Genomic DNA, 72,089 nt, shown 5'->3' on the forward strand with positions numbered 1-72,089 from the left:
TTATCAATATAACTCGGTGGATTAACGCTTTAATCGATTCTACTTTTAGAACTCTTGGTCGATAAAATTACATTAACATTTATCTTTAGCCCGGAACACATGCGACTATGGTCACGAATACTTCCGTTGAGCTCAATCCAAATTTTGAATAAATGTGTCCATGATCCAAATCCACATCAACTTGGGCACGGTAGGGCCGATTCATCCCTTATCAACTTGAATTCAGTAGATAGACATTTATCACCCACTTCCCCTACGTAACAAGATTTGTACCCCGGTAGGGCCGAGTGCACTCCCTCGCGAAATAGGTTTTCATGGTTTCTACTTTTTGGTAAGGCTAAGTCTCAATTGTTTATTTTTAGCAAGAGGTCATGTCAATTTATTATCTATCACGTTTTAAGTGAACTAAAGCGGTGAACTACGATAATTATAATTGACACGGTCGATAAACTCGATTAAAATGACAATGCATGTTTTAGTTATGGCGATTTAGCGATGCATGCAACATATAAATAAAATGCAAAACATAAATAAAATCCTAGTATGACCTTCCTAAAAAAGAAAATCTAATTAACTATTACATATTCGGAAACCAACTCCATTGGTCCCTTGAACTTCGGTTTTTGGCACGCATTTCGAGGCAACACCGTCTTTAATTGATCGCCTTCTCGAGTGACATCGTCTCCAAGGATCTCCGGAATAAATAAATTACATAACAAATTACATAATTTCCTATTATACATTTGTAATTAAAATAAAAATAAATCTATTAAATTACAAAACGGTGATACGAGATCACAATAAATTACAACCGAATCGATATTCCCATACATTTCGGGTAATACCAATTAAAAACTAAGGCCATACTAAGTAAAATTACATAATTCAAAAATTACATAAAATAAAATTATGACAATCATAAATAAAATTCAGCATTATAATATGTATTAAAATGCCCAATTTTATGCTAAATCGCCTTTAAGGAGCCAATATCGTATATTAAACGGTTTTTACGGATTTGCGTGATTCAACCTTTTAAAATCACAATAAATTACATAAAATCATATTTATGCACAAGTTAATTACCCTAACCATCTTAGGACTCAAAATTAGTCTCCACTAACATATTTACTATAATTAACTTATATTTCTTAAAATTGTTCATTAATGGACTCAAAATTACAATAAAATGCCATAAACTCCAAATAAATCACAAAAATTTCAAATAAATTTGAAATTTGAAATTTTAAACTCATGAACATTCTGGAAAAATACCATGACACTCATAATGTTCAAAAACTTAGGTTAAAAATTTCGAAAATTATCAAGGAAAAACTATGTTGCGATTTACCGGATTTATCAAATATTATCATAAAAATATGAGAAAAATTATATTTATCAACTTTTCAATTTTAGATCTGAAATAGGTAATAAAATGCAACATGTGACTTTTTTCCTTAGTCATGAAGTATGTTTTAGCAATTATTCACTAATTAAAGTCACTATTTATGCTATTTTTCATCAAAAATTCATAAATCATGCATAAAGACTTCATTATAGCCTATTATTTTACACACATCTTGTAAAATTTCATGTGACAACATACTAAATTTATATGACCAGATTCAAAATTTATCTCATATTAACCTATTTTTCATTTAAATTCGATTTTTATCATGAAAAATCCATATTTCGAGCATAAGAACTCATAAAATTATGAAAATTTACAGGTCATCTAAAAATAATATATGTGAAAACATATCCAAAAACCACTGGAAAAATCGAAGTTTAGCTAATTTTAGTTCGAAAATGACATTTTATCATTAAAATCACATTTTTAATGCCATTATTATATAAAATGAACAATAAAAATCCATAAATTAACCAAAATATCCTAAATACATTTTAGGATCAAAAACTTTAACATGCATAATGGATTTCGTGATATATCATAATAAGCACAAATTTATAAGTTTTATATGTTAATCGTATAACTCGGAAAAACTATAACCGATTTGCATGCAAACAACCTTTGGCTCTGATACCACTTGTTGGAAATATATATCTCATTATACTCAACATATTCTTATATGTTCCATTTAATTTAGTCATAAAATTAATTAGATCTTATGCATGCAAACATAAGTAAATATTAAGGAAAAATCATCATTCTTACATTGATATTTCGGATCAAAGGGCACAAGTAAGATCTCCTTCTTACTTGTTCTTGAGCACTCCTAAAATGGAAGAACAAAGGATTCAAGTATAGAATCCCTCCCAAGGAATAATACCCATGGTAACCTCTTAATAAAATTAATATTATTGATACTATAACAATATTAATTTGAATAAATTTGACCCAAAATATTGTTTTGGTCTCTTAATTTTCGGTTAAGAGCAAGGAATAAGGAGGAAGAATTTTTATCTCTCTAAAACTCTATTTTTAGATGGTAGAATGAATGAATATTACACTAACTATTGAAGTAGTGTATTAGGTACATTATAGAGAAAAACCCATGGTTTTCTCTATGACAAAACCGGGTAGGGGGAGGGATGGTGATGGCCAATGCATGGGCAAGGTGTTCTTCACAAGAGGCACTAGGTTTGCATGGCTAGGTTTAGGAAAAATGATTATGTTTTCCACTTAATTAATCAACATAATATTTTTCCTAATACTCCCACTAATTCGGTCCATTTAAGATAAAATGGATTCCATTTTATCTTTGTCAATTTGTCACATGTCACAAGTCATGTAAAATTGTTATGCATTTTTAACATATTAAAAATCAACGCATTAATAAAAATACGTCATATACAAAATCGACTTAGTAATTCATAATTACTTGTACCAAAATAATTTACCAATTATAAATCACAACATCTTGTATTTATAATAAATTATTCATTCAGTTCAATTGCTTCCGTAAACAATAATTTCATCTAAGCAATAAAACAATTCGATTACTTAGACCGCATCTCATTTAATCAAATTACAATGAGACGCGTAAATATTACTTCCAAAATCGTCCATCAATTTCAAGTAATTTAATTAACCCGTATCGTCATACGATCAATTAAATAATCAATTAAGAGTGTTACCCTTTAGGTATGACCTAAGGGGATCAACTGATCACCACCTGCCGCACGACGATAATGTCAAACTCTAGTCAGCCAATCATTACCGATATGTGTGGACCAGTTGACAGTAAAATATTACTTCCAAATTGTATTCTTAAAATGAGACTTAAACATGTAATCATCATGATCGACAGTTGTGATCGCATTATTGTCAGAGGACACATATTCCAACAGATGGAACATCAAGACAAGCTTCTCGGGTCCAAGGATGGATTCCAAAGTTGTATTTATGTTCATTTTGATAGGATAGGCCACACTAGGACTTTATTTTGTTTTACGTTTTACCGTTCTTATTGCTTTTCATTCACATGCTAGTTAGTGCATCATTTTTCCGCCTAAAACCAAACCACCTACTAAAATGCATGAAAATTGACTCATATAGATTATATGTTAGTTTTCATAGATATACAGATGTCACTCAGTCTAAGCCATCACCTTAGTTTATTCATTCACGCGTGCTAGATATTAGTTCACTTAAAATGAATTAAAATAAAGTTGATGGGATCTTCCTCTAAAACGGAAATTGAGACTAGTCTTTATAAGGGCAAACAACTATGAATCCCTTCTTCGTCAGTAGGCATAATATGACCTCTTCTACGTTGGGTAAGTAGTTTGTGTTGACTTAGTTTATCTCAACATTATAGTCCGAAGAGTTACTCGTGATTATGATGGACTAAAGATAGAATTTACAGAAATTTATCGACCAAGAATTCTAACAGTAGAATTAGCCAAAAGGTTGGCTTATCATATTGCAGATAATTGAGTCTTGGGATCATTTATATAATTCTTGAGGGAGGTCAATTGTATAAATGCATGAGTCTTCGCTTATAACAGTTTTGCATTAAGACTTAAAATCATAACGATGCATATGCTTATTATTTTTATTCTTCTTTTCGCAGTGTAGAATTCATTTATATTGATAATACTGTTACAACAAATGGCTGGAAATAACGAAATCCCAATGCCGAGTGCCACACTTGGACGCGAGTTCTGGCTTAATGTTTTTATGGACAACATGAATCAGTTCACACGACTGAAGAATGATGGGTCCAACTTTGCGGGCTGGGAGGCGACACTACGGAATCTTTGCCATTCGACGGTAAGCTCAAGTACTTAACTGAGCCAATACCGGTAAACCCAGGCCCCAATGCGGGAGTTAACGAGTCACTTGCTTATAGTGATTTCGTCATGGAAGCGGGTGCGATAAAGAACGTACTCATCTTTGCAATGAAAACCAATTTGCAGAGACGCTTCATTGCCCAAGGTGCAAACAAGATTTTCACCACGCTCACTAACGAGTTCTCAAAAGCACCGAGAATCGTTACTTATGAGCATACCTGTCGCTTCTTTGATGCGAAACTCCAAAAGGGTCAACCGGTTAGCCCACACATTCTTAACATGATTGAGAATGTCGAGAAATTGGAGACACTTGATTGCAAAATCAGTGAGAGCATTGTCATTGACCGAATGCTTCATTCTCTTCATGATGGTTTTGCCCTTTTCAGGGCGAACTACTACATGAATGACTTAAAGAAAAGTCCTCATGAGGTACACTCACTTCTCGTACAGACCGAGAAGGATATGAAATTGAGTGGGAGCATGAAGCATGATGGTCTCACGATTTCCAACAAGAATAAAGGTAAGGGCAAAGCTCCAGGCGACCTAACTGTAGGTAAGCCAAAGTTTAAAAAGCCAGGAAACGGTAAGAGTGGGCCTGGTGAGACTAGTGGCTCACAGGGCAAGGCAAAGAGCAAGGGCGGTGACATTGAGTGCCACCATTGTCACAAGACTGGACATTGGAGGAGGAACTGTCCCGTGTACCGTGAGGACATAAAAGCAGGCCGCGTCGTTCCTGTTGGTATGTCATCTTATATTGATATGATTGAGATTAACCATGCAAGTTTCGGAACTTGGGTACTTGATACTGGTTGTGGTTCTCATCTGTGTAATCATTTGCAGGGCCTAAGAAACATCACACCTCTCGGAAAGGGTGATGTGGACCTGCGAGTCGGGAATGGAGCTAGAGTTGATGCTGTCTCGAAGGGAACATATGTAATCCAACTCCCTAGTGGTTTTGAGTTATTTTTAAATAATTGTTACTATGTACCCAGTTTGTCTAAGAACATTATTTCATTTCACTTGATAAGGACGGTTTTCATTTTTAATAAAGGATAATAGCTGTATTTTCTCTTTCAATGAAATGATTTATGGCAAAGCAGTTTCCATGAATGGAATTTACATCTTAGATCAAACCACGGAAATATTACACGTGAATAATAAGAAATTAAAGGTTGGTGACAAAGATCAAACCTATCTATGGCATTGCCGAATGGGACACATAAATGAGAAACATGTAAAGAAACTCGTCGATAATGGGACCATTCCCGCATTCGATTTTTCTACATATGGCACGTGTGAATCATGTCTCATTGGCAAAATGAATCGAATTTCATTCAAATATGTTGGAATGCGCGCTAGTGACCTATTAGGACTCATACATACTGATGTTTGTGGACCTATGTCAATTACCGCTAGAGATGGCTATAGATATTTGTAGATACCCGTATCCGTTGATATTGGAATTTATAGAGAACCCGACAAACACCCGATGATGATAGGACACATGTATTCTTTAGTTGTCATTGTCATTATTTGGGCTCGTTTTACGATGTAGAATGAGCGTTGTCGACGAAGTATTTTATTAATTTAAATGATATTTAAATTAAATGTTTTTTTAAAGTGAATTCATTTTATTGTTTTAATTTGAATTTATTTTCTTAAATTTATTTTATTGAAAATAAAATATATTTTTGATTTGAAAAATTATTCTTTAGTTATTTGATTTGAAAAATCAATTTATATCGTTTATAAACCGTATTTGAAGAACTCGATTTTTACGATGGTTTTATACGCGATTTTTGAGCTCGTTTTCTACTTGATTTGGGCTTGATTTTCGACGCACTTTCGGCCCAATCCCCTCTCCTCCAACCCGTATTCAAATCCCAGCCAAAACCCACCATAAAACCCTGGCTTAGCCCTCACAAATCACGTCCCAAACAGCCCAACACCACCTTCGCTGCTCTGTTTTGCAGCCCCAAACCCGACACTAAAACTGCCCCGTATTCGACTCCAATGCGACCCATATCTCACCTCACACCTAGCCCACATATCAAGCTATAATTCCAAGCCATTTCCCATGCAACCCACATCCAAACTCCTTCACAAACCTCACACAACAAGCAGCCCCCCTGTTTTCGTTCTCCAAACCCGAGCCCAATCAAACACTTCCAAACCCACTCCAAACGGCTACCAAACCCGTGCCCATGACCACCCATCCACACCTAAATATTCTAACCATATTACCATGCCTTGCCCACCAAGAAAACACACCCTAAACCCTCAAAATAGCTGCTGGACAGCAGCTATGCGAAACAGCCACAAGCTGTTGTTCACCCTTCGAAACCCTACTTTAACTCCCTATAAATACCTCCCCTCTGCCATACATTCAATCCTCTAAGTTCTCCCCACATCATACTGCAAATAACAACCATCAATCATCCAAAAAACCCTAAACTAAAGCCGTGACAGCCGCTTGAAAACAGGGACACAAATCTTGTTTTTGAGTTTCTGTCGTGGTCTTTGGCCTTGATTCTCGTGCACAAATCCTATTAAAACTTCTGGTTTATTTCCATATTCTCAAAATTCAGTCTTTCTAGTTTCCAAAACATCTTTCAGATTGAAAAATCGTTGAGAAACGAAGTCGTGGTGAGTGATTGAAAATCGCTGCTCAAGTCTGGCTTTTGAACGTGTTTGTTTCGTGATTTCAAAATTCAATTTCAATTGTCTTCGTCGACGACGGCCCCTCGAGATAAAATCTACGATCGATTACGACCCAAGACGGTGTCAACGATACATGTAGGTTGAGGGTGCATCAAATCCTCCTTCTTTCCCTTTTTATTTCGTTATTTTTATTTGTTTTTCTATCGCTTATTTTATATATTATACATCGTCTAACATCGTTAACTATGAAACATTAGTATAGTATGAGTATGAGTTAAAGTGCCATTCCGAATACCAGCGTTGACTTGAGTTGGGAAAGAAATCCGCCAGATTGGTCGGTCGTATCCCCTTCTCATTTACATATCCTCGTATTTGGAATCGGACAGAATTAAATCAATCTAATTGACGTAGTATGTTATTTGTACCTTTGTTTTAACTTTGATCTTTTCATTCATCGTAATAGTAGGCCACCTTTACACAATTCTTTCAACTAATTTAACGCCTCAATTTAGTTCGTTAATTCATTAGGCATCTTAGGAGTAAAATAACATTATTGTAAATGAAATTTGCAATCTTCTAATTTTTAATTGAATTCATCTTCCCATTCACTAATTTTCTCGCTAGCATGGAAGTGCGTGCTTAACACCTTTCCATTTGCACTCGTTGACAAATTAGAATTGTTTTTAACCTGTAATTATTTAATTTAATTTATAATTAATTAACCTTTAATTTGTTTTACTTGTTTCTAATATTGTAAATTTTGTTTTTATTATTTTTTAGGGTTCAAAATATGTAAATTTAATTTAGTGAATTTTTCCGTAATTTGTTTTGCTGATTTCGAAATTGATACGCTATTAACTTTGTTTTCTACAAAAACCGTGCACTGCACGGGTCTGTTCTGACTTCTGATCCGTGGACTGCACGGGTCTGTTCTGACTTCTGATCCGTGCACTGCACGGGTCTGCTAGTTTTGATTTCTTTTCTTCTTTTGTTTCTTTAATTGTTTACTAATCCTATTTTAATAAATATGGATTGGTGAATAATTTTAATGAGTTGGGTTCAATTTAATCAATAAGTTGTACCTAATTTATTTCAAACCTTTGTATTTGTTTAATTTAATTTAATTAGTTTAATTCTAGTCTAATTTGTTTACTAATTAATAAATCGGCTAACATCATTAATCAATCTAACTTAGTTTTAGCCTTTTTGTTTACATTTATTTTATTTGTTAAGTCATAATAGTTTAAGTTGTTTTTTGTTAGTTTGTATTGTAATTTTGTATCATGTATATAGGTTTTATTTTAATTGAGTCAAAATAATTTCGATAGTTGTTGTAATTAGATCGAGTTGTAATTTATTTCTCGTTGTGTCGGCATGAAATGCCTGGGTTGTAATAGGATAGATCCCAACGGCTCCCCCATTCCTCTTAAGCCTTGTTTGTCTTGTTTTGTATGTTGTTAGATCAATCAACCCACATGCTAAATTACAACTTTGACAAAGTTAGTTTAGTTGCATCTAAATCGACACAGAAACCTCACATGCTAGGGTTTTAAAACGATGCTTGCATATCATATATCGCAGTAGCTACGACCTTGTTTGAAATCCGATACTTGACTTAGTAGAGGCCGTTATCGACGGGCGGGGTTAGGTGTCCTTATAGGCTTCCTAACACGTACCCTCACCCCTTACTCAAGATCTATGGTTTGTGGATCCGTCTAAATACCATTGGATTACGAGAGTCATTCAAATCGAGTGATATAGGGTACAAGTCTTTATCTTTAATCACTCGTAGTCGATTGGCTTTATGCTTTTCGACGAAAGGTGTAAAGTTGACTTGAACGGTTCCAAGTTCCCAAAAAACTTGGTGGCGACTCTAATTTGTCTTAATTCGATTCGAAGGAACCTCGAGTCGATAATGCCTAGTGTGGATCCCGCGGACGCAGTTCCCGCGGGCGTTGTCCACAATATTTTATCACTTTCACGGACGATTTGAGTAGATACGGATATGTCTACTTAATGAAGCATAAAAGTGAGTCCTTTGAGAAATTCAAGGAATAACAGAACAGGGTTGAGAACCAACTGGGTAGAAAGGTTAAAGCACTCCGTTCAGATCGGGGTGGCGAATATCTTTCAAATGAGTTTGATCAACACCTTAAAGATGTGGGAATCGTTTTGCGATTAACTCCACCTGGAACACCTCAATTAAATGGTGTGTCCGAACGGAGAAATCGAACCTTACTTGATATGGTTCGATCCATGATGAGTCACACGATAGTGCCTGATTCATTATGGGCCTTTGCTCTTTTGTCAGCTGCTCTTATACTTAACCAAAGTCCGACTAAAGCTGTCGACAAGACTCCATATGAAATGTGGAAGGGAACGGTCCCTAACTTGTCCTTTATTCGGGTTTGGGGCTGCGAGGCTTATGTCAAGTGGAGACACGAGGATAAGCTCGGCCCACGATCGGTCAAGACATACTTTATTGGTTATCCAAAAGGAACGTTTGGTCATTACTTCTATTCGCCTACCGAACATCGAGACAAGACAAGTAATAGAACCTTCGAGCTGTCGGAGATTCCAGAACCAACAACCGAGGAACAGATGGAGGAAGTTGTTCCTCCAACTGATGATACGGTTAATATTCCTGAGGAACCTAGGAGGTCGGGTAGAGTATCTAATCCTCCGGACAGATACATTGGTATGGTCGAGGAAAATGACGTTTTACTCCTAGAGAGTAATGAACTCGCTACTTATAAAGGTGTTATGGCTTGTTCCGACTCAAAGCTATGGCTCGAAGCCATGCAATCCGAGATGGACTCCATGTATGAGAATGACGTATGGGATCCTGTTGATTTACCTAATAAGGTAAAACCTCTACAGTGTAAATGGCTTTACAAAATAAAGCGTTATGTAGACGCGCAACCAGATACCTATAAGGCACGACTAGTGGCAAAAGGTTTCACTCAAGTGCACGGATTGCATTATGATGAAATTTTTGCACCTGTAGTCATGCTACGTTCCATTCGGATAATCTTAGCGATTACCGCATTTCATGACTATGAAATTTGGCAAATGGATGTGAAAACCGCCTCCTTAAACGGTTATTTGGAGGAAGAGTTGTACATGGTGCAACTCGAAGGTTTCATAGATCCTGAACATCATAAGAAAGTATGCAAGCTTAAGCGTTCTATTTATGGACTTAAGCAAGCTTCTCGGAGTTGGAATCATCGTTTCGACCAGGTGATAAAAAAGTATGGTTTCACTCGATCGGTCGAGGAACCATGCTTATATATCAAGTCGAGTGGGAGAAAGATTGTATTCTTGATATTGTATGTCGATGACATACTCTTGATTGGGAATGACATTCCTCTCCTATCTTATGTTAAAGAATGGTTGAAGAACCATTTCCAGATGAAAGATCTGGGTGAGGCACAACGCATATTGGGAATCCGTATCTACCGAGATAGATCACGACGGATGTTATCACTTAGTCAGGAGTCTTATTTGGATAAGATTCTTGAAAGGTTCAGCATGACCAACTCCAAGAAGGGAAACCTTCCAATGACGTCTGGGATGCAGTTGAGCAAGTCTCGGTCACCCACGACGCCTGAAGGGATTGAGCGCATGAGTCGTGTTCCTTATGCATCTGCAATAGGATCAATCATGTATTCCATGATATGCACACGTCCAGACGTGGCATATGCATTGAGTATGACGAGTCGGTACCAAAAGAATCCAGGTGAAACACACTGGATAGCTGTTAAAATCATCCTCAAGTACCTACGGAGAACTAAGGATAGGGTATTGACTTATGGAGGCGATACTAAGCTATGAGCAATCGGTTACGCAGATGCTAGCTTCCAAACGGATCGAGATGATTCAAAATCTCAGTCCGGGTTCGTCTTCACTCTTAATGGTGCTGCGGTCAGCTGGAAGAGTTCCAAACAGAGTGTTGTAGCATATTATACCACTGAATCCGAGTACTATGCCTCTTCGGAAGCAGCTAAGGAAGCTATATGGATGCGTCAATTCTTACAAGGACTTACAATAGTTCCTAGTTCGAATGACCCGATCACCATCTATTGTGACAATAGAGGTGCCATCTTCCAGGCTAAGGAGCCTAAGTCTAGCAACAAATCTAGACATGTACATCGGAAAGCTCACCTGATCCGTGATTGCGTGGAGCAAGAAGAGATAGTGATTGACAAGATAGCTTCGGATGATAACATCGCGGACCCTCTCACTAAACCGTTGAATTATGATAAGCATAAAGGGCATGTTATTTCCATGGGAATTAAACGTGTTACTGAGTTGTAGTAGTTGATTATGGATTTGATACATTATCTTTTTCATATACTATTTATAACTTCATCGTTTTAATACAATATTTTATTTTTCATGTGGATTGTACTGACAACATTGAACGCCACAAAGTGAACTGAATTACATTATAGTTTGTTTTGGTCCGTAATCGCCCATATGAGCTGATAACTCTGGCTATTATATTGTGCAGTCGATTGATGGTGGGTTCAATGAGCCATAAGTCAAACGGTTGACTGATCGATCACAGATGCGAGCTTATAACGATACCTCGTAGGACAAATTTTTTGTGACAACATAATGGAGTCCTAAATGTTTAAAACATTCGGTGCCAGGTCGTGGATAGGACATCCATTGTGTTCCTAGAGTCGATTCTTTTGACTATCGACTGTCTCTTGAGATTAAGGCGGTTTTTGGGTGACTTTGGTTTCTTTCTCACGGTCTGCCGTAACTGGAGGCTATGTAGATTTTTTCTGGGTAATTTCATACTGTGCTTACATCTGCAGGATTCGAGTTGAGGAAAATATCCAACCTTTATCAGGTATAGTTATTTCTCAAGGCTACTCGAGGAGTTGTAACTGAATTGCTTGGCCATGCTCGAATGATGATTCGTTTATCTGTTAAGTTACTCTCTAGTCGGGGAAACCACTCTTGATATTGATCACTTGTAAAATACGACCTTTGTGAATACGGATTTTGCAAATTGTTTTACATTGAGTGGGAGAAATTTTAGGATATGAGAATCGGTTATCGCACATACACTTGTGAGGACAAGTGTGAGTTTGTTGGAGCTTGTGTCCTCCACAAATTAGTGTGATAACATTTATAAATCTCTTATAGGTTCACAAGGGTATACTTCGTATTTTATCAGTTGATTAACGATTACCTAATAACGGTTGGCCTGCTAGAAAGTTTGACGTTATTATCATACAGATGGCGGTGATCAACTGGTCCCTAAAAGTCACACCTAAAGGATGTGTTTGAGAGATGTGGTTATGGAAATGTAATCACATTGATGCTTTATATGACTAAACAGTTAGTCAATGTGTTGATGAAACGATTATTTAATGCCGATTAAATAATATTAGCTGAGACGAATTAACTGTCAATTCGTAATTAAATGTAATCGGTTATATTTAATTAGCTAATTATAAATATGCGATATTTATAATTAAAGTATATATTATACGATATTGTCATAATAAACTATTACGGACCGACATTAATAAGTTGACTGCAAGCTGTTGTGTGTGGACTGATTAATACGGAATAAATAAATGACAATATAATTATACACTTTATATACATATTGTATACTACCAAAATAAGAAGATTTAATCTCCTTATTTTGGGTAGGTGGGTAAACCGAAAAGAGTAAAAAGAGGAAGAAAAAATCTTCCCCTAATTACTCCTTTACACGGTTACAAGAGGAGAATAAGGGGGTTTTATTTTTCTCTCTTATTCATTCTTTTACCTAATTCTCTTTTGACCTAGCCTCCTCTCATCAAAGAAAAACACAAAAAAAACCCTAAAATTAATCAGTTAATTAGGGATCGATTCTAGAAAGAAGCAAAGGGCATATCTCATATATCATCTTGGGTGCAACTGATAGGTGAATATCATTGCGATATTGTTCTTAGGCCGATTTTGCTAGGACCGAAGGTTGATTTCATATTCTCTCTTTTTGTTTATGTAATTAATTTTATGACTAGTTATCATCACAATAAATTCGTTATAATCCTTAATAATAAGGGAAGTATACAGATTATTTCCCACATATATAAGAACCAATAGCCCCCAAATCACGTTTGACCGGGAACAATAGGTAGAAAATGAGGCTAGTTTAGTCAGGTATATATGAGGGGGTTAAAGTTGGGTTTATTGTGGATTTTTTTAAAGTATGAATTAATGTAAGAATATCAGTTATGGGATGGATTATTCCTATTAAATTTTCCAATTTAAAAAACCATTGCTTCAAACCACTAGCTGAACGATTAATGATTAAATTTCATCACCGTACTTACAAAATAAACATCATGTCAAAGTTTTTCTTTTACTAATACATTGATAGGGTTTTAATTTCCTTGGAAGTGAATAAGTTTGGTTGCACTAGATGAGGGTTGACCCGCAAGGAATAAGTTGACTACCAATCCTTTTAGTTCCAATTGTTTAGCTAAGTCGATGATAATTGGATGGTTGATTATCTAATTAAACTAGACTAGTTGACAAGTAAATAGAATTAATTAATGCAAATGCTAAAAAACAATAACAAGCTAGATAGATTACTACGGTTTTACTCAATACGTTAGAAGCCTAGAGCACAACTCAACCACTAGCATTTGTAGTTATCATTTTAATTCGGTCAACTAGTTGTCAAGGGGTAAGTTTGTTAGGAGGAAACGCCTCTAAGTTGCCTAATACTTCCCTCCTGGCCCCTGGGTTCGTATTAGGACGGTAGTAACACCGCCTCTAAGTTGCCTAAATATTTTGCAAAAGATACTTTGATAATAAGCGTAAAAAAATTATTTTTATAAAGTTAAGTTTTTTTTATTATTCAACATATTTACGGTCAAAGCTCGAAAACTTTGACATTCAAAAAATAAAGGATTAATTGATAGGAATACTCTAAAATATCGTTGTACCGCTCAGAATACTCTGACCTATGTTTTAACTACCAATAAACCAAACAAGTATACCTATTCGTTTATATTATAACAAGCTGACTGGTGACCTAACAAGCAGGTCACCTTCCCTTTTAAACCTCCTTTAACCTGTTCTCTTCTTTTTTTCTCCTGTAAATTACCTTTCTCCCCTAATCTCCACATCAACCACTCCAAGACGCCATTGATAGATCTTACCATTATTCCTCATTTTTCACTTCTTTTTTTTTTTGGTACATCTCATTGCTCACTTCCTAAATTCATCTTCTATTCTTTTAGTATGTCTAATTAATTGATTGGTTCTCTTGTTTCTTTTTTTTTTCCTGATAAAAAATTGGGGCTTTTATTGTTTTTGCTTGAATGGAAGGTTCATCACCATCTTTGATCCAAGTAAGATATGATTAAACGGGTAGGAAAAATTACAAGTTTGTGCGTTATACATCTTAGAAAAATCAGTGGTTAGCTGTTTGCTCAATTTTTAATCAAATTTCAGTGCGTTCTTCGTTCTAGCCATTGTTAATTGGGTAAATTTGCTCAATTTTTAATCAAATTTCAGTGGTTAGTTTGCTCAATTTTTAATCAAATTTCAATTGAATTCACATTTGATAACATGTAGGTCTGAATTTAGCGCAAATTTTCTGGGTTAATATGGTTTTCACATGAATGAAATTTATTAAGATATGGGTTCAGATATGGGTTCTGGTAGTTTGTAGATTATGGTAGATTATAGGCTCTGGTACTGTGAAATCTTGGCAAAAGTGATGTATGCAACAAAATTCTGTAAATTGACTGGCTAGGAGTGTAGATGATCATTGGCATTCCTAATTTTGGTCTTCGTTTTCAATTCAGATGACTTGATTCTTCCTTTGGATATCCTCCATGTGTGTATTCTAGGTTTGTTGGAAGAAGATGAAGTATGTTAGGGATAAGAGTGGTCCCAAACTAAAATAACCTGCTACAACAGGTTCGAGAGACGTCAATTTTATTCAAAGCGAATGAGTATAATTGTTGGTTTTATTGGTAGTTAAAACATAGTTTAGAGTATTTTGAGCAACACACTCATAGTTCAGAGTATTCCTATCAATTAATCAAAAAATAAATGAAAAGATAATTTAAAAATAAAAGATGTACTCCCTCCATTCAACTCCACAAGGCTCTTTTCTTTTATCACGTTTGACAACGCGTGTTTTACGCGGTAAATATCGTTAGCTACGTATTTGCAAAAATTATAAAAGTTAGATATTTTTAATGTACTCGTAAAGATGAATCAAACAAGATCTTACACGAATATATTTTCACTTACGTATTGAGAGAAAATTGATAGTGAACGCTCACTTGTGAATAGTGCGTAAAATAGAAAAGGGCCATGTGGAGTTGAATGGAGCGAGTATAAATTAAGACGGTTATAAATTATGCAACAATTATTAAAGAGGTTTTAGTCTAATGGTTAAGACAGAGAAATTGTGGATCGCTCTCAAGTTTGAATCCTCCGTCCTTTCTATTGTAATATGACTAAGTTCGCTTCGTTAGAAAAAAAAATTAAAAAAATATTTACCCGTATGCGGTCGTTACTCATAAAATTCTTTCACTATGTAGGGGTACAACTCATCTCAGGATTGGTCGCCAAATACCGAGTAATTATCCACATTATCATGCGGACATTGGACATAGGATAGTAAAAATCAATATGAATAACATTTGTAAGTTTACAAATTCTCATTGAAGATGGTCACTATCCGTCACAAGCTGAAGACGAATAGTTAAAAACTGAAGACGGATAGTTACAAGCTGTTGTAAGTTTTGTAAATGAAGTACCAAGCAATATTGAATAATTTAAAACATGAAAATTTCTTTATAATTCATAGTCATGGACTCATGGTGGCGAAAATACCTTAAAAACAGATTCAGTATGTAATCTAGCTCCTTGGGGTTTGAACTCGATTAACCCTTAACTAGTTGAGTAGTTGAGATTTTGTTTGGTTGGGTACGACGACCTCTACCCTCATCAATAGAAAAACCCAATATAACAATTGTAACTTAACTTTTGTAAATGAAGTACCAAATAATATTCAATAAATTGAAACATGAAGTTTCATTACTCCCTCTGTCCCGGTCATTTGTTGTCCTTTTTCATTTTTGGGTGTCTCGGTCATTTGTTGTCCTTTCTATTTTAAGAATGAACTTGATGAGTAATTTGATCATTCTCATTCAATTTGTCCACTTGTCATTTAGTTATTGGTCATCTACTATTTCCTTGGTCTTTGTGGCAAAACAAAGGACAACAATTGACTGGGACGGAGGGAGTATAATTCATAGTCATGGTGGCGAAAATACCATAAAAAACGATCCAGTTTGAAGGCTAAAGAAATTTGAAACGAAATGATTCTGTACAAGTTTGCTTTATTTAATATAACTCGTAACCATCACTTGAAATCTGAATCAACTTGACTTAACAACCACCTGCACAAAGTGTTCCAAGACGATAATATAACTAGACTTCTTCCCAATCAGTTTATATTACGAATGATGTAATCGTACGTAAAACGGAAAATTAAGAGATTTAGGGTGTGTTTGGATAGGGAAAGGGAGGGAAAGGGAGGAGAGGAGGATGGAGGGAAGGGAAAGGGAAGGAAAGGAAAGGGAGGGGAAATGAAGGGGAGTTGTTTAAATAGCAAAAATAAAGTAGAGGAAAAAGGAGGAAGAAGGTGATTTCAGTGCATTGGAGGATGGAGAGAGTGAAACCATATTGCAGGAGTATTTGGCCATATCATTCTTAAAGTAAGAGTCAAGAGAGAGTTTTCCTTCCAAATCTTGCCAATGATGGAAAGATTCTAGTTTGGTCTAAAGGAGGGAAATTGAATCCTCCCATTTCCCTCCACTCCCATTTCCCTCCTTCCATATATTGTAACCAAACAATGGAAACTGAACCCCTCCCTTTCCCTCCCCTTCCCTTCCCTTCAATTCTCTCAATCCAAACACACCCTTAGTGTTTACTAGTAAATTCTACTTATCATCAATATAAAATAAGATCGATGAAACGTAAAACTTGAAAAAGATGGTTACCTATCATCAGTTTATACTCCTTGATTTTCTTCTCATCATCTTTCAGGGTGTGTTTGGATAGCAAAAGTGGAGAGAAAGTGAGGGGAGGGGAAAGGAGGGAAGGGAGAGGGAGGTAAGGGAAGGGGAGGGCAAATGGGGTGTGGGTGTTTGGATACAATTCCTTTCAAATCTTGCCTATTGTGGATAGATTTTGATTTGGCTTTGAGGAGGGAAAATGGATCCCTCCAAATCTCTCCCCCTCCATTTCTCTCCTCCTTTATTTGCTATCCAAACAAGAGATTTAAAAACCCCTACTCTCCTTCCCTTTCTTTTCCCTCTAAATTCTTCAATCCAAACACACCCTCAATTGTTATCTCCAGCAGTTCCTTCAAATGGAAAAAAAATATCATCTCCACTGACTTTCAGAAAAATATATATTTAACTAACTATTTAAGAGAGTAATTCTTGCGTTTGTCTGTTTGTAAAATGGAAAAATAACAAGCCATAAGGTAATTTAAACGATTCTTGTTAGATATACTTACCTCTTCGAGCATCTGCGTTTGATGTTGCTTTTCTCTGTCCGCTGCAGGAACTAACATGGAAATCACCTTATGCAAAATGGTCCGATTTGCCGAGATTCCAATGATCGAACACATGACCAAAATAAGTATGGCCGACCATAAGGAACTGTGCTCTATTACAGTGTAGATACCAGCTATAAAAGACAATAAGGTGCCATATAAGGACTGCATTAGTAAGAACACACTTCTATCGACCAATAACCGAGCCATGTCAGTTTCTGAAACCATAGACCAAATCAAGGAGAAAAGGACAAAAATGGAAGTACACATTGCATATACATCCGCCAATAAAAATATTAAGAAACTTGCTTTTGTTGCAAGAAGGGCTTCCCCCGTGTCACTGTTAAGGCCACCGGGAAGAGTGAATCCTGCCGCGAATGTAATGGTTTCTAAAAGCGCAGCAACAATAGAGAGGGTATTTCTTATTTGATCTAAATTTGTCCCTAGCTGGATATATGATGTTTTCAAGTCTGGGTTCAATTTGATTTGCTTGCACATTTTATCCTACAAGTTGTTTCAAACATTGTCATTTTATTACAAAGCTTTGTGTGTAATCATTGAAACTGCATTGTTCAAACATACCCATTCGTCATTTTCTTTACAAAGCTCGCCCAGTAAGTCCATCGGAGTTCTACCATGATAGTCTTCAATGGTCTTCTGTGTTGGTAAAATTTGCATAGGGTAACAGTGATAATGATCGTAAACTTGGATATCAACCGAATCACGAAGAGCACGCTTTCCTTAAGAGTATTTCGACCCTATTTCATGCCTTGGGTTACACGAAATCCCTTGTAGGATAAGACGGTTGAGGCCCTCTTCATCTAGGCAAAGATAAAGAGATTACTTAATGAAGTTTTATCAATCTTGCTTTGTCTTTCAAAAATCTGAAATTTTAATTTGTTAGTATGAATTATTCTAACTCTTCCCTTATATATACATAGAATGTATGTAACACAAGATTGTTAATAGGATAAGCATGTTGGTTTTCATACCAAATCCAACCATATAACCGCCTATCAAGATAAATATCATTTATCATAATTATATCCATTTAACCATGAACTCGATAATTTCGATTATATGAGTGTGCACTCCGCACCCCCTAACTCACATTATATCAATCACAAGCTCATACCGATTTCGGTCTGAAAACCCGAATACACTTAAATGACTAGTGATTAAAATCACCAACATTCCTCCCCCATTTAAGTGTATCCCTTGTTTCCAATAAAACAACAAAGCAAACAAATCTATGCATAAATGAAAGTGTCCCAAGGATTGAACTTCCACATTAGTACATTACACATTCCAAATATTCGAGAATCAGGGTGTCCCACGGATTGAACCCTTCAACCCATTTTGAATACATGAAGATAACATACACATAAATTCAAATAACTCCAAAAAGTGTATTCTTGATACTTTTAACAGCCATGTGTCCATATCCATTCATGAGCGCATACAAAGCCAAGCCCGAGCTTTAAGAAGCGGCTACACTTCACACTCACATAGGTGGATTCTTTTAATCATGCCCTGCAATAGCATTTTTTCAAAGATCCTACCATTCCCGCTGGTTCAAGCACATCCTTTCGGGACATTATAAATTATGTGCTTCAATCTTTCATAATAGGCTTTCCACATTAAATAATTCAAAAATATTTAATAAATTCAAGCGGAAATTAGGAAATTTTTGAAATTTTTAAAATTTAAAGCGCGGGTTCATTAAAATCTAAAACACAAATAAAGAATGCGGAAATAAAGATTAAGTTATACAAACATGATAGTCAAGGTGAGGGAAATTATGTCCCTCGAATGACAAATGAAAAAGATAGTTAAGTCTAAGCAATCCTACTAAACCGACTACTAGTCCAAGGTGCTCGCTAGCTCACACGTCTAAACCCCACAAATGCATCTTCACAAACCTGTCATTCATGAAACATGAACGCCACAGTCAGTGGGGAGTAACTCAAGGTTCTCCCAGCCACATTATGTTAAAATAAACGTAACAAAGAACTCAATTAAGCAAGGCATAGAAAATGATTGTAAGCAATGTAAATAAATAAATGCCATGGAATAAAACTTGCCAATTGAATAAAAATAATTAAAGTGACTAATATTGGCATAACATAAATTCATCCAATTATGTGAGACATTTGAATAAAGGAAGACGAGTGACCGTTAAATAAACCTGGACACGCATTCCAAGTAAAAATGACATATGCAACCATCCATAATGCAAGACATTTACTACTCTTAGACTATAATTTCCCCGGGTAGGACTACGATAATAATACGGTCCTAGTCTAAATCTGCAGATTCTCGGGTGTACATCCCGATTCGACGTGCGCCAGCACATCACGCACCCAAGACTCGACTACTAATGGAGACCGAGTACCCCAATCGCGTAAAAGACACGAAAGTGGCGGAATGACTAAGATAAGACTCACTTGCGAACAAAGACAAGTGGCCAAAAACCATACTTGCGAACAAAGACAAGTAGGCCAAATCCGTACTTGCCAGAACAGACAAGTAGGGCGTAAATGCAAGTCAAGCAAAATGTATAGCAAAATGACAAATTTACATGGACACGACCCAATTTAATTAAATCAGTAGAACAAATAACTCGTATTTGAAATACGATAAATAAATGCGAATGAATGAATTAAAATGCATATTAATTAATAAAATATAAAATTTCCACAAATTATATCGGCCATACCTCTTGATAGCCATACAGTACTTACTATTCCATTGTATAGGTTGTGCACGTCATATATAGCCAACCAACCCCTTGACAATTTCCAAGTTGATTTATAAAAAAGGAAAACATGAATTCACAAAGTAAAATGATAGTACTACGTAGAACATTCCCCTGCACATACGTGGGAAAGTTGGGCAAAAAAAAGAGCATAAGAACGCAAAGATATCAAACTATGTGAGACCGTCTTAGACAATTTTTAAGCATGAAAAAGATGTAAATTCGATATACAACCAACCAGTTCAAACATGTATATACACATGAGACGGAGGCCAACAATTTGGTCCAATTCAACAAGAAAAGACGACTCAAAACAGCACCTAAACATGACTCAAACACACGGTTTCAAGCTATTGTGAAGCCGTTTTAAGACGAATTTTTAAGCATGAAAAAGATGTAAATTCTGACATACAACCAACCCAATTCAAACATGTATATACACTTGAGGCGGAAGGAAGAAAACTGGCTCAAATAAACAACAACAAGACGACTAAAACAGCCCATAAACACTATTTGAATCATTATAATAATTCAATTGTCCCAATTTCTTTAATACGAAAACACTTCGGAAAATTGATTGAGTCAATTTCCACAGTAACGAAAGATGGAACAAGGACACTTGATTTGGTCCATTTTCAAAATTTTCAATGACTTTAATACGGAAGTGCTTTTCGTATTTGGCAAATTCTTTACGGTCTAAAGGCTATTATGAAACCATCTTAAGACGAAATTTTAAGCATGAAACATGTAATATCCATCCAAATAAATTACCCAATTCATTTATCCATTCCACCATTAATCCAAAGGTACCAACTTTTCTCAAAATAGATAAGTAAAACTCGTATAAAACCGTCTCAAACAAACACCACATAAACTCAGCAAGAAGGAAACTTGTATCATAAAAGAGTAACACCACACATAAACACATATAAATTTCAACATAATGTCGAGTAATCCCATCACCGTTACCTTGAATGCTCTTCAAATCTCCGAGAAAAACGGCTAAAAAGTACGAGCTTTCCTCCGGGTCTTCAGTTTTTTCAACTAGGAGCAAGAAAACGAAATAAAGAAGCTGAAAATCGGGATTTTCATGAGGCGGGTCAAATCTGAAATCACAACAAAAACGAGATTTGCTTACCTTGAAAGAAGGAGGAAGGAATGAGAAAGAGAATGGTACTAAAACTAGATAAAACGGTGGAGGAATGGAGTCCAAATCTGGGTTTTTAAGATCGAAAAATGGTGTTTGCAGTTGGTGGTGTTGTTTACTGGTGACTGCTGCTGTTATTCGAAAAAAAATGAAGAAGGAGGGAGGAGTATATGGGTTATGAAGGGACACGGCCCACTAAAAACAACAATACAATAATAATAATAATAATAATAATAATAATAATAATAATAATAATAATAATAATAATAATAATAATAATAATAATAATATATAAAAAGAGATATTTAAAGATAGGGGTAAGAGGGTAGGTGAGGATGTTGTCAATTTCTGGTTGGTTCGGATTAAAGCTGGTACAAAGTGAAATGTGACGGTCTATAACTAGACGGAATTTAAGACGGGCATTATTACTATTGATGTCACTATTATTATCTGACCAAAAATAGGTATACATTTATTCTTATATAAATTATGTCTTAAAAATATAATTTAATAATAATACGTATTTTTATAAAAATGTGCTTTTATATAATACGTTCATAAAAATCGTGTTTGACATAGAATCAATTCAATTGAATAATTCAAAAATATTTAATAAAGTAATTCAAACGGTTTAATAACTTTTAAATGTCAAAATGGGAAATTCGCGGGTGTTACAATCACCTCATCTTTTAAAAAGTTTCGTCCTCGAAACTTGAAAGTAGAAATGAAAGGTTAAAAAAAATAAAACTGGAATTTTGGAATCGGTAACCAAAACATTTAAAAAGTTACTTATCGTAAGAATTAAAATTCTTTCAAAAGTTTCAAATAAAATTTTCCGACAGAACTCGATCGAAAGGTAATTCATTTGTGTAACTCAAAATCAAACACTTTCAAAAACATTAACAGAGAGTTTTCAAAAGTGTAAGTCTCATTCATGGAACGAAATTTTTGTCGTGCACACAAGAACGCTAACTTTCCAAGTCAAAGACAAATTTAAAACAAAAATCAGTCGCCGACAAGCGTAGAACAAGTTATCAAACGTCTCCAATAACGAGTTCTAACATCCGGTCAACGTTAAAAATTAAAAGAAAAGATAATCTACTCAAATTTTCTTTTGCAAAAGCCAAAATAAAAATGAAGGTTCCACTTTTAGACTCAAAAGGGAGTCAAATTTCCGAAAATGTAATATCGAACTTTGACAAAGAAATCATAAATAGATTAAAGTTAACAGAAATTGGTTAAAATTTAAAGAAATATCAGGTTTAGCAATTAAAATCATGATAGAGAAGTCTATACATAAGGAACAAATATGGGATTAAATCAAATTTTCATTTTCAAACCTTTAAAATAGGTAAGGTTTTGTAAAAGTAACATAAATTTTTAACAACGAAACAAAATTGGTAGCTTGAAATATTTAGAAATTGTGCAAAAGAAAAGTAACTTAGATATCATAGATACAAGCATACTAAGAGGATTCAAACTTAACTAATCAAAAAGAGCTATGATGAATTTCATAGGGCAAGAATTGAAGTCAAATCAATAAGAATGTTAAAGATAGAGCTTTATGGGTTACCAGCATCAAACTTAAAGGAGGAGCACGATGAAGCGAGAAAGAGAGGTATGAACGGTAACGCTTATGATCAAGGAGAAGGGGAAATTAGGCAACAAGGAAACGCTAGATACTCAAACCTCAAATAACAACACCATCCTAAGCGGTTCCGAAAGCTTCCTAGAACCAAAACTCATAACCACATCACTCCCAAGGATTTCCTCAAATCACTTACGTTACTTCATCTTAAGCTAATCCCTGAAACAAGGTACTCCACTACATGTAACACCCCGTATTTTATTAAGTTGGATAAAATTCTTTTAATTGCTATTTTGAATTTAATTACATCATTTAACGATTTATATATATATGCTTAGCTTATTAATTAATTTCATCATAATTCGATACGTTAATTTTAATAATCATTAATAAGTTTATTTAAAGTTAGTTCGAGTTTATTGAAGTTAGTTCGAGTTTATTTATTTAATAATTTCCGTTTCTTTACGAGTCCTTATGAAAGTTGTTTTAAGTGAACCCGAGATGGATTTTGGGAACAAAACCGTCCAATTAGCTATTTTGAGCTTATTTCACTAAATTAGCAATTTTTATTAATATCCGTTAGTTTTGTAAAAATCGCTAATAATTCCGATTCAAGCTGATATTGTATTATTTACGTTAACTAGCTGAATTTATTTTATTTTCACTCATTAAATTTATTTATTATTGATTCCGTTTTATTACTGAAACTTTTACTAAAACCGATTTTATTAACTCGAAACGGTTTCAATAACTATCGAAGTTTCTTAACGACGAAGAAACGTACGCATAATAAATAGCAGGCTGGCAGGCTGCTGCCTCATTTTTTATTTCCCCCCCGTCTCTTTCTTCTTTTCCTCTTCTTCGCCCTTCTTTTTCCTTCTGTCTGTTACTTCTTCAATTTTTGTCTATAATCCGTCCTGGTGCTCCGTTTGTCATTCGTTTTCAACAGTTTTCATTCCACAGTGGTCCTCTCGTCGTTTCCGTCAATCCGTTGTAAGTAAAATTCATTTTCGTCATGTATTTTTACAAACCCAATTTATACTTTCAGCTTTATTTATTATAAGACGGTTGTAAGTGCTGAGATAGACGGGCTGGTAGAAGATTTGTTAGTCATAAATGATTAGTTCAATCGGAAAAAGGTAACAATGATAGGTTACTCAATATTACTTGTAAAATATGTTTATTTCGAATGCTGGTTAGTCTGTTTTATAATTTAGACGGTGTATAATTATATATAGGGATCCTTATGGATGTTAATTAGTCAGTTGTATAGTTGAGACGGTGTATACTGATATGTGAAGTTGATTGAGACGGTGTATACTGATCTCTAGGGATCATTTGGGATGCTAGCTAGTAAGTGGTATATTTAAGACGGTGTATGCTGACATGTATGGATTGTTTTGGGTGATAATTGGTGTGTTTTATAGTTGAGACGGTGTATACTGACATGTAGGGATTGTTTTGGACTGATTTGGACTATGTGTTGGGGCGATTTTTGTAGTCTTTAGGGACTATTTTTGAGTTGCTTTATACTTGTGGATTTCCGCTCTAAAACCGTTTTAAATGCTGACTTAGTTGGCTCAGCTAGGACTGTTTTTAGGCGCGAGAATGGAGTCTTAAGGGGACGATTGGTACTCTGTTTTGGGCAGGGACGAGAGCTGTCATCGTGGGTTTTCACTTTGCATTTGAGGACTGGAGTTGGGGTCGAACTTAGGCATCTTTTGGGTTCTGTTTTGGACTGATTTTTGGGTCAGGTTATGAAGTAGGGTGAAGGGTGGCTATGGGTAGTCGGGTGGTGGTCGTGTCGGACTCCTAGTGGCCTGGCTGTAGCTTAGCTATGGCCTGGCAGTGGCCTAGCTGTGGCCTGGCCGTGGCCTAGGCAGTGGCCTAGCTAAGTCGCGAGTTTGGGCCGTATCTATAAATTGTTTTGACGCTAGTTTGGTTTATTTAAAATATAATTAAATTAATTTCCGTCTCGTATTTTATATAACGATAATTCGTTAATATCGCCCTTTCACATAATTATTTTAGGTGACTCATATGTGGTTGAAGATGAAGAATAATTTTGGGTTTTAGAAGCTTTCTCAACTTATTACTTGTCTCTTTGCTAGCGTAAGGTAACTATTCCGTGTTACTCGACGAATTAATGTCACATTAGTAGTTGATGTTGTGTTTGTTGTTTGTTAAGTGTTTAGGTGATTGATAATGTTTTACTTTCGTTTTTCACATGATAGAAATTGGAAATAGCATGAGAATAATATTGCGATAAAATTTGTAATTTGGGCCAAAGTAGGCCAAGACTCGATTTGGGCAGATTGACCGAACGAGTTTGGTCAAACTAGGTTTAAACCAGTCAGCCTCGATTTGACCGATGACCCGTCGCGGGACTGGGGTCGAGGGTTTGTCTTTGAAGTGAGATTGGTTGTTATTGGAGGTTTTATGTTATGCCTTGATATTTGTAATTATCATTTCACATGTTGGTTGTTGGATGCTTTGGATGCCTTATGCTTGAGTCTTGTTGCCTCTTTGCCATTTTAGCTTATTCTCATGAATTATGAGATTAACGGTTAGCTGGAATTTGGATTATTATTGATATTGGAGATATTGTTGGATTGTCAGCTAAATATGCTCTTGCGTAATCTTTCATATGCTAGGGTGTGTATGATCATTTGAGTGTGCAAGTTTGGACTCTTTGCCTCTCTTATGGTTAATTGGGTGTCCTACTTGTCTTGTGTGGTGTGGGCTAAAGTATTCAAGCTGGGACTAGCTGGGACTAGGTCCTAGGTGAGTATTTCGGCCTTCATCATAGATAGGTCTTTATAGTCTTTGACGAGTGTATGTTTCTTCGCTCAATAGCCTTTGTGTTCCCGACTTGGTGGGTTTATATCCAAGTTGGGGCATGACCTCGTTACTTATTTTGAGAGTAAGTGGTCGGCTTAAGTACTAGCCAACCCTTTGGTGGACTCCTTAGGGTACTCACATGGTTTTATAAAATTGTGGGTCTTGGGTGCGGTGGTGTGTATCCGCATGTCTAGGTCTCTTGCAGATTTAGGACTAGGGTTGTGTTGTGTCTTGGCCATGTTTTTATAGAACCTCTGAGCCAGGATACCGGTTCGATTACCTTCCCTACCTCGTGGTATAGACTCGAGTTACAAAGTGACTATTGACCGTGCTAAGAACTTATGCCTGTCTTTGATATATTGTCCTTTCTTGTTTGATGATTCTATGAATCATAGAAGGTGAGATGCAAGCCGGCTATGGTTGATAGAGTTTGGATTCTGGATGTTATGTGATTCACATGATAGTGTAGTATGAGTCGGTCTAGTATTCGCATGCTAGGACTATGTGTTGTTATATTGTTGTTCACATGATAAGCACGATTGTCTAGCATCTATATGCTAAGGCTATGTGTGATTCGTATTCATATTCTTATGTTTACATGTTATATTAATTATGACATTTCGTGGCTGGGAGAACTCGGAGTTACTCCCCACTGACTGTGGCTTTCGTATTTGTATAAAATGCGAATGACAGGTAGGTGATGCATATATGGGGTACATGGACGAGCTAGCGAGCAAAGTAACCTTGGGACCTAGATTGGCTTTATTTTATTGTGACCCTTAAACACTTTTTATGTCACATACATTTTAGGGACATATGTCTCCCTCTTTACATTTGGTTGTATAATTTGCTATTCGCGACTTTAGCGATGGTTATGTTGTGAAACTTCTAGTTAGACCTTGTATGTTTGATACCTTCCAATTTGGATATCTTTATAACAGGTTCAGGTTTTAAAAATTACAGGTTTTTACCCAAATGAACCTATTACAAACATATCCATGCAGTTTTATTCTAGAATTACGTGTTTATTTTTCCGCAATAAATGAGGGTGTCACAGTTGGTATCAGAGCATATTTGCTCCCGACGTGACACGGCTATCGAAACCCTATCAAAGATAAAACCTAACGGTCTCAACTAAAATGTAGCAGAGGCAGTCGAGTATCGAATCCACAGGGAGGTAATGTAATTATAGCTGTCTATTCTAATCCTATGGTAACAATTGGGGGGTTTGATTAAATTTGATTCTAAACTAAGAGTAATAAAAGCAGTAAATTACGATTTAACTATCAAGAAGAGAGGGACATGTCGGGATTTCGGTTCACTACGGTAGTCCAACAACTCGGCAGTAAATGACTCAGACGAACTAATGTGAGACGGATGTTAGAAGGTCCTTTCGGTCCACTTCCTATCCTAAAATACCACTAACTTAACTTTCGTCCTCATTAGGGCAGTCTCATCGTTTATAGCAGGCCTATTTAGTCCAATCTTTCGATCCAGGATTAATTGTAGCCGGTTTAATGGGTGACATAGAAGCGTGCACTCAACTAGGTCGGGAATTACAGTTAAATTGCTATAGTGATGAGTCTCTTATCGTTCATCTAATTCATTCACTACATCGTCATTTTCCTACCGCAGATTCCCTAATCCCAACATGAAAGGGTTTAGTTACTCATGTTCGTAATTAATCTAACAGCAATTAGGTTCCCAGCAGAAGACATAATGAAATAACAATAAAATGCAATAAAGGAAATTAGGGCAAGGGAGAATGATAACATAAACAAGAAATTAAAGCAACAAGCGATTATTATTAATAAAGAGAAAGGAGGGATTACAATCTGAGCAAATCCGGCGTAAAGAACACTGAATCCGAGCGATAATAATCCGAAAATAAAAGTAGCAGTCGAAGAAAAAGCTACGTACTAAGGGTTATAGTAGAAGTTTGATAGTATGAAAAATAAGATCCTCTTAACCTAATTAACTTAGGTTTTAAATAGAAAAAGAACTAAGGTCTACGGAAATAAAACCTCACGGACTAATTAAAAGCCCATGCCCGTGAAAACCTCTCGATCGAGTGGATTAAACCACTCGATCGACCAACAGGTCAGCAGAAGTTCCTCGATCGACCAACAGGTCACTCGATCGAGGGCTTGGTCTTGTGCAGCTTACTCGATCGAGTAGGGGACAATTCGATCGAGCATCAGGGGGTATAGAAACCACTCGATCGATCAGAAAACAACTCGATCGACTGATTTCGTCTTCATTCCAGCTCACGTCTTCACCCATGTGTCTCGTAATGGGTGCCACGACGCTTCCAAGTGCAGTATCTTACTCTGGGACAATCCCGTCTCCTCTAAATGCATGCAAAAAGGACGAAAAGGAGTATGGTTCCACCACTTCCGCGATCATTCCTACAAAAAGGACAAAATACACCAAAGTAGCCAATTCGGGGCAAAATACTATAAAAATAGTATAGAAAACCATAGAAATACGTGCTGAAATAGGCTAAAAAGACTATACATTAGGCACGTATCAAATCTCCTCAAACCAAACCTTTACTCGCCCTCGAGTAAACTCAAAACTAAACTAATGGAACGGAAATGATAACTCAGAGCTAGCTTAACTTGTCTACTTGAACCAATTTAATGCAACGAAGATCAACAGTTAAAGCCAAGCAGTCAGTACGCAAACGAATTATGGGCTGTTTAGAAGTAAAGCTGACCTATCGACCTTGCAAAACCAACAAAACTGGACTCTCACGTGGTCACTCTTCTCTCATGAAGCAAAGGGCAAACGTAATATGTAAAAGAGAGAAGAAAAGATAGTCACTCACCTAACTGCGACCTACATAGCATGCATGCAACAAAAATGAAAGACAATTCAAGTACTAATGCACAAATTCCAACCAATAATGTCCGTCACAGCCGAGGGTTTGCAAATGATATGGGAATAGTGAGGTTCAGGTGAGAAAAGGCAAAACAAGTTATGGAAATGTGGAGGTAAAAGCGTCAAGCTAGTTCCTAACAGGACCATAATGAAACCATCCGGATCTCGACTGACTGAAAACTAAGTACAAGTGCCCTTCATTTGGCACAAAACTCACTAGACACAAAGCACAATCTCCTCAAAAAAATATGGGATAGAACGGAGGAGTCAGACGGTCACAAACTTCCCTTTTAAAGACACCGTCTGAAATAACTAACTGAACAACAACTCTTGTCGATTGTACATCTTCGAACACCTTCTCAACTCTGACAAGAGGGTACAACTATTTTCACAATTTTTCTTTCTTTCTTTTTCGTTTCAGCTCTCTTTTTTCTGTTTTTCATGTATACTTTTCCTTTTTTTTTTCTTTTCTTTCTTCTTTCACGTTTTCTTTCTTTTTTTTCAATACCTTTTTTTTTTTCTTCCTCCTTCCTTAATACAAACACCAACTCCAACAAGAATTACGGACCAAACTGCAATGGAAAACATACCACAAAAGAACATACTAACTAGTCTGACTAGGCAGGCTTAGTTTGGGATGTAGCTAATGGGTCAGAAAGGCAAGTTTTGGCTAAAGTGGAGCTAAATGGGTGAAAGATATAAAGAAAGGGAAATTTGCAAGACCCTCCCTGCATGTGACACCAACCACAAACCCGAATATGTGCATTTGACGAGAAATTGAATGTCATAAATGTGCAAATGAGACGAACATGCTATGCAAGGAGTACTACTCTCAAAATTCCTAATGAACTGGTCATGAATGTCACCAATTATGGCTCTAAAACTCAGAATTTTTAAGTAGTTTGCCAGTTTATCAGGTCAAGTCTAAACAGCCAGCTTATATTTGAACAGAAATTCGTAGATTATGCGTACGACAAGGCTAATAACTATCAATAAAAGTGAAAGGCTCAAGTAAAATGACAAGTTATAGTGCAATTTCATCACGGGAATCTACCGTTCCGACTCAACCTATATGCAAAAATAAACGTGAAATGTTTTTGAATTTTTGAAATTTTTCTAGTTTTTTGGTTTTTTTGAAAATAAACAACAATGCAAGCGGGAAATTAAACGTGAATGCAAAACAAATACAGATGCAGACTCAAAAGGATGCAATACCCTCCCCAAACCAAAACGGACAACGCCCTCGTTGTCCTCCAGCATACACCAGCAGAAAGTTGGGGGATGGGGGTATACAACCAGCAGAATAAAAATAAAGGAGACAAAATGAAAAGAGTAAGAAGTACATACAAAAGCGAACTTCCCCAAACCAGCCAGAAAACTGGGGAAGTGAGTAGGCCAGTAGCTACTCGTCGTCGGCACCGCCATCTCCCTAGTACTCCGACGCAGCAAAACGGTCTCCCCAAACCAGCAACAAACAAGGGGGACCTCTAATCGTCATCTCCAGGCCGATCCTCCGGACCGGGTGTGAACGGGGGATCGCTCGCCTCCTCTCTGCGCTGTGCCGCCTGCTCAGCCCGTAACCGCACCTCTCGTGCTACCGGTGTCTCCTCCGCCTCCTCCTCTGAGTCAGAAGGTAGTGGAGGGTACCCGTCCGCTGGGTATCGGTAGAAGGAGGGATGCGGCCACCCCTCTGGAATCGGTCGCCGGGCTCGGATATGGAACTCATAGAGCGGAAATACAGCCAAAGCCATATCCCGTCTCATCTCAGTAATGTACCTGCACATATCCAAAAGCAAGGCATCACGACGCCCTTGGTCCATGACCTCGGGCGCCCCTAAAACAGGAGGGCAAACAAAATTGGCCGGAAAGGCCGGACCAGAAGGAGGTGGAGTAAGTGAAGGTGTAGGTGTGGGAGTCTGTGTGGGTCCAGTCTGAGTCTTGGCCGGAGTCTGAACCTGAGGGGTAGATGACCCTCCGGCCTCCCGCCTCCTCTTTCTAGAAGCAGAAGGAGGGGTGAAGGTAAGGTGGTAAGTGGGTGGAGGTGGCCTCGCTCCCTCAGCAGTAGTCGGGAGCGGTAAAAGTGGAGGAAGGGTAGGGCACGTCAAGGTGACAGACGGGGAACTACAAATCTTCCACGTCCTCGCGCCCTTCTTCGGGAACCAGGCGAAGTCAGCCATGGCAGCCAAATCAAGGTAAGCCTGCCTGTCGGGCGCAGTAAGCCCAGGCTCAGTGGGGTAAAGATGGCGGGCAATCCTAGTCACTAGCCCGCCGCAGACAACAGCGGTCTTGACCCGAGTCCCAATTCCGTTCCAATGCTGAGCTACCAAGTAAGCAATGTTTAGAACAAACGGGGTACCGTAGTCAATGTTGAGGTACCCTGCGAGAATCGCTAGCTCAGTGTTGGTCACGTTATTGGGCTCAGGTCGCCCAAAGATGGTCTCTCCTATCAGTCGAAAAAAGTAACGGGGGGCAGGTAAGTGGACGTGAGCTCCCTTCCGCGTGGGGAAAGGAGTGTGAGAAAGTGCAGCCCAAAGTGGCTGAAGGAGATCCCGAGGTGGGACGGTGGGGCCGTCACTAACTAGGCCTAAAACCTCCCCAAACCTGGCCAAAGTCCAGTGGTGCGACTCATTGCGGAGTCGGAAGTGAATGCAAGGACTAGAAGGGTTAGTATCGTAGGAGTCGGTGTCAAAAGAATAGGAGCTGAAGAACTCGTAAGTGGGGATACGAATAGCAGCTTCCTGCATGGTAATCAGACCCGACATGCCCGTCCCGTTCAACAAACTACTGACCTCCTCATAAATGCCTAAGGTCTCTAGGTCAGTCCGCGCAAGGAAACGGGTGGAGGAGAGAGGGCAACGAAGTAAAGCGGCTAACCGAGTCCGGTGAGCCGTGGAAGTGAAACGTACCGTGGGCATCCCTGGTAAGGGAGTAAGAGCGCCCTCTTCCGTAACAACAGCCCCAGAAGGGCTTGGAGTAGTAGCCAGCTGACTAGCCTGCTGATGCGGCCTGGGTGGCACCATACCAGGTGTCGGGAAACGAGGGGTGAATCCTCTTTCCAGCATAGTGAGGGGCCTGGCAGGGGTAGAAGTAACAACTGAAGCCACGGTGGTGACTAAGGCAGAGCTAGTGGCAACAGCAGGGGCCACTGACTCGCTCACGGGCGGACTGGAAGTAGTACTAGTGGAAGGTAGAGAGCCACTATCCATCCTGCAAAATGTTAAAGGCGTGATAAGAAAAGATTGCTGCTAACCGTGGTTAAAAAAACACGTTAACCAACATGTGACAGCAAAAGATGGCCCTATCAGTCGAAAAATTCGACTTCCAGCATATAAAATCCAACAATACTCAACAAATTCGAAAGGCAGCATGTGAGTGGTGGTAATATGATAACGTAATGACTGCTAAAGGTGCTAACACAGCATGAAAACCATATATGGGAGCATGTAGGACTCCTAGCAGTCGAAGATTCTGACTCACGGCACAAGATTTCCCAGTAATTCACATCAAGTAATGGCGATAGGGGACGGTAAAAAGCAGTTAACAACAGCAATAAGTGAGAAAGGACTGAGGTTAAACAAAACAAGGCAACAAAAAGACCGTCTGACAGCCGAGAAAAACCGACTTAGAAGCCCTAATCGCGGAAATCTCGCGCAAATTTCGAATTAAACAAGCAAAGCAGTGAGGGATTGGGATAAGATCATCAAGCAAGCTAATTAAGGGTATATAAACACAATTAAATCGAAAAAAAAAAATTCGACTAGACATGGATTTTTCAAACCCTAATTCAAAATTACCTCAAGAAATTCGAATTAATCGAAGAGAAAATACAGAGAGTGTGAATGAAACACTTACTTGATGATGATGATCCTATAATAGCAATTAAACTTCAAATAAACAAGCAACAAGGGCGGATTTTAATCGAAAAAACCGCAAACCCTAATTCCCTTTAAAAACAGTGAAGATGAACACAAATAGAGGGGAAAACAGGGGCTATTGAAGATTAAAGTGCTAGCAATGGAATGTAGGTGACGGATTTGATGAATTTGGGCAAGAAATTGGGGATTTGGGGGAATGGGAATCGCAATTAGGGAAGGGGTTTAGACGGAATTAGGGATAAAATGAAATTGAAAACGGAAATAAGGAGTTTAAGTTTAGAAAACTCCCGTATCCTATTCATACCACTCGATCGAGTGGTTTTTAAATCACTCGATCGAGGACTTTTGATGTCCCTTCTGCTCGATCGAGTAAGCATCCCCTCGATCGACCTGTTCCTCTTTGGCTTTTCTCGATCGAATAACCAGACAGCTCGATCGACCCAATTTCCACTCGATCGAGTACAAAAAGTACTCGATCGAGGACTTCCTCTTGTAGACTCTTTGAATTTCGTCCTTTCTTCCTCGAATTGCGTGAAACTTCCCCAAACCTGCATAAAACACATCCAAACACATCCCAAAATACCAAATACGCAGAAAACACAGTCTATAGTCTTAGTCTATGCTAAAAATTGTCTAAACTAATTGTCCTAATTAAAACGTAATAAAGCAAATTCAAAAGAAATTCAAACAAATTGTCTATTACAATTTGCTACACGGGGCATTTCCCCGTTTAATTCTCATCGACTTTCAAAGTAGCCCCTTCGTGGGCTTCGATCGGGAGGACGTCACCTCAACGATACTGACCGACCTCTTCATCTTCCATGAGCTTGAATCACTATTTGCAACAGTAGGAGGAATGTAGTTCCAATCTATGTAGGTTCGAACTTTCTTCGTTCTCGCTCCTCTGTCATCTTCTTTGGCATCCTTGCTTCCAATTTGATTGATAATGGCCACACCATGTCCCTTGACAGTCCCATCCTTGCTTTCATCCTGCACTGCAGTAAGGACAACAGACGAACTTGCCTCCTTCTTGCTCTCAACCTGAGGCGGAGGGTTAACAATAATAAAGAATATTCTCCAAATTTTCATCCTGGAGTGTCAATAATAGGAACAATAGAAGAGAGAGCATTGCAAGGTTGGGCTTGCATGGGAGCTCTCCGAATTTGACCGATGAAAAATCAGCTCCTCATCCCCCACCCGAAAGGTCAAAGTCTTCCCACCGACGTCTATTATCGCCCGGCGGTGGATAGAAATGGTCTCCCTAAAATAATAGGGGTGTGTGCATCTTCGGGGATATCTAATACAACAAAATCGACGGGAATAAAGAACTTCCCTATCCGAACAGTGCACGTCTTCTACAATACCTAATGGCCATGATAGACTACGGTCGGCCATCCGGATACAGATCATGTTGGTGCAACTCAGTTTTGTCAAACCAAGTCTCTTAGCCAGAGACAAAGGTAAGACACTTACGCTAGCGCCTAGATCGCATAACGCATTATCAATCAACTGCATACCGATATGACACGGAATCGAAAAACTACCCGGGTCTGATTGCTTAGGGGGTAACTTATTTTAAAATAGGGCTGACCCCACCTCGTCAAAGCTACGGTCTCACTTTGTCATTTATAGTCCTCTTACGTGCTAAAATTTCTTTCATAAACTTTAAATAAGAGGGTACCTTAGTCACAATTGATGAACGGCACGGAGACTTCCAAGTTCTTCAAAAGTTCAACAAATTTGCCAAACTGTTGATTAACTTTGGTATTCTGCAGCCGCCTCGGGAAGGGAACCGTGATAGGTATCACGAGTCCCTTGTTTCTCGCTTCCAAAGTGTCTTCTGGTGCAAGTTCGGTATCCTTTGGACGCCTCTTACCTCTCGAACGAGGTCTTTCCGGTGATTTCTCGCTTAAACGAGCACTAGCAGGCTCTCGAATAAGCTTCCCGTCATCAATATCACTCGATCGAACAATATGCTCACTCGATCGAGCAGTCTCCTCATCAAAATCAGTCGATCGAGTAACATTACCACTCGATCGAGGGCTTTCTTCACCATTTTCACTCGATCGAACACCAGCCTTTAGTCGATCGAGTAACTGCTTTGTCGTGAGCCCTTTTTTCTTGACAGAACACGTTCATCATCGATTCTGACTATCTTCGGGTCGATTTCTTCACTTACGGTCCCTCATAAGAAAGACCGCTTCTCAATTCTATCAGGTTTACCGTCTCATGTGGGTTCTTCTCATTTTGAGTCGGTAATTGACCCGGCTTCCTCGAGGATTGATTTGCAGCAAGTTGGGCAACTTGAGTCTCAAGTGCCTTATGTGACGCGATTTCTTTGTTGATTTTGTTGATCATTCAAACCGCAATTGCTTCGATATGGCTTGCATCATGGACTTTAACTCGCTCATTTCGCTCACCCCACTAGAGGATGATGCACCTTGGTTAGGAGGGTTGAAGGATGGAGGCTTCTGATAGCCTTGTTGCTTCTGGTGTGGAGGAATATATGGCTGCTGCGTTGGAGGAGCCGTGGGGTTGAGCACGTTCTGATTGCTCCACCTCAAATTGGGATGGATATTCGGCTCGTAGTAATCGTTGTTCCGCCCTGTAATGTTGAAAGGCGCGCATTGCTCAAAAGGATCGGGACAATGATCCGAGACATGTCCCTCTCCTCCGCATCTCCTGCTGCACGAAAGGACCGCCCATCGTCACAAAGATTAACCTGGTACATGCCCCCCTTAGAAATCCCTCCTAGCTCATACTTGTCAAACCTTGCAGTGAGGGCTTCAAGTGCAGCGACAGAAGAGGACTCAGCAGCTCTTCTTTGATTTCCTCTCGAGTTCCCATATTCAGCTTTGTGGGTGGCCAAATCATCAATGATCTTCCACCCCTTGGTTGCTCCCAAGTTTTTCAGCAAATCGGCCATTGGCAGCAGCATCTAAAACGGCCCTGTGATCATCATACAAACCATTATAAAAATGGTTGCACAAGCTCCATTTTTCGATCCCGTGGTGCGGTATGGTGTGCACTAGCTTCTTGAATCGAACCCATGCCTCGTGGAAGGTCTCGTCAGGCCCTTGTTTAAAGCTCGTTATCTGAGCTCTAATGGCAATAGTCTTTGAGGCGGAGAAATACTTCTTATAAAACGCCAAAGCTAGCGAATTCATCAAGAATCCCTCGGCTACCCGGTCTAAATCCCTATACCACTCCCTTGCAAAGATCGCGGAGTGAGAAAATGAACATGGTTTCTTTCACTTGGTCGAGTCACCCCAGTTGGTGGAGACATGGAACGCAATAATCAATGAATATTTCCATGTGCTTGGTCGCATCTTCATTTGCACTCCCCAAATAGATTCCTCTCGACCAAATTTATAAGGGACGGCTTTGGCTCAAATTTTCTTGCCTCCCCTGGTAACGTGAATCCCTTGTAGAGATTCGCCGCGTAGGTTCGAGTGACTAGCAATGGTCGCTTCTTCGGCCATCTCAGAACGTCTGGAAAAGTGACGGTTTCAACCGATGAGGTAGAAACGGAGAAGACGGTGGGTTGTCCTCGAACGATTCGTTCTCGTAGTAATTGGAACGAGAATGGACTCTTCCTCTAATCGTTGTTCTTGAAATAATCTCCTCTTTACGTGCAAAGATCTTTCAATCTCGGGATCGAATGGTAGTAGTGGACCACCTTGCGACTCGCGCATAAGAAGAAACTACAACGAGAAAATGAGAATAGTCCAAGGAACGGTGTCCCTTAGACCGAAAAAGGACTAAAATAAAACAACTAATAAATTGAACAATTGCCTCCAAGCAACGGCGCCAAAATTTGACACGGCTATCGCAACCCTATCAAAGATAAAACCTAACGGTCTCAACTAAAATGTAGCAGAGGCAGTCGAGTATCGAATCCACAGGGAGGTAATGTAATTATAGCTGTCTATTCTAATCCTATGGTAACAATTGGGGGATTTGATTAAATTTGATTCTAAACTAAGAGTAATAAAAGCAGTAAATTACGATTTAACTATCAAGAAGAGAGGGACATGTCGGGATTTCGGTTCACTACGGTAGTCCAACAACTCGGCGAAGAAATGACTCGACGAACTAATGTGAGACGGATGTTAGAAGGTCCTTTCGGTCCACTTCCTATCCTAAAATACCACTAACTTAACTTTCGTCCTCATTAGGGCGAGTCATCTGTTTATAGCAGCCTATTTAGTCCAATCTTTCGATCCAGGATTAATTGTAGCCAGTTTAATGGGTGACATAGAAGCGTGCACTCAACTAGGTCGGGAATTACAGTTAAATTGCTATAGTGACAGAGTCTCTTATCAGTTCATCTAATTCATTCACTACATCGTCATTTTCCTACCGCAGATTCCCGAATCCCAACATGAAAGGGTTTAGTTACTCATGTTCGTAATTAATCTAACAGCAATTAGGTTCCCAGCAGAAGACATAATGAAATAACAATAAAATGCAATAAAGGAAATTAGGGCAAGGGAGAATGATAACATAAACAAGAAATTAAAGCAACAAGCGATTATTATTAATAAAGAGAAAGGAGGGATTACAATCTGAGCAAATCCGGCGTAAAGAACACTGAATCCGAGCGATAATAATCCGAAAATAAAAGTAGCAGTCGAAGAAGAAGCTACGTACTAAGGGTTCTAGTAGAAGTTTGATAGTATGAAAAATAAAATCCTCTTAACCTATTTAACTTAGGTTTTAAATAGAAAAAGAACTAAGGTCTACGGAAATGACAACTCACGGACTAATTAAAAGCCCATGCCCGTGAAAACCTCTCGATCGAGTGGATTAAACCACTCGATCGACCAACAGGTCAGCAGAAGTTCCTTGATCGACCAACAGGTCACTCGATCGAGGGCTTGGTCTTGTGCAGCTTACTCGATCGAGTAGGGGACAATTTGATCGAGCATCAGGGGGTATAGAAACCACTCGATCGATCAGCAAACAACTCGATCGACTGATTTCGTCTTCATTCCAGCTCACGTCTTCACCCATGTGTCTCGTAATGGGTGCCACGACGCTTCCAAGTGCAGTATCTTACTCTGGGACAATCCCGTCTCCTCTAAATGCATGCAAAAAGGACGAAAAGGAGTATGGTTCCACCACTTCCGCGATCATTCCTACAAAAAGGACAAAATACACCAAAGTAGCCAATTCGGGGCAAAATACTATAAAAATAGTATAGAAAACCATAGAAATACGTGCTGAAATAGGCTAAAAAGACTATACATTAGGCACGTATCACGACGCACGTTTGTGCACCCCAATATAAATAACTTGACCTTAAGATAACAAACTTGAGAGATGGGTAGGATGGGTAGACTTAGGACTTTATGTTGTAGTCTCTTTGTGTCTGCTCTTTGTTAGGTACTAACCTGTTTGTTGATTGTCATTTAATAATTGTTGCGTTCTTGGATCAATGACCGTGAGCTTATCTATAGCTAATGGAGTTATTACCCTTATTATAAAAAAAAAAATTTTGAACTAAAGGTTTTGAAAATATTTTAATGTTTTTCACTGGTTTTAACGTCAATTAGTGTTAAAGCTTGTTATTGGAGACGTCTGATAATTAGTTTTATCATTTGTTGGTGTAAAAATGTATTTTTATGTCTTTGATTTGGAATATTGATGTTCTTGAGTGATCGCCAAGAGTATCTCCGTTCCATTGAAAGGACACTTATATTTTAAGAAGATCAAGATTTAGTGCCTATTGCTGAGGATTGAAGATTTGTTCAACCTTTGAAGAATGCTTCTACTTCCTTGAAGATGTTTCTCGTTCTTTTTGTATCTCGCCTTATTCTTAATCTCTTGGTGCCTATCCTTCTTCTAAACTCTCTATTCTTCTTCCTAGGAAGTTACATTTGTATCCTCCCTTAACGCCTTTTAGATAGTTCTCTTTCTTTTGTGGGGTGTTAACCTTGGTTGGATAATTTGGCTTGTGGAGTTGTTTCTGGTTGACCTATAACCCCGGTTTTGAGAAGTTGTGATATTGGAAGGACATAGGTAGTGTGGTGAGACGTACTTGGGGATTCTTATACCTAACCCCTTGGTAATGTGAGTATAAGTGATAGGTGGAATTATGTGTGTTAAGAGTGAGTTGCCTATGTTACTAAAGTTATAGAACTTGGCTTTGTTGTTTTTGTTTGGGATTTGAAACCTTAGTAGGTTGAGCGTTGTTACCTTAGGAGTAAACATGAGATAAGTTTAGAATATGAATTTGGAAGAAAACCCATTTTTAGATGCTAACAATCCCGTATAGATTGGGAATGTGATTTGGTGTTAGTTGTTCCTTGAGAACTTTGTTGAGAAGTCTTTGTCAATTCATTCTTTGGTTTTTAAAACATTGAGGTTGTGTCGAGTGCTTGACATAAAGAGATGCTTTTATACTTGAGTGGTAGATTTGCTTTAGGGAAATCCTAAAATGTGATAAGATAGGTGAAAGAAGTATCTAACCGATTTATCACCCCTTAAGCGAGCGTTTAATTTACCTTGACCCTTGTTTGGGATTTGGTCGTTTTGTCATGAAGGTACAATACCCTAATAGACGTGACCTTGTTAGAGAGAACCTTATGTTTTAGGAAGCGTATGGATTAAGCCTTAAAAATCCTCTTTCGTACCATTAATCGTTTTTCTCCCTTTCGTTCATACTTGGTTGGATTTGATTCTTAAGTATAAAAGTTTACTCGTTATTTCCTTGTCTTGAATACTTCCCTAATTCTAATATCTCTTACTGGTTGTTAACTAGTTATCTTTATGATTCGACTCTTTTAGTCTCACACCCTGACATGTTGCTTAAGTTTCCTTGTTGTCTAAATTCCCTTTCTCCTCGATCATAAGCGTTACCGTTCATACCTCCTTTCCTCGCTTCATCTTGCTCCTCCTTTAAGTTTGACACTCGTATCCTGTGAAACTCTATCTTTGACATCCTTGTAATTTTGACTTCAATTTTTACCCTATGAAAGTCATTATAACTCTCTTGTTGGTTAAGTTTGAGCTCTCTTAACATACTTTGTTTTTATGCTATCTAAGTTACTTTCCTTTTTGTACAACTTCTAAACTTTCAAGCTACCAGTTTCAATTCATTCTTAAAAGTTTATGTCACTTCTGCAAACCTAACCTATTTTTAAAGATTTGAAAATGAAAATTTGATTTAATTCCATATTTGTTCCTTGAGTATAGACTTCTTTATCATGATTTTAATCGCTAAACCCGAGATTTCTTTAAATTTTATCCAATTTCTGTTAACTTTGATCTATTTATGACTTCTTTGTCAAAGTTTAATGTTACATTTTCAGAGATTTGACCCTCATTTGGGTTTAAAAGTGAAACCTTTATTTCTATTTTGGCTTTTTGCAAAAGAAAATTTGAGTAGATTACCTTTCTCTTATTTTGATTTTAACGTTGATCGGATGTTAGAACTAGTTATTGGAAACGTTTGATAACTTGTTCTACGCTTGTTGGCGAATAGTATTTGTTTTAAATTTGTCTCTGACTTGGAAAGTTAGCGTTCTTGTGTGCACGACAAGAGCAATTCCGTTCCATGAATGAGACTTTTATTTTTGAAAACTCTTCATTAATGTTTTTGAAGGTATTTTGATTTTTGATTTATACAAATGATTTACCTTTTGACCTTATCTTCGATTTGGAATGAGATGTTCTTGAATACGTAACGAGAACACTTCCGTTCCTCTGATGAGAGTCTGGTTCTGTCGGAAAATTTTAGTTGAAACTTTTGAAAGAATTTTGATTCTTACGATAAATAACCTTTAAAATGTTTTGGTTACCGGTTCCAATTCCAGTTTTATTTATATAACTTTTCATTTATACTTTCAAGTTTCGAGGACGAAACTTTTTAAAAGATGGGGTGATTGTAACACCCCGTATTTTATTAAGTTGGATAAAATTCTTTTAATTGCTATTTTGAATTTAATTACATCATTTAACGATTTATATATATATATGCTTAGCTAATTAATTAATTTCATCATAATTCGATACGTTAATTTTAATAATCATTAATAAGTTTATTTAAAGTTAGTTCGAGTTTATTGAAGTTAGTTCGAGTTTATTTATTTAATAATTTCCGTTTCTTTACGAGTCCTTATGAAAGTTGTTTTAAGTGAACCCGAGATGGATTTTGGGAACAAAACGTCCAATTAGCTATTTTGAGCTTATTTCACTAAATTAGCAATTTTTATTAATATCCGTTAGTTTTGTAAAAATCGCTAATAATTCCGATTCAAGCTGATATTGTATTATTTACGTTAACTAGCTGAGTTTATTTTATTTTCACTCATTAAATTTATTTATTATCGATTCCGTATTATTACTGAAACTTTTACTAAAACCGATTTTATTAACTCGAAACGGTTTTAATAACTATCGAAGTTTCTTAACGACGAAGAAACGTACGCATAATAAATAGCAGGCTGGCAGGCTGCTGCCTCATTTTTGATTTCCCACGTCTCTTTCTTCTTTTCCTCTTCTTCGCCCTTCTTTTTCCTTTTGTCTGTTACTTCTTCAATTTTTGTCTATAATCCGTCCTGGTGCTCCGTTTGTCATCCTTTTTCACAGTTTTTCATTCCACAGTGGTCCTCTCGTTTAGCTTCCGTCAATCCGTTGTAAGTAAAATTCATTTTCGTCATGTATTTTTACAAACCCAATTTATACTTTCAGCTTTATTTATTATAAGACGGTTGTAAGTGCTGAGGATAGACGGGTGGTAGAAGATTTGTTAGTCATAAATGATTAGTTCAATCGGAAAAAGGTAACAATGATAGGTTACTCAATATTACTTGTAAAATATGTTTATTTCGAATGCTGGTTAGTCTGTTTTATAATTAAGACGGTGTATAATTATATATAGGGATCCTTATGGATGTTAATTAGTCAGTTGTATAGTTGAGACGGTGTATACTGATATGTGGAGATGATTGAGACGGTGTATACTGACCTCTAGGGATCATTTGGGATGCTAGCTAGTAAGTGGTATATTTAAGACGGTGTATGCTGACATGTATGGATTGTTTTGGGTGATAATTGGTGTGTTTTATAGTTGAGACGGTGTATACTGACATGTAGGGATTGTTTTGGACTGATTTGGACTCTGTGTTGGGGCGATTTTTGTAGTCTTTAGGGTCTGTTTTTGAGTTGCTTTATACTTGTGGATTTCCGCTCTAAAACCGTTTTAAATGCTGACTTAGTTGGCTCAGCTAGGACTGTTTTTAGGCGCGAGAATGGAGTCTTAAGGGGACGATTGGTACTCTGTTTTGGGCAGGGACGAGAGCTGTCATCGTGGGTTTTCACTTTGCATTTGAGGACTGGAGTTGGGGTCGAACTTAGGCATCTTTTGGGTTCTGTTTTGGACTGATTTTTGGGTCAGGTTATGAAGTAGGGTGAAGGGTGGCTATGGGTAGTCGGGTGGTGGTCGTGTCGGACTCCTAGTGGCCTGGCTGTAGCTTAGCTGTGGCCTGGCAGTGGCCTAGCTGTGGCCTGGCCGTGGCCTTGGCAGTGGCCTAGCTAAGTCGCGAGTTTGGGCCGTATCTATAAATTGTTTTGACGCTAGTTTGGTTTATTTAAAATATAATTAAATTAATTTCCGTCTCATATTTTATATAACGATAATTCGTTAATATCGCCCTTTCACATAATTATTTTAGGTGACTCATATGTGGTTGAAGATGAAGAATAATTTTGGATTTTAGAAGCTTTCTCAAGTTATTACTTGTCTCTTTGCTAGCGTAAGGTAACTATTCCGAGTTACTCGACGAATTAATGTCACATTAGTAGTTGATGTTGTGTTTGTTGTTTGTTAAGTGTTTAGGTGATTGATAATGTTTTACTTTCGTTTTTCACATGATAGAAATTGGAAATAGCATGAGAATAATATTGCGACAAAATTTGTAATTTGGGCCAAAGTAGGCCAAGACTCTGAGCTGGGCCAGATTGACCGAACGAGTTTGGTCAAACTAGGTTTAAACCAGTCAGCCTCGATTTGACCGATGACCCGTCGCGGGACTGGGGTCGAGGGTTTGTCTTTGAGGTGAGATTGGTTGTTATTGGAGGTTTTATGTTATGCCTTGATATTTGTAATTATCATTTCACATGTTGGTTGTTGGATGCTTTGGATGCCTTATGCTTGAGTCTTGTTGCCTCTTTGCCATTTTAGCTTATTCTCATGAATTATGAGATTAACGGTTAGCTGGAATTTGGATTATTATTGATATTGGAGATATTTTTGGATTGTCAGCTAAATATGCTCTTGCGTAATCTTTCATATGCTAGGGTGTGTATGATCATTTGAGTGTGCAAGTTTGGACTCTTTGCCTCTCTTATGGTTAATTGGGTGTCCTACTTGTCTTGTGTGGTGTGGGCTAAAGTATTCAAGCTGGGACTAGCTGGGACTAGGTCCTAGGTGAGTATTTCGACCTTCATCATAGATAGGTCTTTATAGTCTTTGACGAGTGTATGTTCACTGCTCAATAGCCTTTGTGTTCCTGACTTGGTGGGTTTATATCCAAGTTGGGGCATGACCTCGTTACTTATTTTGAGAGTAAGTGGTCAGCTTAAGTACTAGCCAACCCTTTGGTGGACTCCTTAGGGTACTCACATGGTTTTATAAAATTGTGGGTCTTGGGTGCGGTGGTGTGAATCCGCATGTCTAGGTCTGCGCAGATTTAGGACTAGGGTTGTGTTGTGTCTTGGCCATGTTTTTATAGAATCTCTGAGCCAGGATACCGGTTCGATTACCTTCCCTACCTCGTGGTATAGACTCGAGTTACAAAGTGACTATTGACCGTGCTAAGAACTTATGCCTGTCTTTGATATATTGTCCTTTCTTGTTTGATGATTCTATGAATCATAGAAGGTGAGATGCAAGCCGGCTATGGTTGATAGAGTTTGGATTCCTGGATGTTATGTGATTCACATGATAGTGTAGTATGAGTCGGTCTAGTATTCGCATGCTAGGACTATGTGTTGTTATATTGTTGTTCACATGATAAGCACGATTGTCTAGCATCTATATGCTAAGGCTATGTGTGATTCGTATTCATATTCTTATGTTTACATGTTATATTAATTATGACATTTCGTGGCTGGGAGAACTCGGAGTTACTCCCCACTGACTGTGGCTTTCGTATTTGTATAAAATGCGAATGACAGGTAGGTGATGCATATATGGGGTACATGGACGAGCTAGCGAGCAAAGTAACCTTGGGACCTAGATTGGCTTTATTTTATTGTGACCCTTAAACACTTTTTATGTCACATACATTTTAGGGACATATGTCTCCCTCTCTACATTTGGTTGTATAATTTGCTATTCGCGACTTTAGCGATGGTTATGTTGTGAAACTTCTAGTTAGACCTTGTATGTTTGACACCTTCCAATTTGGATATCTTTATAACAGGTTCCGGTTTTAAAAATTACAGGTTTTTACCCAAATGAACCTATTACAAACATATCCATGCAGTTTTATTCTAGAATTACGTGTTTATTTTTCCGCAATAAATGAGGGTGTCACACTACAAGTGTAATCTCATCACTCTAAATCCTCGAACATCCACAAATAATTTCCACAAGATCAAGGTCAAAGCTTCTAACAAAGCTATACTCATATCCAACTAGTGTTAACCATGAGTTTCTCAAAATGGCACAACCCTTAATCAAAATCCCAATACCAAGCTCTAAATTCCCAGAAGAGGTTCCTCAAATATTCCACAAGATTCTCATTTCAAAACAAGGTAGTAACAAGTCACCTAAAACTCTTTTCATGAAAGTTCACTCTACTATACACTTTTGAGTAAGTTGTATAACCACCCAAGTTTGAAAAATCAATAGGATCTAGAGCCCTTATATCCTTTTACTTATTACAGATTCCCAAAAGCAGAACTACACTCAATTACCTCATCATCCCATCATCTCAAGTACTCAATACCACCACAGGGTTTATAAAACTATAGGGTTAACAAATACCAAATCACATCACCAATCCATTATGGTCATCAACATCCCAAGTATAAACAGCAAGGCCAAGTTCCATAACCTTAGTATCATAGGCAACTCACACTTGACACACAAACTCCACCAATCAAATATACTCACTTTATCAAGGATCTAGGTATAAGAACCATTAAGTATGTCTCATCACACTACCTAAGTCTTTCCAACATCAATCCTCTCAAAACCAGGTTTAAGGGTCAAACACAACAATCTCCTAAAAAGAAAGAGTACCATCAAAAGGCGTCAAGGGAGGATAAGCAAGGAACAAAGGACAAGTTAGGAGTCTAAGAGTAACTTTCAAAGTAAAACAGAAGAGAGTTTAGAAGGAGGATAAGCACCAAGAGATAAAGAATAAGGCAAGATACACAAAGAATGAGAAACATCTTCAAGAAAGAAGAAGAATTCTTCAAAGGTTGAACAAATCTTCAAACCTCAGCAATAGGCACCAAATCTTGATCACCACATTGGTAAGCTCACGGTCATTGATCCAAGGGCACAACAAATATAAAATGGCAATCAACAACATGTTAGAACCTAACAAAGAGCAAACACACTACAGACTACCACCTTAGGTCCTTAAGTCTACCCATCTCTCATTTATTATTCAAGGTAAAGTTCAAAATTAAATTTGGGGTACACGTGTGTGCGTCGGGAGCAACATAGGCTCTGATACCAACTGTGAACCCCCGCAAAAACGCGGAAAATATAACTTATAAATTCAAGCGGAAATTAGGAAATTTTTGAAATTTTTAAAATTTAAAGCGCGGGTTCATTAAAATCTAAAACACAAATAAAGAATGCGGAAATAAAGATTAAGTTATACAAACATGATAGTCAAGGTGAGGGAAATTATGTCCCTCGAATGACAAATGAAAAAGATAGTTAAGTCTAAGCAATCCTACTAAACCGACTACTAGTCCAAGGTGCTCGCTAGCTCACACGTCTAAACCCCACAAATGCATCTTCACAAACCTGTCATTCATGAAACATGAACGCCACAGTCAGTGGGGAGTAACTCAAGGTTCTCCCAGCCACATTATGTTAAAATAAACGTAACAAAGAACTCAATTAAGCAAGGCATAGAAAATGATTGTAAGCAATGTAAATAAATAAATGCCATGGAATAAAACTTGCCAATTGAATAAAAATAATTAAAGTGACTAATATTGGCATAACATAAATTCATCCAATTATGTGAGACATTTGAATAAAGGAAGACGAGTGACCGTTAAATAAACCTGGACACGCATTCCAAGTAAAAATGACATATGCAACCATCTATAATGCAAGACATTTACTACTCTTAGACTATAATTTCCCCGGGTAGGACTACGATAATAATACGGTCCTAGTCTAAATCTGCAGATTCTCGGGTGTACATCCCGATTCGACGTGCGCCAGCACAGCACGCACCCAAGACTCGACTACTAATGGAGACCGAGTACCCCAATCGCCAGAACAGTACGAAAGTGGCGGAATGACTAAGATAAGACTCACTTGCCGTAACAAAGACAAGTGGCCAAAAACCATACTTGCGAAAAAGACAAGTAGGCCAAATCCGTACTTGCCAGAACAGCACAAGTAGGGCGTAAATGCAAGTCAAGCAAAATGTATAGCAAAATGACAAATTTACATGGACACGACCCAATTTAATTAAATCAGTAGAACAAATAACTCGTATTTGAAATACGATAAATAAATGCAAATGAATGAATTAAAATGCATATTAATTAATAAAATATAAAATTTCCACAAATTATATCGGCCATACCTCTTGATAGCCATACAGTACTTACTATTCCATTGTATAGGTTGTGCACGTCATATATAGCCAACCAACCCCTTGACAATTTCCAAGTTGATTTATAAAAAAGGAAAACATGAATTCACAAAGTAAAATGATAGTACTACGTAGAACATTCCCCTGCACATACGTGGGAAAGTTGGGCAAAACAGTAGCATAAGAACGCAGCATATCAAACTATGTGAGACCGTCTTAGACGAATTTTTAAGCATGAAAAAGATGTAAATTCTGATATACAACCAACCCAATTCAAACATGTATATACACATGAGACGGAGGCCAACAATTTGGTCCAATTCAACAAGAAAAGACGACTCAAAATAGCACCTAAACATGACTCAAACACACGGTTTCAAGCTATTGTGAAGCCGTTTTAAGACGAATTTTTAAGCATGAAAAAGATGTAAATTCTGACATACAACCAACCCAATTCAAACATGTATATACACTTGAGGCGGAAGGAAGAAAACTGGCTCAAATAAACAACAACAAGACGACTAAAACAAAGACCCATAAACACTATTTGAATCATTATAATAATTCAATTGTCCCAATTTCTTTAATACGAAAACACTTCGGAAAATTGATTGAGTCAATTTCCACAGTAACGAAAGATGGAACAAGGACACTTGATTTGGTCCATTTTCAAAATTTTCAATGACTTTAATACGGAAGTGCTTTTCGTATTTGGCAAATTCTTTACGGTTAAGACGAAATTTTAAGCATGAAACATGTAATATCCATCCAAATAAATTACCCAATTCATTTATCCATTCCACCATTAATCCAAAGGTACCAACTTTTCTCAAAATAGATAAGTAAAACTCGTATAAAACCGTCTCAAACAAACACCACATAAACTCAGCAAGAAGGAAACTTGTATCATAAAAGAGTAACACCACACATAAACACATATAAATTTCAACATAATGTCGAGTAATCCCATCACCGTTACCTTGAATGCTCTTCAAATCTCCGAGAAAAACGGCTAAAAAGTACGAGCTTTCCTCCGGGTCTTCAGTTTCTTCAACTAGGAGCAAGAAAATGAAATAAAGAGGCTGAAAATCGGGATTTTCATGAGGCGGGTCAAATCTGAAATCACAACAAAAACGAGACTTGCTTACCTTGAAAGAAGGAGGAAGGAATGAGAAAGAGAATGGTACTAAAACTAGATAAAACGGTGGAGGAATGGAGTCCAAATCTGGGTTTTTAAGATCGAAAAATGGTGTTTGCAGTTGGTGGTGTTGTTTACTGGTGACTGCTGCTGTTATTCGAAAAAAAATGAAGAAGGAGGGAGGAGTATATGGGTTATGAAGGGACACGACCCACTAAAAACAACAATACAATAATAATAATAATAATAATAATAATAATAATAATAATAATAATAATAATAATAATAATAATAATAATAATAATAATAATAATAATAATAATAATAATAATAATATATAAAAAGAGATATTTAAAGATAGGGGTAAGAGGGTAGGTGAGCATGTTGTCAATTTCTGGTTGGTTCGGATTAAAGCTGGTACAAAGTAAAATGTGACGGTCTATAACTAGATGGAATTTAAGACGGGCATTATTACTATTGATGTCACTATTATTATCTGACCAAAAATAGGTATACATTTATTCTTATATAAATTATGTCTTAAAAATATAATTTAATAATAATACGTATTTTTATAAAAATGTGCTTTTATATAATACGTTCATAAAAATCGTGTTTGACATAGAATCAATTCAATTGAATAATTCAAAAATATTTAATAAAGTAATTCAAACGGTTTAATAACTTTTAAATGTCAAAATGGGAAATTCGCGGGTGTTACATCCGGCTTGTTAGCCAAGTCCCTAGTTGATCCTTTATGCAAAGTGATCCACTAGATACATTGAGATCTCACAAAATACAACCAAGATCAATCCCCTTTTATGATAGTCCATATAGCGTGTTATAAATCATGGATGAAATTGGTGTAATACTTTTAAGTAATACAGTAGATTAATTTTCTTAGCTACTCAGCCTTAACCGACTATGCTAGTACTACGCATACAAACTCCAATGTCAAACTCATTATGCAAATTCACTTCTTGGAAACCCATAAGCTAATGGTGCCTCCCCTAAGCAAGAATACTCTACCATTTGTAGAAATGACCATCTACATTGGTAAAATCAATTTGCATAACATTATCCCTCATAACCGAAGGAAAACCGACAAAGGACAAACCATATAATTCATGGTTTACTTTATACATTTTCACACTTGCCTAATAACTTGCCAAGGATAAGTACTAGCTATACTAGTATACTTACTCAACTTGTCAAACAACAATAATTAAGCCCTTGTGAAAATCCGAGTTTTGATTCCACTTTTACCATTGGATAAAAATATCACACTCGACTCAGGAATATTAAAATAACCAAAATAAACAGAGAATAATAATCATACTCTCACCCTTGATCCAAATATCAAAGATCATTTTACCTCCCCCATGTCCTTTATAGAAGAACAGGATGACAAACAACCTTTTACAAAGTAAATCATCTTTGGTCTATGTCAAAGATCAACTTGTCAATAATCCTACAACAAATGACAAATCCATAACCGGACTTGTCAAGTAACTGTACATTCAATGCTACTGATGTACCTCTTACATGGCTAAACCATCATGACTCCATAATCTCACCATTGTTATCAAAAACCATCATTTTCGAGATTATATGGTAAAATCAATTACGTAAGCAAACCTTTAATACTTTACTCAAGATAATACTATACATGTTCAAGGTAATACTTAATCTTGTCACACAACATCATATTGCAACATAAATAAAGAGATACACTCTTAATCATTACAAACAACCGATCAGAGTTTAAAACCATTTAATATTGTATCATATTAAGAATATAATCTGATAACGAAACATAACTCACCATAAAATAAAATATCACTTAACAATGAACATGTTTCAAATTACCGGAATTAATATTGTAACAATTTTAATGTCATTACTTGCCATTAACATAATCACCAACAATTCAACAAAGACGGTAAGAATGTGAAAGTGGTCAGACATAATTCTATGTTTCACATAGCAATTGACTCACCAAAGAAATCTTTACAAACATGAGTCAATCATTACAACATTAATCTCAGAATAAAATAAAAGAAAACATGAGTAATTATCACATAAGGATGGTAGACAACCAAACCACATGATAATTCTTTATCAACATTTATCCATTTGATAAATAAACAATGCATTCATTGATAAATTCCACACATTGTCAATCAACGATGCAAGCACAATATGTAAACCATGGTTGTTTATCATATCATTCATTATATGAAAGCATTAAAGATCATAAGCATTGATTACTTATCTGTCAACGGTATTTGCAATGTCAATCTCCCAAACCATTCTTGACACATAGACAGATAACCGCCAAAAGTTTCGCACAGACCCACGAGAACAACAACAATTATTTGAACCCATAACCAGTGACGTCCACTCTTAGACGGATATACTACCATGTTGACTTCCGTGATCAACGTAAAATCATCCCAACAAAATTCTGGAACCATATATCAACTTCTCTGATTTTTGTTCCAATAAATATTGATATCTCGTATACCGACCCCGTTCATCATCATTTCCCAAAATGCCTAATTTCACGAAACCCTTGCAATCCTTCATATATGAATGCACTGGACAATGTTTCAGAAATTAAATTACCAACGATCATGGCCTAATCATCCCATTGCCGCACGAGATATTCATGTACACAATTGCTTTCAATAAATGGCGAACAAAGCCATGAAGTTTACTTAGTCTCATCAAGTAAAATAATTGAAAACAATTCTGAAAGCAATAAAACATTTTCTTGAAATCAAGTGTAACAGTACGACCAAAATCACAAAACGAATAAAAACTCTTTAGAATGTTGGTAAAATTTGTATAGGGTAACAGTGATAATGATCGTAAACTTGGATATCAACCGAATCACGAAGAGCACGCTTTCCTTAAGAGTATTTCGACCCTATTTCATGCCTTGGGTTACACGAAATCCCTTGTAGGAGAAGACGGTTGAGGCCCTCTTCATCTAGGCAAAGATAAAGAGATTACTTAATGAAGTTTTATCAATCTTGCTTTGTCTTTCCAAAATCTGAAATTTTAATATGTTAGTATGAATTATTCTAACTCTTCCCTTATATATACATAGAATGTATGTAACACAAGATTGTTAATAGGATAAGCATGTTGGTTTTCATACCAAATCCAACCATATAACCGCCAATCAAGATAAATATCATTTATCATAATTATATCCACTAGGTTTGGTGCCCGGCTTCGCCCGGGCTACCTCTATTTACCGTTAAATTTTATTTTCAATGAAATAAACTATGTTGGAGTTCTAACCCACACATTTACTATTTGTAATATATTTTTCTACGGCATATCTTGTAATTATGATGAAATGTAAAATTTATTTTCAAATTATGAGACACGTTCACTACCCGCTATTAATATTATTATTTTCACGACATTCTTTCTTAATATCATTACGTTCACTACTCCCGTGGTTACTATTGTTTCTTTTACTAATTGTTCTATTTTTTTTCTGTTAAATTCATTATTCCCGTTAATTTTATCCGGCCTATATTTAAATAAATAAAATATTTCCTTGAGTCGATTGGTTATTTAATTGTTCATGCTTTTTCTCATTGTTACCACTGTTACTTTCACTACATTCGTAGTTACTTTCACTACTCCCACTATCATTATTATAATTGTCGCTACTCCCACATTAATACCGTTAATTTTATTAATCTCGTTGGTGCTACTATTACTTTTACTACATTAAATTAAATGTATAATTCTATGATGATACTAATTAATTCCATAAGCGAACATGTTAATTTTAAGGAAAATCACTATATTCTTGTGTTTTCTAAATTTAATTACTTTAATTTAATGTAATTTCCATAAATATTCTTCACCAAGGCATCTTTATATTATACTTTTAACCAAAACTATATAATATTTGCATTAAGGTCCCTTTATCAGGTCCATCATACGGTGCTATCGATTTAAAACTATATAGTATAATTAATTTGTATAAATTTCTTTAATTACATTGAAGTCCCTTGGTTTCTGGAATTAATATATAGTATTGATTGATTGATTTAACCATGAACTCGATAATTTCGATTATATGAGTGTGCACTCCGCACCCCCTAACTCACATTATATCAATCACAAGCTCATACCGATTTCGGTCTGAAAACCCGAATACACTTAAATGACTAGTGATTAAAATCACCAACATTCTGGACCTCATCATCAAGTAGAAGTGCCTTAGCAAGATATATATATTCTCTCTCTCCAATGCACGGTGTAATGCGGTTGCACCATCATGATCAGTCATGTTCTTAAGTTCTGTGATAGATGGATTTGTAAGGAAATTAAGGTAATCTTTGTAATAGGGTAATTTTATATGGTGTAATGGAGTGTCGTTTTTCAGGCGACAATCCCTTTGAAGGTCTTCGCATGTTTCAACAAACGCAAAAACAGCGAGGTTCTCTTCTCGTTTACAAGCTTCAATCCAATCAAAGTTTTCTTTATGTATAAGAGAAGGTTTGGTCAATAAATTTACTAGCCAAAGAACATTTGCTTGTTTAGCATAGTCGAGCGCTGTCTTTCCGTGGTCACCACGCAAGTTAATCATCCACCAATACTTTTCCAGCAACCTTTTGCCGGTGCTCTCTGCATTCATGATCATAAAGTTATGTTAATCAAAAGAATTAATCCAATCCTTTGTTTATATTTAACATATATTCTCCGACCCTTAATTAAAGAAAAGTACCTGGGCAGGAGCATAAAATATGAAGCACGGTAGTTCCGTCATTACGACGAAGCAAATGGAAACGCGGCTCCTCAATTCTTATAATCTCATTCACAACTCGTTCGCATCCAGACTTGACTGCGAGAAAGAAGGGACTTTCACCCGTATTGTTGCGAATTTTACACTCACCAGGATAGGTTGACATAATCTCTTGTGCAAGTTCTTGTGTTGACGTGAATTCAAGGCCTTGTGCAATGGTGTATTTCCATCGTTGTCTAAACGACCACATTTTTTCGACAACAATCTCACAACATTCCCTGTTTTTACAAATGTTATAGAGACTTAGACACCAGTTAATCCAACTTTTCTTTGGCTTATAAAACGTTAGCTAAAATGATTGGGTAATGACACACATATTATGCACTAAATTATGGATCGAATAATTATACGAAAATTTAATTGAAAACTTAAAAAGCTTTGGAAAGAAGTAAAGGTAGTTGTAAGATGCAAAAAACTAACTAAAAATTTACGGTTTTTTTACGACAACTCTTGGTAGTAAATTCATAGCTTCCCTCAAAAACTCGACGTTATCGTTCCCTACATACGGCCAAATGGAAGATGTTTCCATCCAACGGAAATAGAGTGAGGAAGTACTCCAAAAGTTGTACGGCGACTGCTTCTTTCAGAAACTTCACATCTCCATACCTAGCTGCATCCCTCAAATCGCAATCGTCCATCCTCAATCAGACTATCAATCCCTTCGATCTTATTTTTCAAACTCAGGGCTTTGTTTTGTAACTCTTTGCTTCACTCTCCTACATTCCTGCACTTTATATCTTACGTCTAGACCCGGCAAACGGTCAATCGGTCGAGTCAATTCAGGTTCCAGTTGTTCGGGTTTGTAAGAATTTGGGTCCGTACATCTCGTTTTCGTATCATTTTCGAGTGGATTGTTTTCAAGTTATTTGGAATACCGGTTAATTTGTTTCTGATAATAAACACTTGGGTCGGGTTAAAAAAGTTCGGGTCAATTCAGGATTTGTGTCAGTTTCGGGTGCGGGTTTACCAGGTCTACGTAGTTACGTCCACTTGCCTACTACTACTGCTACTACCTTTATTTTCTTTTACGGATTATATTGTTTGTTTTAATCATCCCAACTCCTAGCTCCATCCTTCAAATTGCAATCATTTTCTTATTTCTGGTTGTAATTTAAAAAAAATCTTCTACACTTGCTAAAAAATGATGGGGGAAATACATGCATAGCACTTTTAGGAAATCAAGATATATATAAATAAGTTTTGATTCAGACGGTCTTATTTTCAGACCGAAAAATGTCACCATTTTTTAATAGAATATAATCATTTTATGACAAAATGTTATAACTAAAGTTCTCACTTTTTATCTGAAAATAATGGTAACATTTTGTCAAAAAATAGTAACATTTTATCGTAAAATGCCTAAATTTGGCTCGTCTTATTTCAGACAGAAAATAACCCATCTAAAATAAGAATTTGGGGATATAGTATACTCTGTATTATATATATATATGTCCATTTTCATTTATTGTTTCGGTGAAGAGTTACTCCTAGACTTCTAGTACTATTAAAATACGTTAACCACCATAACTTGCAAAGAAAAAGAAAATACGTTTACCACCTCTTATAATTGTTTTCTCCACCACTACTGCCTCTTGTAATTGTTTTTTCCACCACTACTACGTTTACTAGTCAAACTTTTTCTAGGCCTACATGATAAAAAATACGGAAAATAATGTCCCTCTTTCCTTATTCATCTATCTACAATAAAATCCCCTTTCTTTATTTGGTAAACGTTTATAATTAATTTAATCAACTCAACCCATAACAATACTCCACCTCACCCCCACAACAATACTTATTTTAATCACCTCACCCACAACTAGGGCTGGGCACCGGTCCAGACTAGACCGGAACCGGAATGGACCGGAACCGGAATCCCAAAAAAACATGGACCGGACCCCGGACCGGACCATAAAAGTTTCGGTCCAAGACCGAACCCGACCGGTTGGACGGGAATTATTTTTACATACCCACTTTTTCAAATTCTGGTCCAAAAAACCGGACCGGAATGGACCGGATTAAATAGGCGTACATTTGTTTTTTTATATAATATTTTTTTTAAAAATAAAAAAATACAATAATTCCGGTCTTTTCGGTCTGGAGCGGAAATTCCGGTCCAAGACCGGACCGGACCGGAAATCAGAATCTTAAAAAATGTTGGACAGGGGACTGGACCGGAATTTTTAATTCCGGTTCCGGTCCGGTAGATTCCAGTCCGAACAGGTCCATTTTTCCGGTCCGGACGGAATTATGCCCACCCCTAGTTACCTGTCAGTCCTCCTTTTCCGATTACATTCCACCCTGCATACTCCCTACACCTCAACACCAATTCTTCGAACTATGATTCGGTGGGTGTATAGAGGCTTGTCCTCCAAGGTAATTAGGGTCGTATTGCTTCCTAATGAAGAGTGAGTATCCCTCTCATGGAGTAATTGTCTCATCCCCTACTTCAAGTGTGAGCTCTCCATGTTTCACATCGATTACCTCCCCGGCGGTATGAAAGAAAGGTCTTCCTAAGATGATAGGAATGTTCGAATTTTCCTCCATGTCTACAATGACAAAGTCTACTGGGATGATGAATTTGCCAATTCTTACGGGCACATCCTCCCATACCCCTAGAGGTATCTTCGTCGATCGATCCGCCATTTGAAGGGTAATGTTGGTGCATTTGAGCTCTCCCACTCCTAGTCTCTTACATACCGAGTATGGCATGACGCTTACACTTGCTCCAAGATCACACAATGCCTTGTTGATTGTAGTGTCGCCAATGGTACATGGGATAGAAAAACTTCCCGGATCTTTGAGCTTTGGAGGGGAACTCCCTTGAAGAATATCTCTACTTACTTTGATAGAGGCAATAGTCTCCAACTTTCGGATGGATTTCTTCTTGGTAAGAATATCCTTCATATACTTTGCATAAGCCGGAACATGATTGATCAATTCCGTGAATGAGATTGAGACTTCTAAGTTCTTCACAATTTTCATGAACTTTCCAAGTTGCTCATAAAGCTTAGGCTTAGCTTGGCGACTTGGGAATGGAAGTCTAATCACAATAGGCTCTTTCTCAATTTCCTTAGCCTTCTCTTCATCTTTCTTCTTTGAAAGTTCATTAGTAGTAGGCTCTACTTCCTTAGAGTTCTCCACAACTCTTTGCTTGCTACTATTATCCATAATATCTTCATCAATTGACCTCTTCGGCCCCTCATATCTTGTACCACTCCTAAAATGGATGGCACTAACCGTTTTATGTCTTGGGGGGTTACTTTGAGGAGGTAATTGCCCCTTTTGTCTTTGGGAGCTAGAAGATGCTAGTTGAGTCATTTGAGTCTCTAACATTTTGGTGTGGGCAAGAATGTTGTTCATGGTGATTTCTTTAGCTTGGCTATATTTTCGCATTTGGGTGAAGAATTATTGTTGGTTCTTTTGCATTTGGAGGACCGCTTTTTGAACATCAAAGCTTTGGCCATTGGATTGGTTGTAAGAAGGTTGATTTTGATATCCTTGGCTTTGGTTGAAAAAGGGTCTTTGAGTTGAATTTCTCATTGGAGGTGGGGTGTATGTTGGTTGAGGATTTTGAACATTTTGGCTCTTGTATGAGAGATTTGGATGGAATTTGGTATTCTCATTATAATAGTTGGAATAAGGGGTGCCATTCTTGTATGCTTGGAAAGCATTCACTTGTTCATTTGTTCCCCTACATTCGTTTTGATCATGTCCTAAGGTTCCACAACTTTCACATACTCCATTTGGGATTGAGGATGATGCCATCATAACATTGACATGTTGTTTGGGTGATTTAGAAGCTTCATCAAGCTTAGCCATAGCCTTCTCAAACTTCAAGTTGATGGTGTCGATATGAGCACTTAGTTGAGCATCCAATTGTGTGATGGAATCTACCTCATGCTTTCCTCCTCTACTGACCTTTCGAGGCCTACTATATTGGGAATTATGAACCGCCATCTCTTCGATTTTGGCCCATGTTTGGTTGTCATCAACTTCGGTAAACCTCCCATTGCATCCCATATTAAGAACATTGCGTGAGTCTTTATATAAGCCGTTCCAAAACTGTTGAACAAGGAACCACTCACTAAGTCTATGGTGTGGACAAGAACGACAAGTGTCCTTAAATCTCTCCCATGCTTCATATAATGATTCTTCATCCCTTTGTTTGAACCCGGTGATTTGGGCTCTCAACATATTAGTCTTCTCCGGAGGATAGAATTTCTTGTAGAAAGCAAGTGCTAACTTCTTCCATGAATCAATACCAAGGGTAGCCTTGTCTAGGCTCTTTAACCATTGCTTTGCGGTACCGATCAAGGAAAAAGGAAATAATACCCATCGGATTTGATCTTGAGTAACTCCGGTTTGAGAAATTGCATCACAATAGTCACAAAAAGTCTCCATATGTAAATGAGGATCCTCACTAGGCATCCCTCCAAATTGACTTTTCTCAACTAATTGTATGAATGCGGATTTGGCAATGAAATTATCGGTTAAATGTGGCAGTGTAGGAGTACTGTTTGGTAGGTTCTCCTCGGTTGGTACGGAATGAGATGAAAATTTAGGAATTGTGGGTTGATTTTGTGGTTGGTTTTGAATTGGGTTATCCTCTCCTTCTCTTGTAAAAGGGTTGACAAACTCAATGTTATTTGGTTGAATGTCCACAATCTCTCCAATATCCAAAACTCTTGAAGTACCTCTAGCAACTCTTCTATTGTTGGTTAAGTTCCTTTCAATCTCGAAATCAATAGGTAATAAATTACCTTGTGATCTCCTAGTCATGCAAAATATCAAACAACTAGAAAACAATTAGAACAACCTTAAGGAGATTGACTTCCTCAAGGTAAATAAAGACACAACTAAAAACAATAAACGAAAATCAAATCAATTGAACCGTCCCCGACAACGGCGCCATTTTTTGTCTAGCGTAGTCGTTATTGCTCGTTAAAGCTTTCAACCAAAACAATATTTATATCTTTACAAACTACTCTTAGTAGAGTGGTAAGCAAAGGTCGGATCCCAAGGGACGGGTATTCGATTTAAGATTTCAATTGAAAGTAGTTATGTCTTAGGGTGTCACAATTTGGGTTGAGATGACATGTAGTCTAAACTAATCAACAAGACGAATGTAAATTAATGAAAAGAAAGTAAAGCAATTAAAGAGGTTTTTAAACAATTGATTAAGGGCACTAGGGTGTCATGGGTTCATAAGGGAATCATGGAAATAGACAATACAAACATGTTCTCAAATAGATGCAAGCAACTTATTGTTGTGATAGAATTGAGTTAGTGTATATCTTACAATTCCTAGGAAGATTTACGTCCCGCAGCCAAGTCGATCAAGAGTATACAACACCTAGAAGTCGACTTAGTCTCCTCCTATTCAACTCTATGCATGATCTAACAAGGCTTGAGTTGGCTTATATCTTACAAGCCTCATTGAAAAGATAAGAGATAGGTAAAAAATGTAAGGTTTCATAGTCTAGCATTTCATCAAACATAACATGTGCATAGGTTGAAATCACAATAAGCAAGCATTTAATTATGAAAGCATATTAAATTAAGCATAGATCTAATCCCATGATTGATTCCCCTAATTCCCCATTAACCCTAGCTAAGAGATTACTCACTCATGATCAAGTTTAACATGCTAATAAAGATGTCAATTATATTAACAAAGCAAAACATGATGAATAAGTAATGTAATTAACAATAATTAAGCAAAGGTAAAAGGGATTATACCAACTTGAGATGATCCAAATATAAAGCAAAGAATAATAGAAGGAAACTTGATGATTGATGGAGAGTTGTCAATCCCCCAATAAACCCCAAATAGTCTTCTAATTACCTAACTAAAAGTAAGAACAATTGAGAGATTAAGGAAATATTAAGATGTGATTAATATTAAAAATGTGTATTACAACTTGGATTAAGACTAAATTAAGGGATTAGAAGGAGATTAGTACATGATTCTAAGGTTTCTTGATGATATGATCACCATCTAGGTAGTACAATAGGGTATTTATACTAAAATTAAGTACAAGGATTAGGGTTACTAAGGGCTTAAATGACGATTAAGACCCTAAGAGAAGCTTGATGATTTGCGAATCCCGAGGGACATGCACTGCCTGAGTAGCAACTCTTCAGGGACACGCGCGTCCTGGGCTTGAGAATGCTCGGGGTCTGTAAGGGAATCCGCTCGAGCTGGGCCTTGGGACGCCCAGATCCTGGTCTGGGACGCTCGTCTTGAGCTCGGGACGCCTGGATCCTGGGACAGGATTCTCCTCTTATTCTTGGCTGCCTAACAATCCGTGGGGACTGTCTTAGGGACGCGCGGATCTTTCATCATTGCCCAATTCACTTGATTTATTTGCTTAGGCCTTTAGTATTGGTCTCCTCTTCGATGCTTGGTCATTAGATGCGATCCATTTAGCTCCATTTTGCTCCATAAATTCAAGGCTAGCAATCCTCTCCTGCCAAGGACACAAACCTCAAAGAATATGCAAAATAAGGAACTAAATATAAGAAATGACCCTAATAGTTGCTAGAAAGCATGGGAACGACGTTAATTCGGGGACTAAATGTGCACAAATATGAGTCACATCAACAATAAAGTTAAAGATGCTTGGCCTCTTGATTTCGCAATTAGGGTTTTAAAAGATGTAGGATGTGAGTATATATACTAATGAATTACTAAATAAACACAACCTCCAATTACCAAAAGTCAGGTCAAGATACACGGTCAACCTACTCGGTCCAACCGTTCAACCCCCCCCCCCCCCTTTTTATTTAAAAACTCGTTTAATAAAAACTTTCCTAGTCCGATTAGTTCTAATTAAAAAATATAAAACTCCGGTGTAACATTTAGTAAAATATTACTACGACTCTAAAATAAAATATAAAAGCGTAAATTAAATTGTACAAAAAATGTCATGTATTACAATCATTGTATCTAGGGATGTCATTACTCTCTTTTGGATCAGTATCTTTTGGCCAACTTTGGAACTCGTATATGGAAAACATAATGAGGGAATGAACGAAATGTGGAATCCACGCGACCAAAGAATAAAATTGTTCATCTAATATTACAATCATTTATATTTAAAGTGCTAGTTATGTAACACAATGTTGGAAATCATATGTTGGAGCTCATTTGACCTAGGGTGTGGATAATTAATAGGAAAGTAATATGTCTTAAATAATAACCTAAATTGGGGTAGAATGGTGGTGTTCAAAGGCGGAAATTGTTAGGAATATTTCCGTAAATTAGTTTTCCATATTTCATTATGTAATATTGTTCATATATTTTCCATCCTTTGTAATTACCTTAGTTTATTTAATTAGGTTTACGGTAAATATTCCTCGATAGTTTTCTTGTGCTTCAATGTATTGTATTAGTATATAAGGACATGTTTGTAACCATTGTTATTCAATCAATACAATCAATCTTTCATAAACCTTACATGGTAACAATCGCCCTACGATCCTCATACATTAAAACCGTCCTTCACAAACCTAGCTATGTTGAGCAACACCATAAAAAATATCCATGAACCGACTGTCCCACTCTACCTTGTAAACCTATCCATGGTTGACAAACTCACTCCATTGACGTTTATCCAATGGCAAGACCAAGTTGTGTAACACCCCAACTATCCGGCCAAAATAATTGAAGTGTTACCATCTCGGTTTCCCGAGGTAGTGTTTCAAAACTTCGATAAAAGAACAATTTATAAATAAACATAATGTTTAGTGAATTATATAAACGTAAATAAATGAATAAAAGTACAACTTATAACATCTATACTTTCTAGCAAACTATACTCGTCTCATGACTCATCAAGCTCGTTCCGTCTCTTACGTGCTATCCAAACAACCTGGACTTAACCTCCTCCCCATATGACCAAAGGATATCATATGGATCGATACAGGCCACCCCAAAAGAGAGAGGTGACAATACACAGACTCACAAACGTCAGTTTCAATAAACAAGTAAAAGATGAAACGACTCAAGTGTGAACATGCAACATGACTACTAGTATGAATGTCATAACATAGAATGACCACCACCACGGTATCGGGACACGCCTAGGCATACCGACAACCACAATGGTACCGGGACACGCCCAGACATACCGATAACCACAAACAGGTACCGGAACACGCCCAGACGTACCGGGTCCGGAAGCCAACCTGATCCCCTGCCAGACGTCGTTTCTCAACCACACGAGTCCCTCCTTGACTCAAGCCAGTAATGTGCACATCCCTCTTGGAGTGGGAATCTCCAAGGGGCGACTCAAGTGCAAGACGGTCTCCCAACCGTCTTACGTCTCCTCAACAACAACACATCCTCCATATACACAATAATAACCAAAACATGAATTATAACCTAACATATCATAATCATCTTCTTAATAATGTAATTAACCATTAAACATATTATAATGCAAATGCCTTAATTATGTGAGACTAATCACAACATCAACATAAACATCACCATATTATTGAAACCGAGTAGGATTAACCTACCTTTTAGCATACACCATAAGCTAATCCAAGACAACAAGAGTCCATGTCATAAAACCATCTCATCCTACAATAATCACATAATAACTATCATAATACATCCTAATCTATTATACAATATAAAACCCCTTATTATTACCCTCTAATTACCCATAAACACATACTAATTGCTAATTAATCAACCCAATTGAAAACCCACAAAAGTTAGGGTTTATAAGACTAGAAAAGGGTGGATCTTAACTTACAAATCAAGAGGAAGGAAGGAGGAAGGTGAGCAATCCACTAAACCAAGCTTGAATCCCCTAATATGGTGTTTGTTAGGGTTTTAGAGAGAAGGGAGAGAGTTTGGAGAGATAAGAAGGAAGGTGGAAATGATTTTAGGGTTAGGGGAGAAAGAGATAAATCCCGTGTTCTGAAAACAGCGGCACTCGATAAAGTGGCGAGTCCACTCGGTCGAGTGTCACTCACTCGGTTGAGTGTCGCTCACTCGGTCGAGTGCCGGTCCACTCGGCCGAGTGAACCTCACTCGGTCGAGTGCAACACAGTTCTCAACAATGACCAGTTTTCGTAAAATAGTTATATCTCACTCGTTTCTTGGTCATTTAGGGCGTATGACCTACCGTTGGAATTGTAAGAGAACAAGCTATCACCTTCAATTAGAATCACATCAATATCCTGTATACATCTCAAGTTATGACAGTTTTAAGATGACCCTTCTATAGACGGGCATTATAACAACTCCACTAAGTCTAGTATTGGTTATACTCTGTCCACTCGGTCTATTCGGTCGAGTAAATGCCTTAGAACTATGAGGTATTAAAATCTTTCCTCCTTAAAAAGAACTTCATCCTCGAAGTTCACCTCACTCTCTCATTTCCTCAAAACTCATGCATTCTCTCGCACCTCACATGTTTATTAACCGTATACGCTCTTTCTAAACATCATACTCATCCTAGAGTTCTTCACTCAATTCTCACTACTTCTCACATTCTGTACTCTCTTTTTCCTAAATTTCCGAATTATTACACCCACTCCCCCTAAATGAGAACTTCGACCCGAAGTTCAACCATCAAACCTCAAAATGATCTCATACACACTCGTTACTAAATTCCATGAATAACTATGTTCCAGGTTCAACACTCTCTCTTACTTATTGCAACTCCATTATCAAGTCTCATATAGTCTAATGCCATTGCTATAATACCACTTTAGAAGCCTCTTTAAGGCCCCCACCTACAAGCCTCCCAAAGGTCAAGCGCCATGTCAAACCCACGATACCAATCTATAATCCCATAACTCACTCCCAACTCAAGTCGGTTATAAGTATACGTATCTATCACGGTGTATAACTTCATTATTATTACATATGTATATCACGTCAACTCTCATGCTTTCACATGTATGCACATCAATCATGAATATGCGGACTACAAGAAACACTCAAATAATGCAATTTCTCGTTATGTGACTCTAACCATATTCAACATTCCCATTTCCGGACATCATGCCACACATATACTGCATCAAATCCACCATGTGATCGCACACGTGTTTCTATATCCGTTCCCATTCCTCATCAATACTTCCGCTCGTACGGAAGATCTCAATCACTATCATGCAATGACCACTATGTGACACATAACTTGCATTTTCATCTTACTTGTACACAATAAAAATAAAATCACCTCCCTTAACACCAAATCGAACAAGATTATCACATCATTCTTGTCATCCAATTATACATGTCAATTAACACTTTCATTTGAATTTCACTCTTAAATAGCAAAACTACCCAATATGGTCAAACGTAAATAATTTGCAAAATATAAGTCATGTTAGGTCCACTTGCTCATCCAACACGGGTCAACTAACATAAACCGCTATATAAGGGTATACACCCAATATTTGGGTCGAGTAAGAACAAAACAAGGGTCAAAGCAGACCACTCGGTCGAGTATAGGAGGCCACTCGGCCGAGTAGGCGGCCACTCAGTCGAGTACATGGTGCACTCGGCCGAGTGTCACCTGAGCATGAGGTTTTCATTCTCAAACTCGTTTCCAAGCTTCCCTATTTCATCACTCAATTAGGTACTACGACAAGGTCATGATTTAGTGTTTCACTTGACGATTGGGAGGCAACTTTACAAACAACATCTATATTACCGTTCATAGTCCAAATTTTCACCCTACTACTTTCACACTCCATGCATACACAGTTTGTTTAAGCGGCCATACTACATAACACAAGGAATAAGGATACCTTAACGACACAATTGAGCCCACATGCTTCACATATTACACTCTCACTCTCATAACCGCGAAAACCAAGCTTGGTAATATTAAGTCCACCATCATATATCTCAATCAAAAATCAACAATAGCTACCAAGTTATGCTTAACAATACTATTCCTTAGTGTGCAACTCAACTTCATTCACTATCCATAATTTCAAACACTCAACATATATTCAACTTAGATCACACATAACTCATTATCCACAATTTACCTCACACAATCCTCTTTCTTAATTCAAGACTCCTTACGCAAGCTAAGTCACCTTCTTATATTCCCAATTTCCGACATAAATCACATATAAAATCACACCCAACTTCTCCTTTTTTAATCTACTAAACATACTCATAACTTTGGATCACCAAAATAATAGTTCCTTAATCGCGAAACAACACTACTTAGCATGAAAGATTGCTTCTTCAAAAGTCAATAGTCATGTTACGTTCTCATATCTCTAAATTTATACTCTACATTGGTAACATATGCTTATAAACACCCATTTCCATTCACTATCCCTTTACTCACAATACTTTCATCACTATTTAACCAATTCTAATTTAATCTCTAGCACATCATACATGTAACTCTCTACTTGGCTCAAATCCACATCCATTGAGCAACTTATCATAACCCATGTCTCTCGCTCCTAACTCTCAACATACTCTATTCACTCCTTGCATATTATTAGTACCCCATTTTCCTCATAAACTCATCGACTCACTCCCATTACACATCCTTTCCAACACAACCATATATGTCTACACGACTTTACTCATCAAGACCATACAACCCGGAAGGTAAACAAGGCATTTCCACATATATAAGCTAACATCACACTATTAACGAAGATTGCAACACTACGAGACAAGGAAACCATGTTTTAAAGATGAAGATTTAAAATTTAATCATATACCATATGGTATATATAAAAAAAAAATTTAGCAAAATTTTAAGATAAGGTTCCCAAATTAAGGCAATGCATATCATTATTAACAAAATTGAAGTCTTATTACTCAATTAAATCAAGAAAGCTTTAAAACAAAATATTCAAATTTTAAGACCATACCTAGCATCAACAAACAACATTTGGATCACATAATACTACATCAATAAGGATTAAGTACCAAGAATTAACTAAGTCATGTTTGAGTGCAAAATCAAAATCCATGAAATTCCAAAAATTTTGGGCCACAATTAAGATGAAATTTTGAATCAATATGATACATGTCGTTACTAACAAGGGTAGTTACCTCATTAGCCAATTAAACTAGGCTTCAAACGCAAAAATCCAAACTTAAGCATGATCATCAAAGTTTCGAAAATTTTGGAATAAATTTTCAAGACAAATTGCAAATATACGACAAAAGTTAGCAATAAAAACTACACCTTGGTCCTTGTTAAACATTTAACCATGCAACAAATATAAAATCAAATTATTGACACCAGAATATATATTTTCGAGTTCATAAAAAAAATTTGGGCAAAATTCAACATAAGAATTTGATACTTGACATCATAAATGAAGTAGGAGGTGATTAATATAATGAATCTAACACAACATGTAATGAATTGAAAAAATGTGAAGGAATTAACGTAGATTTACACACAAAAATTAAGTTGGAAGAATGAGAGGAAATAAAGCGTCACTTGCACGGTAAAATTAGCCAATTTAAGGGATTAAAATAGACTAGGAACCTGAATTCTAGCAATAAACAGTCAACAATGAAGTTTACAAGGAAAAAAATGATTTTAAATGAATGAATAAAGAGATAAAATAAGGCAATAACACAATTTTAGCAAAATTCATAACCCAGAAAATGACACTCGGTCGAGTGCTGGTCCACTCGGTCGAGTGCATGCCCACTCGGTCGAGTGCCTTCTCCAGTCGAATGACCCAATTCCAGAAACTTTCATGTTTCTGGAAAATGGTCCACTCGATCGAGTGATCGAGTTCACTCGGTCGAGTGACTTGTACTCGGCCGGGTACTAGGTCGCACTTAGTTCGGTGCCCCTCTATGGTTTGCAATTCCCGACTAACAAATACCATTTTATACTAATGACTAATCTACTAACAAACATTACTAAGTACATTCTAACTATAGCACTAATGGAGTTCAAACATGTACCAAATGAATAACTACATCATGTAAGAATGATATCAACTATGCAATTTACGGTTTCAAACTCATCATATCCAAACACGCAACAATCATACAAAGGAAAGCATTTCATATAAAAGAAAAATTTCTCTATTCATATCACATATATCTTAGTAAAGTAAACATTCAAATTTCATCATTTCCACTACCACATGTTATCAAATGACAATGAAAGGTTATATCAAGCAAGACAAGAAACCTATGAACTCGTATCAACATATATGAAACCACGTCTTGCAATAACTTGCTAACTTAACATTGCACATATAAAATCACACAACATTGCACTTCACGTTTCCCGACTCATAACCACCCACGTAGTGACCAACCGAAACAATATGATCTAGTTTTGAAATGAGGGATCCTACTCACCTAAAACTGACCTCTTATTGCACTCAAGTCGGGTTCATTTTATTAGACACTCCTAGATTCATTTTGGTTCAGTGGTTTAGGTTCCAAAATCGTTGCTCTGATACCACTTTGTAACACCCCAACTATCCGGCCAAGATAATTGGAGCGTTACCATCTCGGTTTCCCGAGGTAGTGTTTCAAAACTTCGATAAAAGAACAAATTATAAATAAACATAATGTTTAGTGAATTACATAAACGTAAATAAATGAATAAAAGTACAACTCATAACAACTATACTTTTTAGCCAACTATACTCGTCTCGTGACTCATCAAGCTCGTCCCGTGTCCCACATGCTATCAAAACTATATGGACTTGACTTGCTCCCCATATGACCAAAGGATATCATATTGATCGACACAGGCCATCCCAAAAGAGATAGGTGACAATGCTTAGATACACGAACGTCAGTTTCAATAAACAAGTAAAAGATGACACGACTCAAGTGTGAACATGAAACATTACTACTAGTATGAATGTCATAACATCGAATGACCACCACCACGGTACCGGGACACGCCCAGGCATAGCGACAACCACACTGGTACCGGGACACACCCAGACATACCAATAACCACAAACATGTACCAGGACACGCTCAGGCATACCGGGTCCGGAAGCCAACCGGATCCCCTGCCAGACGTCGTGTCTCAACCACACGAGTCCCTCCTTGACTCAAGCCATTAATGTGCACATCCCTCTTGGAGTGGGAAGCTCCAAGAGGTGACTCAAGCGCAAGACGGTCTCCCAACCGTCTTACATCTCCTCAACAACAACAACACATCCTCCATTTACACAATAATAACCAAAACATGAATTATAAACCAACATATCATAATCATCCTCTTAATGATGTAATTAACAATTAAACATGTTATAATGCAAATGCCCTAATTATGTGAGACTAATCACAACATCAACATAAACAACACCATATTATTGAAACCGAGTAGGATTAATCAACCTTTTAGCATACTCCATGAGGTAATCCAGGACAACCAGAGTCCTTCTCATAAAACCGTCTCATCCTACAATAATCATATAATAACTATCATAATTGATACGTGCATTTTACGTAGTCCTTTTTGTCCTCTTATGCACGCATTTCCATATAATTCTCGTAGTTTTGTATTGAAAAATGCCCTGAATAGGCTACTTTGTTTTGGTTTGCCTTATTTGCAGGAACAGAACCGAAAGTAGCGGAATCGTACCTTTTTCAGTCCCCTTAGCAGGCATTTATGGAGATGGGAGTTTTGAAGCGGAATCACCATGCCTCGGGAAGCATGAAGTGATCTCGGAAGCTAACCAATGAAGAGAACGAGCTGATTCAGTGGCCGGTACTCGATCGAAGACTTTTCTGTTCGATCGAGTGAAGATGGTGGTCAAGAGTGTTCGATCGAGTCTCTGCTGTACTCGATCGAAGGGTGGTGTTTTGAAGGTTCTCGATCGAGTTCATCTTCTGTTCGATCGAGAGGATTTGTTGGAATAGTGTTCGATCGAGGAGTCTCAAATCACTTGATCGAGCACTTTGCTATATTACACGGGATATTATTTCGTGTAAACTTAATTAGTATATTAGTTTTGTTTAATAAATATCTTTCCTATATAAGGTGAAGACGTCATTAGGTTAAAACAACTCTTAATCTATCTTTTACTCTCTTAATCAGTTCTTAATTACTCTCTTAAGCGGACTTACTTTTCTCTCTTCTTGTTCGTACGTTGCTTTGTTCTTATTGCTGTATCTCGAAACTTTGTAATCTCTCTTTACTCTTTACACTTAATTTAATTCATCTTTTTCACTCTTAATTATTAGTCTCTTAATTACTGCTTTTAATTATTATTATTAGTTTATGCAATATCATTCCATTAATCTCCATATCATGTCTTTGTTTAATTCTTCAATTATTGTTATTAGTTTCATCATAAACATGAGTAGCTAATTCCTTTTGTGTTAGGATTAGGGGAGCCTTGGTAATGAATTTATAATGTTGTAAATAGATTAGATGGTTTACATGTGAGAACTGTTTTATAACAATATAATTGTAATCGTTTAGTTAAGTATACGCTTCTAAACTACTTAATCCGGTTAAATTCAGACCTAAATCGAGAGACTGGAATGAATAGACCTATTATGAACAGTAGACTACATTAACGAGGGCGAGAGCTAAGTTTGTTGTATTTTTAGGGCAGAAAGTGGACCGAGAGGACCTTTCCTTTACCCTTCTCACATTAGACCGACTGATCTCATTATGACAGAATTGGGTAATTACCATGGTGAACCGACATCCTAGCATTCTTCCCCTTATTTGATTACAACCCTTCTCTTTATTATTCTTATTGCTCTTTCTCTCTGCCTTAATCTTATTTAGTAGTTAGAAAACAAATTCAAACACCCAATTGTTACTGTGATGGACTAGGATAACAAGTAGATATAATCGCCTCCCTGTGGAGTACGATACCCGACTTACCTCTACTATATATTAGTTGAGCCGGTTGGTTTATTTTTGATAGGGTTGCGACAGCCGTGTCAAATTTTGGCGCCGTTGCCGGGGAGGCAATTAGTCTATTTATTTGTTATTTCGAGTTTGTCTTCGTCTCAAGGGATTTCTAATTCCTTGAGACAGTTCTTATTTATTTTTTCTAGTTTTGTTTATGCCCATTTCTAAAAGGTCAGAATTGGTACCCGCTGATCCTGATCCCGAGCGGACTTTTCGTCATAGACAGAGCTTGTTGAGAAAGAATCGCCAAAAGGAAGCCTTGAGTAATTTTGAACCTGATCTTGAACACTTTATATTTGCATAAGACTAATCTTTTAAAGAAGATACTTCTATTTCTGCAGCCAAATCTGTGAAGATGCCTAATATTGCGGGCCATTCCGAGCCTACAGCTGACTCCATTCCCAAAGGTTTCAACCTTGCAACTGAAGATGGTAGTACATTCGATATTCGGCCATCTTACATCAATCTAGTTGAGGGAAATCTGTATCGTGGAGTAGCCAGTGAGGATCCGCGAAAGCACATGGAGGTCTTTACTGATTATTGTTCTAACATTCCCGCTACTAAGAGAGTGACGCAAAATAAGATAAAAGAAGTCCTTTTTCCTTTCTCTCTTTTTGATAGAGCCCGAGAGTGTCTAAGTGATCTAGATAGGACTGCAGCTGGCATCAATAATTGGGAGAGCTTAGCGCTTGCTTTTTATAAAAGGTACTTTCCACCGTAGAGAACTAACCAATTAAGAGGAAAGATTACAAGTTTCAAGCAAAATTCGGACAAGAATCTATATAAGGCGTGGGGTCGGTTTAAGAAATTGGTGTGATCCGTCCCTCATCACTGGTTTAACCAGTGGTTTTTGTGCAATCAGTTCTATAATGGGTTGTATGACGACCACCATGCCATATTAGATGCTGCAGCCAACGGTCGGTTTCAAAAAAATGTTGATGATGACAAGGTTGGGGAATTATTGAGGAGATGGTTACCAATTGTGATGAATATGGGAATCCGAGAGGCGGCATTAGAACGGTTTCTACTGTTGATAGTGCACTTGTGGCTCAGCTGGAAGCCATGAATGCCAGATTTGATAAACTTGAGTTGCAGGCTACGGGGGATCAACAAACGGTTCACTTGTTGACTAGACAAGAGACCGTTTCATGTGAGAGATGTGGTGGTAATGATGGTCACACTGCTGTGGATTGTCTAGCTGAGAAGGAGCAAGTCTTTGCCTTTCAACAATATCGGCAAGGGGGCTCCTATTACAATAACCAAGGTGGAGTCCATCCCAATTTGGGATGGACAAGTCAAAATGTTTTAAATCCAACGCCTCCACCACAGCAACAACAAGCTTATGTACCACCTCACAAAGCTTAATAACAAGGCTTTCAAAAGCCTACATCTTTCCCCTCGCCGCAACAAGGTGCCTCTTCTAGTGGCATAAGTGATGTAGCTGAGTTGAAGTCGATGATATAATCATTGACCATTCAATTGCAGAAAAGTGACCAACAGAAAGATGCTTCCATTAAGTCACTTGAATCACAAATAGCTCAACTGGCTACCAATCAAGCTTCGAGGCAACCGGGTCATTTAACGTCACAACCTCACAAGAAACATCATGAGATGGTAAATTTAATTAATCTAAGGAGTGGTCTCTCTTATGAGGGACCCAAAATGCCGACTGAAAATGATAAATCAAACCCGGAAGTTAAAGTTACTGTGCAGAAATAGTCGTCATCTGACGAAATATTGCTGAATCCAAAAAAGGTACTCGATCGATTGTAATCTGGAGGTCGATCGAGGGGAATTGCTGAGGATGTTCTCGATCGAGAAGGTGAATGTGCTCGATCGAGAACTTTTGAAAAGGGAGCTTTTGATCGAGTTAATGAAAGTGCTCAATCGAGCACTCCTGCTGATAAAAGTACTCGATCGAAGGGAAATGATTCTCGATCGAGTGAATCTCACAATGAGCGTGATAATTTTTTGGCAAAAAGGAATGAAGGGCTAGCTATTCCGATTACGGTCCCATTTCCCAAGCGATTGCAGAACAAGAAGATCGAGCAACAATTTGGTAAATTTGCTGAAATTTTGAAGAGCCTTCATGTTAATGTTCCCTTCGCCGAGTTTCTAACCCATGTACCTTCCTACATGAAATTTATGAAAGAAATTTTAACACGTAGGAGGCATATTAATTAACATGAGATGGTGGCTTTGACTGAAGTAGGCACTGCCCTCATTAAAAATAAGACACCACCTAAATCATCTGACCCGGGTAGTTTTTCTATTCCATGCCATATTGGGACCCACTTAATAGATAATGCATTATGCGATCTGGGAGCTATTGTGAGTGGGACCATTGTCTCTTGCTAAGAGACTCGGTTTGACCAAATTTCATTGTACTAATATGACTGTGTAGATGGTCGACCGTACTTTATCACGACCCTTTGGTGTCTTAGAGGACATACCTGTTAAGATCGGGAAGTTCCTTATTCCCGTTGACTTTTTAGTCTTGGACATCCCCGAAGACTCTTACACTCCTATCATTTTAGGACGACCATTTCTATTTATCGCTCGCGCAGTAATATATGTCGGGGGAAAGACTCTAAATTTTCAGGTAGGAGATGAGGAGTTAACCTTTTATCAGTCTAGCATTCGCAGGGCTCCTATGCAAGTCCAGCCCTGCAATGCACTACCCTCTACAGACCCTGACACAGATCCTCCAATGGATAATGTTGAATTGCTGTGATTTTAACACCCCCGTCCCAGATTGGGAGCAATATGGAGGACCATTCTGTCATTTATGTTGTTACAGGTATAGGCGGAGTTGACGTTGGAGATCCAGGTGATAAAAGTACAATAAAATTTGAGCTCACTGCCAAAGAAGATGCCAAAGACAAAGGACGGAACAAAGAGAAGAAGAAAGTGAAAGCGTTGTTGATGCGGATTATTCTTCTTCAATTCATTCAAGTTTATGGAAGCTTGAAAGGATGGTCCGCGATACTTAGGGGACCTCCTCCAGTCAGAATCCCTCTTTTGGGCTATTAAAGTGTTTCGAAAGATGAAACGGGAAGCTGTCCTATTGTAAAAACAATTTGTAATTTGGGTTTTTCCTGGATTTTTTTAATTGTTTTTAGACATTAGCTTAGATTAGTTAGTTTTATTAGCGTAAGACCGAATATAGACTGCGTATTGTGAATTTGGTATTTTTACGGGAAGTATTTTTGTGTTTTTATGCAGGTTTGGGGAGAGACATGATCATTGGGAGGCGTGCCAAAGGAAAAGCTCTCGACCGAACACTTTTCGTGTTCGATCGAGCAAATTGCCCAGGAAAAGCCTTTGATCAACTGATTCACTGTACTCCATCGAAAGGTCAAAATTGAGGGGTTCTCGATCGAGTTGTCCTGTACTCGATCGAGCAGAATAGAAGAGCCAAAGTGCTCGATAGAACACCCAACCGTTCTCGATCGAGTGGAATTCAATGTAAAAGGGAAAGCATTCGATCGAGCTCTTTCCAAACTCTCGATCGAGCAAATGGCGAGAAAAAGCTCTCGATCGAGTGGTTTCCAATCACTCGATCGAGCAACATCATTTGATAATACGCGAGGGAGTCTTCTTCTCGCTATTCTATTTTCATTTGCTCAGTTTATTTTCCCCCAAAACCCCTCGACACTCTCAATTAATCAACCAAATCCACCTTTTCTTCCCCTAAAATTACCAAACTAATTACCCAAATCTTTCCCCTATAATCAATTAAATCTTTTCCCCTTATTTGCCCCATCAAGATTCGTCTTATTTACGGGTTTTTGCGGAATTAGGGTTTTCGC

General features: G+C 37.4%; 1 non-coding gene and 1 pseudogene across 1 annotated transcript; one reads left to right on the forward strand and one right to left on the reverse strand.

The window, feature by feature from the left end:
* Positions 1–17,386: 17,386 nt before the first annotated feature.
* LOC141590235 (uncharacterized) lies at positions 17,387–52,225 on the reverse strand (annotated as a pseudogene).
* A 4,257-nt stretch (positions 52,226–56,482) lies between these two features.
* Positions 56,483–56,590, forward strand: LOC141593860 (small nucleolar RNA R71). The gene has a single exon (XR_012521918.1). It is a non-coding gene; the product is annotated as a small nucleolar RNA R71 (small nucleolar RNA).
* The last annotated feature ends 15,499 nt before the right edge of the window (positions 56,591–72,089 follow it).

This window comes from Silene latifolia, chromosome 7, assembly GCF_048544455.1.
Source record: "Silene latifolia isolate original U9 population chromosome 7, ASM4854445v1, whole genome shotgun sequence".
Taxonomy (NCBI): domain Eukaryota; kingdom Viridiplantae; phylum Streptophyta; class Magnoliopsida; order Caryophyllales; family Caryophyllaceae; genus Silene; species Silene latifolia.